The sequence below is a fragment of the Grampus griseus genome (assembly GCF_964374135.1).
Source record: "Grampus griseus genome assembly, chromosome: 14".
NCBI classification, from domain to species: domain Eukaryota; kingdom Metazoa; phylum Chordata; class Mammalia; order Artiodactyla; family Delphinidae; genus Grampus; species Grampus griseus.
Genome location: NC_139008.1, coordinates 40,239,218 through 40,302,988, shown reverse-complemented (window position 1 = coordinate 40,302,988; position 63,771 = coordinate 40,239,218). Strand labels below are relative to the sequence as shown.

At 47.7% G+C, this 63,771-nt stretch overlaps 1 protein-coding gene across 2 annotated transcripts; it reads left to right on the top strand.

Annotated features, from left to right (window-relative positions):
- The first annotated feature begins 30,185 nt into the window (after positions 1 to 30,185).
- OVOL2 (ovo like zinc finger 2) lies at positions 30,186 to 58,114 on the top strand. 2 transcript variants are annotated; one of them, XM_082670634.1, is made up of 4 exons: positions 31,632 to 31,809; positions 32,476 to 32,696; positions 43,409 to 43,601; positions 57,521 to 58,114. In XM_082670634.1, exons 1-4 carry the CDS (start codon positions 31,710 to 31,712, stop codon positions 57,832 to 57,834), a joined length of 828 nt encoding a protein of 275 aa, XP_082526760.1. In that variant the 5' UTR covers positions 31,632 to 31,709; the 3' UTR covers positions 57,835 to 58,114. The 2 variants fall into 2 exon arrangements, with proteins under 2 accessions (XP_082526761.1, XP_082526760.1); XM_082670635.1 differs by lacking the exons at positions 31,632 to 31,809; positions 32,476 to 32,696 and adding an exon at positions 30,186 to 30,251.
- The last annotated feature ends 5,657 nt before the right edge of the window (positions 58,115 to 63,771 follow it).

The window sequence follows — 63,771 nt, the reverse complement described above, 5'->3', positions numbered from 1 at the left end:
TCCTTTGTTTAAATGTTTATCAGGATGGGACAAAGATTAGGAAGCATGGCTAATTTAACACAATTTGCTTTGTAGACAGAACTTCAGAACCTTGTGTATCTGCCCTTATTCTAGTATCCCGGTTATCCAGTGATCATGTCAGCTCCCACCTTTTTCAGCTTTGGACTGACCCAGATGTGCCCAGAGTGACCACTGCTCTCCTGGAGGGGACAGCGGTGCTCCATTCACAGCTCCTGTCCCTTTAAAGTCAGCTCTGATTAGAGATGGAGAAGAGGCTGGTGGTGACATGCAAACCTCAGGAGCTCAGGTGCTCTGGAAGCCCGGGAGCTGCAGGCTCCCGCACCCTTGCTGAGTTGTTTTCGAACCTTGAAGTCCCTTTGAAATTGATTGCTTGCGTGATACTTCTTGCTAAGTAAAACCACTGGGAGACCTAACCAATGCCATCAGATTGAACTTATTTTCTAAGACAAAAATATGACTCTGACCTTCTTAAAAACCTCTCAGTGGCTCCCCAGTCCTATAGGATAAAGCCCCAAACTCTTTAGAATAGCATACTACCCTCTGCACTCCCCTGCAGTCTCTGCAAAGTAAGAGGAAACATCAAAAAGAAGGACAGTTGGAGACCAGCGGCTTGGAGAAGAACCACGCAATGGAGACTAAGTGGCAGGGGGTACAGTCATCTCCCTGTGTTTGAACAATGTGGTCACCCAGTGCTTGTTCCACCTGCACTCACACAAGGGCGGGATTTGAAAAAATGCTTTCACCACTGAGTGTGTAATTCGGCTTCTGTTGTGTGGGCTTGAATCGGGGCCAGGTCCCCGCAGCTATTGGGGGAGAGCTGGGTTTCCAAGTCACTTCTGTCTTAGGGAATATTACTCACCTACTCTAGTGGGAGGTATTAATAGGGAGGCTTGGGTTTAAAGTGGAATAGATGGTGGACACAAATGTGCAGGTGAGGGTGGAGGCATGAGGCAATGAATGAGAAGGTTTTGTGGGCAGGGCTGAGGAAGAAATGAGGCAGAGAGGCGACGGTTTGTTTAGGAAGAAGGTGGAGGTCATCAGCCGAATTGGCACCTGTGACCACATTTTTTTAAAATAAATTTATTTATTTATTTATTTTTGGCTGCGTTGGGTCTTCGTTGCTGTGCGCAGGTTTTCTCTAGTTGTGGCGAGCGGGGGCTACTCTTTGTTGCGATGCGCAGGCTTCTCATTGCGGTAGCTCCTCTTGTTGCAGAGCACGGACTCTAGGCATGCAGGCTTCAGTAGTTGCGGCACATGGGCTCAGGAGTTGTAGCTCACAGGCTCTAGAATGCAGGCTCAGTAGTTGTGGTGCATGGGCTTATTTGCTCTGTGGCATGTGGGATCTTCCCGGACCAGGGCTCGAACCCGTGTCTCCTGCATTGGCAGGCAGATTCTTAACCACTGCACCACCAGGGAAGTCCAATTTTTATATATTTTATTTGACCCAATATATCCAAAATATCCTTTCAACATGTAATCAATATAAAAATTTATTAATGAGATAGTTTACATTTTGTTTTTGTACTAAGTCTTCAAAATCTTGCATGTCATTTACCCTTACAGTACATCTCAATTCAGACCAGCCACAGTTCAAGTCTTCAGTAGCCACATGTGGCTAGCAGCTACAATACTGGACAGTCAGGTATGGAGAATCATTGTTATTGACCTTGAGGGAACTCAGCTCCAGAAATTTTTTTGCCTGTGTCTCTATGTTTCAAGTATCAGGTTTTCAGAAGAGAGAATCTCATTGGTTCATCTTGGGCCTACTTTGGACCAATCAGCCATGGCCAGGGACCATGATATAAAATTGAAGAACTGACCACTGGGGCCATCTTGGATGAAGGTGGAGCTGCAAGTCAGGCAGATATCCTAAGAGGGAGAAAATGCACCTTTATGTTAATATTTAATCTTTTTACATGCAGCATTATAGTGATCATGTCTTTTATTTTCCATATTTCCTGCTGCTTTGACATCTTGAGGCCTTGCTGAACCTAGAGATACTGTACTTCCCCTCCCAGGGTTGGCCAGTTCCTGGAGATAGTAAAGGACTTGCCTGCAAGGAAGTGTGCCTTTCATGTGCAAACCACCAATCCATGCCCCAACCACCCCTTTATCAGGCTCTCACACTCAGGCCAGGGATGAGGAAACTAGGAGCAGCCCCTATGCCCCAGAGCCCACTGAGGTTACCAAACTAGCCGATCTTTTTTTTCCATTATTTTCCTTCTAGTTCAATTGAGATATAATCAACATATAGCACTAGAAAAGTTTAAGGTGTAAGCATGATGATCTGACTTACATACATCATGAAGTGATTATCACGATGAGTTTAGTGAACATCCATCATCTCATGTAGACACAAAATTAAAGAAATAGAAAAAAAATTTTTGCACATGATGAGAGCTCAGGGTTTACTCTCTTAACAACTTTCTTGGGCCTTCCCTGGTGGTCCAGTGGTTAGGACTCTGCACTTCCACTGCAGGGGGCATGGGTTCAATCCCTGGTCAGAGAACTAAGATCCCTCATGCCACATGGCGTAGCCAAAAAAAATTTAAAAACCCAAAACTTTCATATATAACATACATCAGTGTTAGTTATGCTTATCATGTTGTACCTTACATCACTAGTACTCATTTATCTTGTAACAGGAAGTCAAAGTAGCCAGTCTTAAGCCTGCTTCCCCTTGGAAACCACAGTGAAGCCTCCTTCCTACATTTTCCCTCCCCTCCCTCTACCTCCTGACCAGCCCTGGTGCTTCCCCATGTGGCCCTGTGTGTTGTGCTTCCTGTTTCTAGGTGTCTGTAAGTATAAGTTTCTTCCTTCATCATGGTCATTTTTGTGTCTGTGTGTCTTAATGTACCTGATTAAAACAAATCCTGGATTTGTTTTAATCCAGGACCTTAAACTTGAAGGTTTCCACGTACAAGATGCTCTTCTTCCCATTTGTCCAGGTTTCCCACCGCCTTAGGACAACCTCTGTCTTCATTTTTCATGAATCTTTCCAGAGTTTAAGAATACAAGCAAATACAAATATTTTCCCTCCTTTTTATCAAAAAGGCAGCATAATATATGCACTGAAATAGCTTTTAATCATCTCATGTCTAATGATGTCATTTTTCCTGTTCTTGATGTGTTTGTAGGAATTTTAATAAGTTCTTACATAGTCATATGTAGTTCATTTAGTTCTTGTGTTATTATTTAATCTGCCACACCAGTAGATCTCTTTATTCCTGTCTGTTTGTTTTTTTTTTTGGCTGCATTTGATCTTCGTTGCTGTGCGCAGGCTTTCTCTAGTTGTGGCGAGAGGGGGCTACTCTTTGTTGCTGTGCGCAGGCTTCTCATTGCAGTCGCTTCCCTTGTTGCAGAGCACAGACTCTAGGTGCACGGGCTCAGTAGTTGTGGCATGCGGGCTCAATAGTTGTGGCGCATGGGCTCTAGAGTGCAGGCTCAGTAGCTGTGGTGCACAGGCTTAGTTGCTCCGTGGCACATGGGATCTTCCTGCACCAGGGCTCGAACCCATGTCCCCTGCATTGGCAGGCAGATTCTTAACCACTGCGCCACCAGGGAAGTCCCTCCTGTTGTATTTTAAACTACTGGAGGTGAAAGCTCTGTATTATTTGTCTCTGACAGCGCTTTATCTATTACAGTGCTTCCCGCATGGTCAGTAAAAGTGAGCTAAAGTGAAAAAGATGATGAACAGATCTTCGTGGAATAAATGAGTTAATATTAGGAAAACGTGTGCAACGCCTATCCTTTTCCAATAGTAACCAATTTCATATTCATTGTACTTTTAAAATCGTTAAAGACATGTACAGTTATCTCAGTTTCTTCCTGTTTGGAATGGGTTTTTGTTGTTTTATTTTGTTGTTGTTTTGCATTTTAAGGATACGCTGATAGTATTTGGGAGCTTGGAAAAAGATAAGTATAAAAGTCATATCAGGGCTTCCCTGGTGGCGCAGTGGTTAAGAATCTGCCTGCCAATGCAGAAGACACGGGTTCAACCCCTGGTCCGGGAAGATCCCATATGCGGTGGAGCAACTAAGCCTGTGCGCCACAACTACTGAGCGTGTGCTCTAGAGCCTGCAAGCCACAACTACTGAGCTCACGTGCCACAGCTACTGAAGCCCACGCCTAGAGCCCTGCTCCACAACAAAGAGAAGCCACCGCAATAAGAAGCCCGCACACCGTAACGAAGAGTAGCCCCCGCTCTCCACAACTAGAGAGAGCCCATGTGCAGCAATGAAGACCCAACACAGCCAAAAATAAAATAAAATAAATAAATAAAATTTTAAAATTATAAATAAATAAAATAAAAATACCATACACTTAAATAAAATAAATTTATTAAAAAACTCGTATCAGAACATCATTCAAACCTAACATATGTAAATAGCCTCCTCAAAAAAATGAGTCAAGGTTTAGTATTTTTCTTACAAGGAACGGGCTTACATTCTTATTTGGGAACTTTTTGTGAGGAACACGAAGGCATAAGGCAAAGAGAGCATGAATCAAACCAACGTGGGGACAAAAGAAAGAATGAGACGTCCCCAGGAGGTCTGTTAGAAGCTAAATGGCACACAGAGCTCCTGCTTCACGATGGCTCCGGTATGAATTTTAATCTGTGCTCTTTACAGTCCATGGCAAGATTTTCCTTTAGGAGTGGTCTGCAGTAAGGAAGGTCTAATCCCCTCCCAATGCCACGAGGGGGTTATAGGTCCTTTTAAAAACCTTTTTCCTCTTGGGGAAAACAGTCACTTGTTCTTCTCACACAGCTGCATTTTCACCAAGCAGGACAAAACGCAATCCTGAATTTGGTGGATTCCAAACATCATCACCCCCTTTGTTATCAACAGCAAATATTTATCTAGGGCAGGGACCTCATCTTTGCTCTCGTGTCCCTGGAGCCTAGCACCGTGCCCTGTCTGTGTTTGTCAAGCCAAGATAAGAAGCCTGCTTCCAAGGAACCAACAGTTGACGGTGAACCTTAGCTCCTTGTACACCATTATACAAATAAGATTAAAATAATTTTAAAATCTTAAGCATTTTAAAACATGGGGGTATTACACAAGTAAAAGTGCAAATCTTAAGTTAGCAGCTTAATGAACTTTTACAAATGAATGCATTTGCAAAGCCACCACCCAGATCAGAGCAGAGCACATTTCTAACATCCCAGAGGCCTTCTTTATGTCTCCCCAAGAGGATATGACTTGTATCCTCTTAGATTAATCTTGCCTGTTTTTTGAACACTATAGAAATGGAATTTTACAATGTATTCTCTTTCGGGTCCTGCCTCTTTCACTTACCACTCTGTGAGTTTCATCTTTGCCATTGCATGTACCAGTACTTAGTTCTTTTTCAGTGCTGAGTAGTTTTCCATAGTACGAACACACTGCAATTTACACACCCATTCTCCTGAGTGGACACTTGGGAAGCTCCCAGTTTAGGTTGTCATAAATAAAGAATGTTATGAACATTCTTATACATATCTTTTTTAAAAATTCTGTTTATTTATTTGATGACTTTTTTGTGTGTTTGTACTATTTTATGAATCTAACATGTGTGTAGATTTATACAACCACAATGCAGTCCCATCACCCCAAAGAACTCTGTGCTACCCCTCACCTCTCAACCCTGACAGCCACTGATTTAGTCTCCACCACTACAGTTGTGTCCATTTGAGAATGTCATATAGATGGAATTACATAGTACGGAACCACTGGAGACAGGCTTCTTTCACTCAGGTAATTACTTTGATATCCATCAACAGTACATCCCTTTTCATTTGCTGACAGGTTATATGCCTTTTGATGGACATCAACACTCACTTCTACTGGGTATATTTGCAGGAGTGGAATGGCTTGATCAGATTTTCTTCCATGTTGAACTTTAGTAGGTACAGCTAAACATTTTTCCAAAGAGGTGGAGCCAGCAACGCAAGCGATTCCAATCGCTCCCTGTCTTCACCAGCTTGTGGGAACCTTCTGCTTAGTCTGATTGTACGCTTTAGCCATTCTTGTAGGTGGGAATGTAAATTAGGTTTTACAGTTTGTCCTAAATCATAGAAAGATTTAGTCATCTTCTGCAGCAGATGCTCTTGGTGCCCTGCCCGGGTCGCCTGGGATCCCTGTTACTGTCGCCCCGCTGCTGCAGGTGCTGTTGCTAAAGGTTCATACCTGCAACTTTATCCAGGGCTTGCCCTTGGACCATGAGAGCTGTCATGCAGTTTTCATCCGTCCCCCCACCCCCGACCACCCCTCCACCCCAAACACACATACACTCTGGGGTGGTCGCAGCCAGGGGTGGAAAAGACCGGTTCCCTTGCCGCAAGGATTCCCAATGTTGCAGTTTATACTTCAGCGCTCCGCACAGGATCAGGCTGAGACTGACTTCACCTGAAACCACGTTCATGTTTGCGTCTCCTGCTCCCCTCACCGCCTCACAAGCTTGTCCTCTGAGCACCCCCAATGAAGCACATCGACAAGAACCCTCCATTTTCAGCTCTGCTTCTGCTTCTAGGGACCCTGACCCAAGACAGATTTGCAGTGGTTATTTCTCCATCCTCCGCCCCCAAAGGGTCTGCTTTCTGTTTTACTGTCTTCTTAGAAAAACTAGACATTTGATTACAACTGATAGAAAAACCTGATAAGCAGTAGCTTAAACAAATAAGTGTTTGTCTGTTTATTTTCTCAAGCATCAATGTGACAAGTGCCAGTTAAGCTGCACGTTTCCACGCAGAACTATGAGAAAAATGAAATTACCCTTGACCATCTCACTTGCTCTCCGGGACCCCCTGCCCGTGTGGGTCCCTCCTTCTACTTGCTTTCCCTCCATGAGTCCCCGTGATCTCTGAACGTTCACTCCATTTTCAAACAGTACCCCCTGAGAATTTTCAGGTTCTTGGGGTGCTTCAAAGACTTTGCACACAAGAATTACTATATTATGCCAAACAATCGAATTTTTTAAAATCCTGAAATCTTTATCAGGAGGTAAATTAATAACTAGCCAGTTAATTTCATTAAACTGTTCACAACATCCATCTAGCTCTTTCTCTTAGTAGGAAGTGATTAAAGAAATTCATCCATGCTCAGGTGTTAATGACGTTCACTAATTCAGTTAGTGTTTTTGGGGGGTCTGATCCATGCTCTAAACTGGGTGGGGCGGTTACAAAATGAACAATATTTTGGCCTCTCTTCTAAAGACCCTGCATGCACATGTTTCATTACATTTTTCACTCTACCGTAATTGTCGGTTTGCTGGTTTATCTTGCCTATTAGATTGTAAGCTTCTTGAGGGCAAAGACTGTGTTTATCTCTGTGTTTCTATAACTAGCGTAGTGCCTGGAACATCCCATACACATGTGCCAAAAGCAGAGTCACAGAGAAGGATGAGGGGGGACAGAGAAAGAGAGGCAAGAAGGGGCGGGGTGGGTTAAAGATGGCCACCCATTCTTTGCAGTTTTCCCACTGAGACCCTCAAACCCCCTTTTCACATGGGGTGATCTTGTGACTTGTTTGTACAAATAAAATGGGGCAGACGTGATGCAATTCCAGGCCTAAGTTCTAAGAAGGTCAGGCAGCTTCTGCTTTTGCTGCCTGTGGGAAATTAGCCCCCTGTTAGATGTCCAACTATCCTGAGGCTACCATGCTGTCAGGAAGCCCAAGATAACCCCATGGAGAGGCCACGCAGAGCAGAATGGAGGGAACCCAGCCAAGAACAAGGACTGAAGCCTAGACTTTACAACCCTGGTTGAATTGTCCTAACCAGACCTCAGCTTTTTGAGCCCATCCAGATGAAGCCCCAGATAGCACAGAACACAGACGAGCTGTTCCCACTATGCTGCCATCGAGTTCCTGACCCACTAAATTGTGTTCAAGCAAAATGGTGTCTTAAGCCCCTAAGGGTGGGGATGGTTTGTTGCACAGCAAAAGATACCTGAAATGGGAAGTATTCACCAGCAAAAGGACAATTTATTGTTTCATCATTCTCAGTAGCTTTTATTCGATTTAAGATATGCCTGTGAAAAGAGAGCAATTCTTAGTACAAAGTAAAAGTTGTAATAGTGGAGATGTTTTCGGGCAGAGAAGAATTTTCTGACACATTCCTCGTATCCTATGAAGGGTAAGGCGTGCCTTAGTTGGTCATATTGGATGCCTTGATCAGGGCTAGGAGGGAAGCTGGGGAGCCCCCTGCACGTGTTGAAACTCAGTTACCTACCCCCGTCGGTCGGGGAGCTCAGGTCAACGAATGACGCGGGTCAGTGACGGCAGGTAGGGAACGGTGGGAACAGTGGACTGGGAACCACCTGCACTCAACTCCAGCCAATCATGGTCTTGAAGGAACATGGTCTTGAAGATCCTGTGTTGCTGGATCTTCCATTTTTCCCAAAGCAAAATAGCCAGATTTTTATATGAAATCTCCAGATTTTATATCTGGGCTATAAAATATGTTGGGCTTTCCACTTGAGCTCCCCAGTCCAGTGAATGAGAGCACTGGATGAGGTGCCAAACTCATCATACATTGCACATGTGTCTCTCCAGGCATCCTATGACTTTTGGGAATGAAAAGTGGTCTATGTGCTTCTCAGCAAAGTCCAACTGGATCAGAATCAGTGCTTGAAGTTCTAAGTGTTGGTGAGACATGGAGCAACCACATCTAATGGGTATGTGAACTGGTACAACCACTTTGGAGAACGGTTTGGCAATAAATACTAAGACTGAGCTTGTACCTGCCCCATCCCTGTGGCCCAGCAATGCCACTCCAGGGTAAACACCCAAGAGAAATGCAATATATGTTCACCAAGAGACGTGTATAGAAATGTGTACAGGAGCACTATTGGTAGTAGTCAAATACTGGAAACAAATAGTGTCCATCAGTGCTAGGATGGATAAACAAAGCATTGATCAAGAGAGTATTACAGGGCTTCCCTGGTGGCGCAGTGGTTGAGAGTCCGCCTGCCGATGCAGAGGACACGGGTTCGTGCCCCGGTCCAGGAAGATCCCACATGCCGCGGAGCAGCTGGGCCCGTGAGCCATGGCCGCTGAGCCTGCGCATCCGGAGCCTGTGCTCTGCAACGGGAGAGGCCGCAGCAGTGAGAGGCCCGCAAACCACAAAAAAAAAAAAAGAGAGAGAGTATTACACAACAATGCAAAAAAAAAAACCACACACACACAAAAATACCCACACACAATAGAAATGTACTGCATGTTTACTGCATGAAAAAAACATAGATAAATCTCACAAACAAAATGTTGAGTGAAAGAATTAGACATGGAAGAAACCATACAGTATGGTATACAGTATATGAGGGTTCTGGTTTCCCCACATTTCCACCAACACTTGGCATATAAAGTTCAAAAATAGGCAAAATGAATCTATGATTTAGGCTGATAGAGGTTACTCTTGACAGGACCGAGTGTAAGGAGGCTTCTGGTGCCCTGGTCATGTTTTGTTACTTGTCTATGAGCTGGATACATGGATGTATTCAATTTGTAAAAAATTCACTGAGCTATACATTTTTGATTTGTACACTTTTCTGTATGTATGTTGTATTTCAATCAAATTTTTAAAAAACAAGATTTGAAAAATGTAGCACTTCTCTTGATCTGGGGCAAGCCTCTAGCTACCTGGCCTGGACATGTAGCGTGAGAGAACCTTTGTTTTCTTAAGTATCCAGAAAATACTGCCGTGCTCTGGGACGGCTGCTAACTGTCCTCTCTGATTTCTTCTCCGTCGTCCTGGATACAGGGCAGCCTAACTGGCCTCTCATTTCCCAGTCTCTCATCCTGGGCCAGTCGGAAGTCGGCAGATGTGAAGGATGTGAGCAGCTTTCTAGTTACCTACAGCTTACAACGAGCCACATGCTGTGGCTTTCTCAGGTGCCTCAATGTGGACATGGCAAGGATCCACCTTTGACCATACAGACAAAAAAGGAAAAAAACAAAACAAAACAACCCAGGGGATGGTGGAGCCACAGAACGGAAAGCAAGCAGGTCTCTGATGTCCACGTGACTCAGAATCACCCTGTCATCCTGCATGAGCTGGAATGTTGACTTGGGAGAAACGAGCCTCTTTTTCACTTAAGTTGCTGTATTTGGGGGTCACTTTGTTACAGCAGCTAATCCTCTGCCCTTTCCCAGACATTTCACAGGGCAGCTGTCCTCACATCCCCACAGGCAGCAGGGTCTTAGGGCTCAGGGGCTGCAGCTGTGGAACTGCTGAATACGCCGAAGTCAGTCAGAATTACCGTGTACTCTGGGTCCTTTGAAGCCATAACCGTGGGAAGGCATTGAAAGAAACGTTGAGTGTGGATATGAGAGGTTAGAGCACTGATTCTCAAAGCAAGGCCTCCGGAACAGCAGCCACCACGTCACTGAGAGCTCGTTAGAAATGCAAATTCTTGGGTCCCACCCAGATGGAATGAATCAGAGGCTCGGGGATGGGGCTCAGCAATGTACGCGTTGGTAAGCCTGCCAGGGGTTCTAATGCCCACTCCAGTTCGCGAACTATTGGTTTAGAGGGGTCAGGAAACTTTTTCCGGAAAGGGCCAGATAGTAAATATCTTAGGCTCTACAGGCCACACAGTCTCCGTGGCAGTGACTTGGCTCTGCCAGGACAGGGTGGAAGAAGCCACAGACCACATGGAAATGGGCCTTAGAGAATCAGCTAAATGCAGGACAATGTGATCTTATTTTTGAGAAAGAGAATGTCCCCCGAGCCTCCATCTCCCCTGTGGTCAGTCTTAAAGTCTATACCAGGCACCCTCAGGGCTCCCAGTTCTGAGTCCCTTATCCTCTGTGGCTGAGCCTCCACTCCAGGTTCCCTGCCTCACCCCCACCCACACCTCTAAAATCTGCTCTCTGTGAAATTCTATTACGATTATTAAAGTCTGAGCGCTAAGAGTGCCACCTCTCCCAGAGGCCTTTGCATATGACTTGGGACACCTGCTGGTGGTGGCAGGGGGAAGTCTTGTGTCCAGCGTTGGCCTGAGCTCATCCATGGGCAGGTGTTTACAGAGTACGGGAAGGCTTCCTGTCCTCGTGAAGGTGACTTCAGGGGACAGACTCCGCTTTCATGTAAATCCTGCTCTGTCTGTTTTGGGCTCAGATATTCCTGGAAGAAAAGTAGAAATCTACTGCCTTTTAAGGGTTTAGATTGCGGTGTTCAGCGGAGCTGCTGGCATCTTGTTCTGTCCTGGGTTCAGAGAACCTGCAGGGAGGAGCCCCAGTGGGACATCCTGGCCATCTCTCCTGGGCTGGGGGTGCCTGGCCTCACAGGGATCAGGCAGGTTTTCCCTCCTGTGGAGGCAGAGAACTGTCCCCCTGACCCCCATGTCTCTCTACACAAACCTGCTAACAGCCTAGGGCCATGGGAGGCAAACATCCCCTCTCTCTCAGGAAGCTGACCTGAGGAGACCCCTTTTCTCCCCCATCTGATATCCCTGAGGAATCTTAGTCACAAGTCAAATTGGGTTTAAACTAAATAGGGGATTCCTAGCTTATTTAAGTGAAAACATGAGGAGTAATTCTGCCTTGAAGCACAGTTTGGTTCAGGGGCTCAGATGTCACCACAGGGCCTGGCTCTTCATTCAGCCTCTGGAAGCCTCTCTGTGGGCTCTCTTTTCAGATGGCCTGGCAAGATGACTCCAGCAAATCCAGGCTTCATCCTTGTATTGGTCAAGGTTCTCGGAAAGTCAGAACCAGAACCAAGAGGATATCTACCAAATATCTGTACACACATATGCACATCTATCTATCTATCTATCTATCTATCTATCTATCTATCTATCTATCTATCTATCTATCCTTTTGAAACTTTAAAAGGAGAACTTATACTTCTTTTGCTTGACTCAGTGGGGTTTTTGTTTGCTTGTTTTTTTAAAATTAATTTATTTAATTAATTAATTTTTGGCTGCATTGGGTCTTCTTTGCTGCGCTCGGGCTTTCTCTAGTTGCGGCAAGCGGGGGTTACTCTTTGTTGCGGTGCATGGGCTTCTCATTGTAGTGTCTTCTCTTGTTGCAGAGCACGGGCTCTAGGCACGTGGGCTTCAGTAGTTGTGGCACACAGGCTCAGTTGCTCTGCGGCATGTGGGATCTTCCCAGACCACGGGTTGAACCTGTGTCCTCTGTATTGGCAGGCGGATTATTAACCACTGCGCCACCAGGGAAGCCCCTGTTTACTTGGTTTTTAAAACTATTTTACTATGATCTGCTTACTTTGTGGTGTCTGGATCTTCTGATTTTTTTGGTGCAGGGGCTTCAGAAAAGAATGTTTTTCCTTCTTTGCTTTTCTTTCTATTTTCATAGAGTAATTTGTATAACATGGGAATTAGCTGATCTTTATGACTTAGACACTTGAAGGATTTCACTGGTAAATTATTTGGTCCTAAGTGATTTTTTCAAAGTATTTAAACTTTTAAAAAAGTTTTCAAAGTAGTTTTAAAGTATTTAAACTTTTAAAAAATTTTATTATAAATGTGTCTTTTTGTAAGGAGTTTGTAATTGAGTTAGAAATAGAGTACTTGTCTTTAAAGGGGAGGGGCTTACATTTTCTTATTTTAAAACATAATCTTTATTCTTCAGAGCAGTTTTGGATTTACAGGAAAATTACAGAGATAGTACTAAGACCTCCTGTATACCCCAAGCCCAGTTTTCCTTATTATTAGTGTCGTATATGTGTGATATATTTGTTACAATTAATTAACCAATATTGATACATTATGGTTAATTAAAGTTAATATTTTATTCAGATTTCCTTGGTTTTTATGTAATGTCTTCTTTTTTTCCTTTTCCATTATGGGTATTACAGGATATTGAATATAGTTCCCTGTGCTATACAGTAGGACCTTGTTGTTTATCTATTTTATATATAGTAGTTTGTATCTGTTAATCCCAAACTCCTAATTTATCCTTCCTTCACTCCCTTTCCCCTTTGGTAACTGTAAGTTTGTTTTCTGTTTGTGAGTCTGTTTCTGTTTTGTAAATAAGTTCATTTGTATCATATTTTAGATTCCACATATAAGTGATATCATATAGTATTTGTCTCTGTCTGACTTACTTCACTTAGTATGAGAATCTCTAGGTCCATCCACATTGCTGCAAATGGCATTATTTCATTCTTTTTTATGGCTGAGTAATATTCCATCGTATGTATGTACTACATCTTCTTATCCATTCCTCTGTCGATGGATATTTATGTTGCTTCCATGTCTTCGCTATTGGAAATAGTGCTGCTATGAACATTGGGGTGCATTAGAGTTTTCTCTGGGTATATGCCCAGTAGTAGGATTGCTGGATCATATGGTAAGTCTCTTTTTAGTTTTTTAAGGAACCTCCATACTGTTCTCCATAGTGGCTGTATCAATTTACATTCCCACCAACAGTGTAGGAGGGTTCCCTTTTCTCCACACCCTCTCCAGCATTTATTATTTGTAGACTTTTTAATGATGGCCACATAATGTCCTATTTCTGTCCCAGGATCCTACCTAGGACACCACGTTGCATTCAGTCATTAGGTCTCCTTAAGCTCCTCTTGACTGTGACAGTTTCTCAGATTTTCCTTGTTTTGTGGTGCTATTGTCAGTTTTGAGGAGTACAAGCAAGTATTTTGTAGAATGTTTCTTAATGGAGTTTATCTGAGGTTTTTCTCATGGCGAGGCCGGGGTTATAAGTTCTGGGGGAGGTAAAGTGCCATTTTCGTCACGTCTTATCAAGAGGGTGCATGACGCACCTGACTTACCACATTTGATGTCGATCTTGATCACCTGGATGAGATAGTGTTTATCAGGTTTCTCCACTAAAGTTACTCTTGTTTTCCTTTCTGTACTGTCCTCTTTGGGAAAAAAAAGTCGCTGTGCAACCCACACTTGAGGATGGAGAGTCAGGCTTCACTTCCCTGAGGACGGTGCAGTAGCACAGTACTGCCCTCCCCCCAGCTGCCCACGCCCTAGTCCCTGGAACCTGTCAATATGTCTCAGACAGCAAAGAGGAATTAAGGATGCAGAGGGGTGGAGAGAGAAAGGAGGGATCAAGGATTCTTCCTCTGGGGCTGCTGAATGAACACCATTTATTGACGTAGGGAAGGCTGGGGCAGGGACGGGGGTGGGGGGGAGGAGAAATTTCGAGGAAACCGTCAAGACTTTTTCAGACTTACTGGGATGGTCAGGAGACACACAGATGGAGATACCAAATAAACAGCTGATCTGGGGGAATCTGGAACTCTAAGGAAGGTGTGGGTTGTACCTATGACTTTGAAGGTCAAGAGATTTAACAATAAGGAATGGGTGAGATCTCCTTGGGAAAGAATGCAGGTAGGGAAGTGAAAGGAGTCAGCACCAAGCTCTGAGGAAGAGTTGAGAACAAAAGCCAAGCTGGAGGGGGTTCACGGGAGGAAGAGAGAGTGAAAAAGCGTAGGTACATATCGTAGAGAACATAGTGTGGTTCTCAAACCCAGATGATTAGCAGCATCACCTGGAGGTCTTGTAAAGCCCAGACTCCTGGGCCCAGAGGTCTTGGGTGTCGCCTGGTGATTTGCATTTCTAACCAATTCATGGGTCATGCTGATGCTGCTAGCCTGAGGACCACAGCTTGAGACCCACTGGCAAAATAAACACTTTTGATATGAATGGGCATCAGAAAACTGGAGGGCAGAGGGGATAAAGGAAGAATTTTTAAAGATTGAAGTTGAAGGGTATTTGCTTGCTGATGGGAGTGATTGATAGGGTGAGAGAGACGGACGATACAGAAAAAAAGGGATAAATGAAGGGGCAAAGTCCTTGATTCTGCAAATGGGGCTGGATTTGGAGCATCATAGGGGCTTTGGCCTCTGGTAGGAGCTGGACTTTTACCCCATGGTAGCAAGTGTGCATAGGTTTGGCGGATTAGACGTGGAACATTGAGCAAGCTTGTACCAGGGAGCTTCCATACCACCATAAAGAATGAAGAGTGTGTCTGGAAGCTTTCGTATTCTGTATTCTCAGGGAAGAATGAAAGCAGAGTGGAGAAGATAATGGAGGAGGTTTGAGGCAAGGGGACAAGGTATGAACCTGTTGTCTTAGGGAACAAAAAGTCAATTTCCTGGACCAGCCTAATAGAACTTTCTGAAATCAGAAAAATGTTCTATAATCTGTGCTGTCCAGTACGGTAGCCACTAGCCACATAAGACAATTTATATTTAACTTAATTTACATTAAATAAAAGTAGAGATTTAGTTCCTTAGCTCACTAGGCACATCTCATGCCTCAGTGGCGCATTCTTAGAGAAACAGATTTGGGCTGTGGAACTGAGTTGAAGGTGGGCCTGGGGTTTGTGAAACCAGCTGGCCCTGGTTGGTCATTTTTCTTCAGCAACGCTCACCAGTTCAGGGCCAGGGCCAGAGAAGGGGGATGATACAGGACTTTCAGGGTGGAGCTTTTTCAGATTTGTAGGACAAAGGGAGAGAAGACCAAAGCATCAAGGGTACTGGGGATGGAGTGGCTACAATGCAGGACTGTAGAGTGTCTGGTGCAGGACGTGAACAAGAAGAACATTGAAGACAAGAGGACTCTCAAATGTGTCCTCACTGTGGACAGAATAAAGCATTTATCTTACTTTATCTGTAAACTGTATCTCAAGGATACATTTTTTTTTTTTTTTTTTTGGTGGTACGTAGGCCTCTCACTATTGTGGCCTCTCCCATTGCGGAGCACAGGCTCCAGACGCGCAGGCTCAGCAGCCATGGCTCACGGGCCCAGCCGCTCCGCGGCATGTGGGATCTTCCCGGACTGGGGCATGAACCCGTGTCCCCTGCATCGGCAGGCGGACTCCCAACCACTGCGCCACCAGGGAAGCCTAAGGATACATTTTTGACAAGGGGAAGCTTCTCATTATGCAACATTCCAGCTAATAAAGAAGGAATGATAGAATTAGAGGATAACAGTCTATAAATCCCTAATGAAATAACAGATATAGGCGATGCTCATCAATGGCTGCTAAAACCACAAAGACGAGGGACAAGATATTTTATGCTGCTTGATGGAAGAATTCAAATGCAGTCTTGCCAAAAAACCAGCTCTGAGTCTGACCTGGCTTCTAGATCCAACAACCCCTTCACAGAACATGTTAGCGCCAGGGGGATAGAATCAGCACATCTAAATTGTGGGAAATTCTACCAGATACACGACTTGGCTTCTTGAACAAATTAATTACAATGCGGGAAAAAAGAGATGGAGAAGAAATCTAAAAGAGATTTATGAGACACGTCAATAATAACTGATTGTGGTTATGTTGTTTACGATCCTTATATTTTAAGAATATGAACTAAAATACTCACAGGTGAAATTACATATCTGGGATATATTTCAAAATGAGCCCAATGGTGGGGGCATAAATAAAGGAAGAGGGGCTACTGGAGGATTAGTGATAGCTGATGAGGGGTACTGGGGGCTTCATTATACTATTCTTTCTTTTTAATTTTTAATTTATTTATATTTTGGCTGTGTTGGGTCTTCATTGCTGCATGTGGGCTTTCTCTAGTTACGGAGAACGGAGGCTACTTTTCATTGCGGTGCATGGGTTTCTCATTGCGGTGACTTCTTTTGTTGCAGAGCAAGAGCTCCAGGCGCTCAGGCTTCAGTTGTTGTGGCACGCGGGCTCAGTAGTAGTGGCTCACAGGCTCTAGAGTGCAGGATCAGTAGTTGTGGCACATGGGCTTAGTTGCTCCCCGGCATGTGGGATCTTCCCGGATCAGGGCTCGAACCCGTGTCCCCTTCATTGGCAGGCAGATTCCTAACCACTGCACCACCAGGGAAGTCCCTATACTATTCTTTCTACTTTCTGTATATTTGAAATTTTCTATCATGAAAAGGTTAAATAAAATAATCCCTCCTACACTGGATGCTCTTCCCAGATATGAACTTGTCTCTCTCCTTCCTTTCACAGCCAAGCATCTTGAAGGAATTATCTCTGCTGTTTCTTCACATCCTTAGTCTCTGCCCATGCCTTGCACCATGCAGTCTTGATCTGCCCGTGTTCCTTTCTCAGACCTGCTCAGCCTAAGGTCCTCCAAAACAGGGAACATTCTTCTGCCTTCACTTCCCTGACACTATTGGTCACATCTTTCTTTTCAAGCTCTCCAAACCAGGACAACTAGAGTCAGACAACAAGAGCTCGTATCAGATTGGCCACATCTTGGCTTGATCTTACTGGAGAAGCGCTCTCATTCTCCATCTCCCCAGCTCAAAAATGATGATAATAATAGTGTCTGCCTGTCCTGGGTACTTACTGCCGTGTAACAATCCACCCCCAAACTGAGGAGCTTGAAACACTATTTATGATCTCCTACGGTTCTGGGGGTTAGTGGTCTCAGTCGGGCAGCTGTAGTCAGATGGTGCCCAGGGCTTAGGTTGCCTTCACTCACATGCCTGGCCCCAGATTGGAGTGGCTGGAGCAGCTGGAACTGGCCGGGCATCTCGCTTTCCCCGTGTGGCCTCTCTCCATAGGTAGCTCGGGCTTCCTCTCAGGATACTTGGACTTTTTACATGCCAGCTAGCTTCCCCCAGAGTGGGCATTCAATGAGACAGGAAATAAAACTTCTCAGTCTGCAATCTGGCACAACCTCACTTCCACCATATCTATTGGTCAAAGCTATTGCAGAGCCTGCTAGGATTCCAAAGCGGGGGACTTGGTGAAGTACCAAGGAGAAAGTCTCAAAGTCATTCAGCTGTGAAACAAACCTACTCTTTATTATAAATAGACTCTCTTCCCCACACCCTTTCTCTTTCTCTCTCTCTTAGCAGTGGCTTAAACAATACAGGGTATTTTTCTCTCATTATAAAGAATATGAAAATGAACAGTTGCTGGCATTCCTTCAGCTGCTCAAGGATTCCTTCAAAGGCCCATGCTCTTTCTTTCTGCTCTGCCAACATTGGCACATGGGCTCTCATCATTGTGCTGCCATCCTCATGGTCACAAGATGGCTGCCACACCTCCAGACATCATATCCAAGCCGAGTTCTGCCTGGGACTCCTTGGATGCAACTATGTCACATGGTCATAACTAGCTGAAAGGGAGGCTGGGAAAGAGAGTGGAGCTTGGTACATTACTATGCCACATGAAATTGGAGGTCTGTCACCAAGGAAAAAATGGAGAATGGATATCTAGTAGGCCACATTGTGTCAGCCATGTTTCCCTAAGTAGCTCATTGCTTGGCACTTGGTAGGTCGTAAATATGCAACAATGATGGACTGTGGCCACTGTGGATTAGAAATCAGGACCCCAGGTCACCTCCTCTAAGAGAGAGTCCCTACCCTTCACCCTGAGATAGAATTAACTACATCCTCTGCCCAGCAATACCCAGGACAGGCTTTTATCAAAGCACGTGAAAGACTTAGGACTCATTTTAAATTTACATTTCTGTCTCCTTCTTCTCGATGCGACCCTTTGAGGTCAGGAGCCCAGATTTGTTCCCCTTTGGGTCCCCATCACCTAGCAGGATGGGGAAATTAATGTGATATTGACCTCCAGGTTTGGGGAGTTTTGATAATAGAAGGTCTACTTAGGAAAAGTGAAGGAAATCAGAAGACGAGAAAACAAAACAGAAGAAACATTCAGAGCCAGTCACAAAATTCTCTTGAAAATAGGCTTATAAGGTGCATTAATTAGCAAGTAAAATTACTCATGCTGATTCAGTAAAAAGGAGAGTAAAACCAAAAAAAAAAAAAAAGAAAAACCAACAACAAAAAACCTAAAAACAACAACAACAAAAAACAAACCTAGAAGGTGGTTAAAGAGAATAGAAATTAGGAGGAAAAAGCACAAGAGGAAGGGAGAAAAGAAAGGAGAGGAGGAAAGAAGGAAGGGAAGGTGGATGTTGGTTTCCTGGGGCTGCTATAACAAATTACTACAAACTTGGTGGCTTAAACAACAGAAATGTATTCTTTCTTTCTTTTTTTTTTTTTTTAAATATCTATTTATTTGGCTGTGCTGGGTCTTAGTTGCTATTCGGGGGATCTTCGTTGCTGCATCCAAACACTTAGTTGCGGCATGTGGGATCTAGTTCCCTGACCAGGGATCGAACCCAGGCCACCTGCACTGCAAGCATGGAGTCTTAGCCACTGGACCACCAGGGAAGTCCCCAAAATACATGCTTTCACAGTTGTAGAAGCCAGAAATCTGAAATCAGTATCCCTGGGCTGAAATCAAGGTGTCAGCAGGGCCATCCTCCCTCTGGAGTCTCCAGAGGAGACTGCTCCTGCCTCTTGCAGGTCTGGGGGCAGCTGGTGTTCCTTAGCTTGTGGCCGCATCACTCCAGTCTCTGCATCCGTGCTCACATGGTCTCCCCTTCTGTCCGTGTGATGCCCCCCTCTGTCTCCTCTTACAGGGACACTTGTCACGGCATTTACCCTCCCCCCAGCAGATAATCCCGGATAACCTCCTCATCTGAAGATCTTTAACCTAATCACCTCTGCAGAGACTCCTTTTCCAGATAATATCACATTCCTGGTTTCCGGGGCATTTTTCAGCCGAGGAGAGGACATGGATGCGTCAGCTCCCCCACTTGAAAAGCCGCCTCCCTTTAGAACTACATTGGCCCCAAATCATCCTTTCCAACACCAGCCTGCGGTATCTTAGCTCTGTGTACGCACCACTGTTCCATCACACGGTGGCCGTGAGAACATGCCGCTCCTGTCCCCACCTGCGGGAGTGTGATGGGCCCTGGACCTCAGCTGCTGCTCTGAAGCAGGGGCTGCTCCAGCCGGTGACTGAGCACAGCAGGGATACTGAGGCTGCCGCCGACCCCCGGGAGGGCCCTCTGAGAGGTGACTTTGGCTGAGGACTCCCTGAAGGCCTTGCTGGCTAGGCCTTAGAATTTCGCGGCTGTCTAAGACCATCCACCCAGCCTCCCTCCCTCCCACTCTCTGTCACTGGGGTCCGGACTGGAGCCTGGTCGGACAGTTCTCCAAATTTTCCCAGTCCCCTCTCTTGTTTTGTTTTGTTTTGTTTTTGTTTTTTTGGCCGTACTACATGGCTGGCAGCATCTTAGTTGCCCCACCAGGGATTGAACCCAGGACCACAGGGGAATTCCCTCCTTTCCGTTTTCTCCCAGGCATATCCCCTAATAAACTTTTTGCACATTTAATTCCTTCTTGGTATCTGCTTCTTAGATAATCTGGATTAACACATATTACCTACCTAATACTTATCTTTAAGTAATTCATCATTAAATAAATGTATTTAAAAAGGATATTTGAGGGCTTCCCTGGTGGCACAGTGGTTAAGAATCTGCCTGCCAATGCAGAGGACACAGGTTCGAGCCCTGGTCTGGGAAGATCCCACATGCCGCGGAGCAACTAAGTCCATGCGCCACAACTACTGAGCCTGCGCTCTAGAGCCCGCGAGCCACAATTACTGAGCCCACGTGCCACAACTACTGAAGCCTGCGTGCCTAGAGCCCGTGCTCCGCAACAAGAGAAGCCACGGCAATGAGAAGCCCGCACACCGCAACTAGAGAAAGCCCGCGCGCAGCAACAAAGACCAAACGTGGCCAAAAATAAATAAATAAAATAAAATGTAAAAATAAATAAATAAATAAAAAGGAAATTTTAACTCAGCCATAAAAAAGAATGAAATTCTGCCATTTGCAACAACGTGGATGAACCTAGAGGGCATCATGCTTAGTGAAATAGGTCAGACAGAGAAAGACAAACACTGCACAATCTCACTTACATGTGGAATCTAAAAAATGAAATAAATGAATGAATATAACAAAGCAGAAACACACTCACAGATATAGAGAAGAAACTTGTGGTTACCAAGAGGGGAGGGGGGAGCAGGAAGGGGCAAGAGAGGGATGGGGGTTAAGGACTACAAACTAATATGTATATAATAGATAAGTAACAAGGGTATATTGTACAGCACAGGGAATTATAGACATCATCTTTTTTAAAAATTTAATTTAATTAATTTTTTTACACAGTAGGTTCTTATTATCTATTTTATACATATTAGTGTATACATGTCAATCCCAATCTCCCAATTCATCCCACCACCACCCCCTTCCCTGCTTTCCCCTGGCCATCGTCTTGTAATAACTTTTAATGGAGTAGAATTTGTAAAAATACTGAATCAGTATGCTGCATGCCTGAAACGAATATAATACTGTAAATCAACTATACTTCAATTTCAAAAATTAAATAAAATAATAGAATATAAACATAAATAAATAAATAGGACATTTCACACCACTACAAGAAATAGAAAGCCAATGTCACTTGCCATAAACAGGGGGAAAGCTGAAAATATAGATAGCAATATAGACCAGCAGAATGATGTTGTTAAAGTTTAACCAGGTACCCATTGCTTGCCTGACAGAGGATCAAAGCCTGAGGTTGGCTTGCTCCTTACAGGGGAGTCTTGCCAGTACTAGAAAGGAGTTAAAGACCTATTAGCACCAAGCTGAGACTTTCTCCTGGACCTAATCAGAAAGGTCAAAGAGAATTAAAAAGAAAACAACTTTCTCACCTGGGGCTTCCATGTTCGTGTTTACCTGAGACCAGTAAATACGCCTCAAACAGCCACAGAGCCTTGCCTTGTTGAGTTCATTGCTGGGAAGCCTTGCGGTGGGAATATTATTGAGATATTAACTTTTATTATGTTCAAGTAGTAATTTTTCCTTCATCAGTACCAATCAGGTAGATGTTCCTTGATGCTTTCTAGTCCTTGGGGAGGTCTGGGTTGAAAAAGCAAAGGCTTTTGAGGCATCTCTCTTGCAGTCTTTAAAGAAAACCTAAACTCACAAGTTGGGGGGAGAGGTGTGGATCGAGGGAGAGCAGGGAGGTTGGATCCCAGGATCCAGAAGCAGTGAGGACCCTCATGCCCCTCACTGCGGACAGGATCTAGAAGAAAAGGTAGAGAAGGTGGCTTCATGGCAAACCCACCACATTGGGATGGGAGCTTGGAGTCAGGTAAAAGAAAATAAAATTGTGACGTTGTCCCTATACCTGAGTTGTGAATCTGGATTCATACACACCTGTAAGCATCTTAGAAGATTAGATCAGTAACTCACAATGATAATCAACTCACTCCCAAGCCATTTATCTATTTATATTTACATGGTGCCCAAATGATGGAGATTTGCTGTTTCTCATGTACGTCCTTAATTTACAGAAGCATGCCCTCTGTCTCATAGGAATAAGCTAAGAAGTCATTGTGGTCTGGTGGCCTTTGGAGACCCAGCTTGTGGTTCATGGGGAAGGGACACACTGTCTTTTCCATGAATCACAGGACAGCAGAGAAGCGAACAAGTGTCATTTTTATTAGGTATTTAGTTGAAACTCTTGGTAGAAAGTGAGAAAGCACAACTCCCACTGGCTTGAGCAAAAATACGAAAGAGAGAATTTATTCAACGTTTCCAGGAGTAGGTTTGCTTCAGGCTGTCATGAGGACTCAGTCTGGCTCTCTCCATCTTTTGGCTTTGCTTTCCTCTGTGTTGGCAGCATTCTCAGGCAGCTGCTGGTGGCAAAGGTGGTTGCCTGCCCCGGGCTTATGTCGCATGCTCTCTCAATCTCAAGGGAATCGGAGTCTCGGCAACAGCTCCTGTCCAGCACTGGTTCAGTTTGGATCTCTGCCCTGTGGCCAAGTTGAAGGTTCTAATTAGCCGAGTTAAGCACCCACCTCCCGCAGGAGGCGTAAAGTCAGAACCGTACTGGACAGTCAGAACTGTCCAGAACAGTATGTTCAGTTACTGGAAGACAGGGGAATGGATGCCTGAGGGGCAGGTGGAAACACCAGGTGGCCTCCACAGGTAGACATCGCCCTTCCCCAGACACAGGTGCGCCCAGGAGCAGGGAGAGCTCATTAGTGTGGAAGAGACACCGAGATCTTGTTCTTGGAAGATTCTGAGTGTGTTTACAGACAGAGTAACCCTCAGGCGAGGGGGGTACCCCACATGGCATATCCCAGGCTGGCTGGGGACCCTGATGGACACACTGCTGGTTTCTGCTGAGCGTAGGTTGGATGTTCTCGGCATCTGGTGCTTTTCTAACGAGGGGCTTGAGAGAAGGGGTCCTTGACCTTTCTAAACCTTTGCTTTCTCACTTGTGAAGTGGGTATAAAAAGAGTTTTTCTCTCCCACAGATGGTTGCTTAGTGAAACAACGTGGCTAGTGCATATTACCCAGCGTCTGGATTAGAGAAGGCATTCGATTAACATTGGTCATTGGCATCTAAACAATAGGAAAATGCTTCCTACAGGCACGTTCACAAATATGATCCCATTTTATACTCACAGTAACTGTGTGAAGTAGGTAAGAGACACGTTATCGTTCCATTTTAGGGATGAACACACTGAGGTTCAGAGAATTGAAATGACTTTGCCATGTCCCTGGAGTGTGTCAGTGGCAGAGCCATGGTCCAATGCCAAGTCCTGGTCTCTCAATGCGACCTCCCTGTCACCCCCCAAATCACAGTGCTGACCAGGAACACATGGGGATGCTGAAGGACAGCCGTCCAGAACAGCATAGGCGCCTCATGCTGGTCACTAACAGTCTAGACCAGCACTGTCAGATGGAATTACATCTCGAACCACAGATGTCACGTTAAATTTTCTAGTAGCCACATTAAAAAGTAAAAAACAAAACAAAAAACCCTGAACTCTATTTTAATAATACATTTTATTTAATGCAATATATCCAAAATATTATCATTTCAACATATAAATTAATATACAAAACTATTAATGAAATATTTTGCAGTCTTTTTTTTTTTCCAGTAGTGTCTTCAACGTCCAATGTGTATTTCACACTTACAGCACATCTCAGTTCAGACCAACCACCTTTCAGGTGCTCAGCAGCCGCATAGGACAAGCTGGTGGTTCTCGTTTTGGACAGTGCAGGACTAGAGGCAGATTAGGTGTCAGTTTAGAGCACCAGAAAAGCAAGAGCATGAGAGGGGCTGAGAGAAGAGAGAGAGAAGTTTCACGTCCAGGAGTTTAACCAGCACCTTGCAAATTATTCTAGAAAGCAAAGATTTAAAATAAGGATACATATTTTGTGGTTTGTGTTGTTTTTATTTTGAGTTATAGTAGCGTGGGAATGAGACTTCATAATCTTGTCATTGATTGGAAGACAACATAATGAGGTCCTGGAGACAACGCCAGTTGCAGAATAGATGACCCAAGATGTGGCAACAGACTCCACTCTAGCTTGTTCAATGCGAAAAGGAATTTATGGAAGGTTGTTAAGTAGCTCGTGGAATCTCTAGGAGACCATAGAATCAGTCTCCGAAGCGAGCCGCCAGAAACGATGCTCAGACTGCAGTTCCGGGCGTCTCCAGTAGGGGCTCTGTCGCCGTGGTCCGCGTGCCCGGGGTCCCATCCTCGCTGAGCACAGGACGGGCCTCCAGGACTCTGACGCCCGCTCCTTGTGCTAAACCCAGTGTGTGTGTGAACCCCCGGTCATGGATCCCGGGTCACAGGCTTGCACCCAGCAGCGAGAGAGTCTGAGAAAGCAATCTTCTGGCTCCCTTGTGAGGAGGTGAGACTCCTAAGGGAAAATTACCCAAAAGGGAAGGTGTGCCAAGTTACTAGCTTTCCTCAAGCAGGGCTCATGTGCGCTACATCAGCTGGTTTGGTTTTTTAGTTTTAAAAATATTGTCAAACATATTACATAGACAAGAATGTGTAAATATGTATACATGGTTAAATAACAACAACAATTATTCTCACTTCCCAGGTTGAGAAATACGGTATTACCAGTACTTTGGAATGCCCGCCCCACTCCATGTTTATCCCTCCCTAATTTCAGACCCGTTCCTCTCTCCAAGTGAGCAGCATTCACCTGACTTTTGTATCAATCATTTTCTTGCTTTGCCTACTGTTTTTTAAAATTGAGATATAACTGACATATAACATTCTATCAGTTTTAGGTGTACAATGCAGATTTGATATACGTATGTATTGCAAAATGATTGCCACAATAAATTTAGTTAACATCCATCATTACACATACTTACAGTTTTTTTCCTTGTGATCAAAACTTTTAAGATCAACTCTCTTAGCAACTTTCAATTTTTTTAAATTAAACTTTTCATTTTGAGATAATGCAGATTCACATGCAGTGGTGTGCCCTTCATGCAGTTTCCCCAATGGTAAATTTTATGGAACGAGAGAGGGTATTATCAGCAGGATATTGACACTGAGACAACCCACAGGTCTTATCCAGATCTACCCAGTTTTACCTGTACTCACTGGTGTGTGAGTGGGTGTGTGTGTGTGTGTCTGATTCTAAACAATTGTATCACAGGTGCAGGTTCGTGTATCAGCTACTACAGACACTGAGCAGTCCCATCACACAAGGATCCCTTGCTTGACCTTTTACAAACCCTTAACTCTTGACAACCAATCTTTTCTCCATTTTTATGATGCTGTCATTTCAAGAATGTTATGGGGGGCTTCCCTGGTGGTGCAGTGGTTAAGAATCCACCTGCCAATGCAGGGGACACGGATTCAAACCCTGGCCCGGGAAGATCCCACATGCTGCGGAGCAACTAAGCCCGTGCACCACAACTACTGAGCCTGCACTCTAGAGCCCACGAGCCACAACTACTGAGCCCACGTGCCACACTACTGAAGCCCTTGTGCCTAGAGCCCATGCTCCTCAACAAGAGAAGCCACTGCAATGAGAAGACCACACACCACAACGAAGAGTAGCCCCCGCTCACCGCAACCAGAGAAAGCTCGTGAACAGCAATGAAGACCCAACACAGCCAAAAATAAAAATTAATAAAGTAAATAAATTTATATTAAAAAAAGTATAGGGCAAAAAATAAAAGATTTACAAAAAAAAAGAATGTTATGGAGCCCTAGCAAAATAATATAAAATATATAAGTAATATAAAGATGGAAAATTAATTTTTTTTAAAGAGAAAATAACTAATTTCAGAGGGATCAGAGACTGAAGGGAGATTGCCCTAAATCCTTATTTTCCCATGTAGGATATTAAAAGATAATACACTAAACTCAAATGTACATAGGTATCACTGTGAGCATATTTAGTTTCTAAACTAAACAAACAAGCATAACCAGAAAAGATTTTGTTGCCTCTAAGAAACTGTCAAGTGTTACAATGGCCTTTTGGTAAGCCTGTTAGAACAACTGAAATTTTATCTTCCTGCATTTCTTTACTACAAATAAAAATGGAATAAAAATTTTTTAAATAAAAAGTAAACAATAAGAAGAATGTTATATAAATGGAATCATACAATGGGTAACCTTTGGGATTACTTTTTTTTTCTTTTCTTTTCCCCAGCCGGGCCACATGGCATGCGGGAATCTTAGTTCCCGAACCGGGGGCCGAACCCGTGTCCCCTACAGTGGAAGCACAGAGTCTTAACAACTGGACCGTCAGCGAAGTGCCTGGGATTCCTTTTTAACTCAGCATAGTCTCTAGAGATTCTTCCAAGTCGTTGCTTGTTGCCTAATGGTTTTAACAAGTGTCTGTATTCTTAAACAATATATTGTTTACATTGATGTTTTTTAAAATCATTTGAATCTTATAGTACAATTCTTCTGTAACTTGCTTTTTTCTTTCAACAATATGCTTTTGAGATTTACTTTTGTTAATGTGTGTGTCTGTGAGCCACTCCTTTCCACTGTACAGATTTATCACCATGTATTAACCCAATCAGTTATTGTCATTTGGGTTGTGTTGAGGTTTTTATTTTTTTTGAGTATGACGAATGATGCTATGATGAATATTCTTGTCTGTGACTCTTGGTGCAAAAGTGCAAGACTTTTTCTAGATTACAAAACCTGAAGTGGAATTTCTGGGTCATTTAATATGTGTATGTCCAATTTGACTAGGTAAAGTCAAAACTCTTTTCCAAAATGTTTGAATCAATGTACATACACATTAGCAATGTTTGAACAATTTCATTGGTCCATATCCTCACCAACACTTAGTATTGTCAAACTTTAAAATTTTGCCAGCCTGGTAAACATAAAATCGCATTTCACTGTCATTTTAATTTGTATTTTCTTGTTTACTAATGAGATTGAGTATTTTTTATATGTTGATGAGCCATTCATGTTTTCTCTTCTGGGAGATGCCTATCCAAGTCTTTTGACATTTTTCTGTTGAGTTTGTCTTTGCATATTCATTTGTAAGAGTTCTTTATATATTCTGGATCCTAAGCATTTGTAAGATAAATGTGTTGCAAAAAGTTCTCTCAGTATGTTGTTTAGCTTATTCTCTTTAAAGGTGCCTGTCGGTACCTTTAAAATTTTTCGGCAGTCAGACTTATCAAATTTTTTATGGTCTGTTTTTTGTTTCTTAAGAAACTCTTCTCTACCCTATATCATAAATATGTTCTTTTACATTATCTAGCTCTCTATTGGGTTGGCCAAAAAGTTCGTTCGGATTTTTCCCAAACGAACTTTTTGGTCAAACCAATATATATGTATAATTATACATATATAGTTCAATGTTTAATCCACTGGAAATTGTTCTGTGTGTGTGTTAGTCAATTTCCTTTATTTTTCCCCAAATGGATAACCAACGTTCCAGTTCCACCTATTGAATGACTCATCTTTTCCCACTGCTCTGCCATGCCTTTTCTCATAAATCAAATTTCCACATATGTGTGGGCCTGTTTCTGGGCTCTCTGTTCTGTAATGGTGGTCAGCCTGTGCACCAATGTCTATCTGTGCACGAATGCACACTATTTTAATTACTACTGATGTCTGATAGAGCAAATCTATACACCTTGGCTTTTTTTCGGGAGTGTGTTGCTTATTCTTTCATATAAACTTCAGAATAATTTTGTCAGACCCCACAAAAAGATCTTTTTCCCCCCAAGTATTTTTAAGAATTGTATTAAATCTGCAGATGAATTTGGGGATTTTTGACCTCTTTTTGACTCGGAGTCTTCCAATCCATTAGTATGGTAAATCTTTCCATTGATTAGTATCTTCTTTAACGTCTTCCAATAAAGAGTTTTCTAATTTTATCCACAAGGAACTTGCACAATATTTTTAAAAAATTTACTTCAAGGCACTTTTATTTTGGTTGCTGTTGTAAGTCAATTTTTTTATTAGACTTTTAATTTTTCTGTTACTGCCATATGGAAATGCAATTGACACAACACATATCCACTCTCACAGGCACACACACACAGATTTTATACACAACAACCTTGCTAAACTCTCTTTTTTTTCTCGGTACGCGGGCTCTCACTCTTGTAGCCTCTCCCATTGCGGAGCACAGGCTCCGGACGCGCAGGCTCAGCAGCCATGGCTCACGGGCCCAGCCGCTCTGTGGCATGTGGGATCTTCCCGGACCGGGACACGAACCCGTGTCCCCTGCATCGGCAGGCGGACTCTCCAACTACTGCGCCACCAGGGAAGCCCTAAACTCTCTTATTAATTTTAATAATTTATCTGAGGATTCTTTTGAGTTTTCCACATAGACAATCATACTGACTACAAATCATGTTGGTTTGTTATTTCCTTTATAATCCTTATACATTTATTTCTTCTTTTTTGCCTTATTGAACCTATAAGGAAGCTGGTCTAATGTTGAATGGAATGTTGAGAGCCGGCAGCTTTATCTTGGTCTGGGGTGCTGGTTCAAAGGTGAATTTGGTTTGTGAAAATTTATCTGGCTGTGGCCTTATGATCTGTGCATTTTTTCTAACACTGTGTTATACATCAATAAAATGTTTTAAAAAAATTTAAGGAATATTTTCCTGACATCCTAACCTCTCCTCGTAACTGTCTGCTCCAAGGATGCCACTGAGCAGGTTTGTACCTGTCTATTTCAATCTCACCATACATTACTGGAGAAAAGAAGTCTTAAGTGAGAACACCTATGGTGCTTGCATGCTTTAGAAGAACTATCAGGGGGAGGGGGCTCAGCAGCCCCTGAGGGCAGAATGGAGAGGGTAGATGGAAATGCAGGGAAACAGATTTCCATACAGCAGAAGGAAAAGCTTTCAAGATCAGTGTTGTCTAACCAGAGAATAGGCTGCTTTTTGGGAAAATGAGCTCTCCAGCACTGGAGGTATTCAAGCAGGGCTGGCGACACACCTATCAAGGGCACTCTGCCGGGACCACCTCCTCCCCGCAATACTGGGTGAGCTCTGGACCATAGCGCGTCTTCCGTCTCTTCCAACTCCAAACTTTTGAGATTTTTAAAAGAATTGGGTTCATTTCTTTTTCTTTTCTTTTCTTTTGTTTTTTTTTTTTTTTACCATTTCTTATCCTACTTTTAGGCAATACTCTATCAATACCTCTCATAATACTTAGAAATCTGACCTTACACTAGAGAAAAGTCAACAAAGGCAAAACTGTTTCTTTGAAAATGTTAATACTGTTGATAAACCTATCTCGTCTGATCACACACACACAAAAGAAAGATAACACATTAGATTTCCCTTCTTCCAAAGAAATACCCAGCAAATATCAGAATAGGCAGGCATACAACAATTGGTTGAATAAAAGTGTAATTATACCTGTTATTTTCACCTCCAATCCTCTGAAGGTTGTGTTGCATTTTGAGGTTTCTATTCTTAGATCCTATCATTCTATAATATTTCCAAATAATGGACAAAGTGTCTCAGGCATTCGGTGATCTGAAATCCAGTGAAAGGTGAAGAAGAAGAAAAAAAAGCTCTGTTAATGGGGTCTTTTTTGTAAAATAAGGAATTTTGAATGAAGTGAAGTTTTTAAGCTTTTTATGAGATGGGACATACTTCCGTGATTTCACAGCGTTACTCTATTTTTACTTTCATTCAGCCAAGCTCTCTCTTTCTAGCAAGGCTCCAGTTTGTTGGCGGATAAAAATACATTCGCAGTCTCTCCCAGAAGCTGCGCCATCAGCCTCGTGGACGAGAAAGAAGCCTGGTCTCCTTGTGCCGCTATGGAAATGTCTTCCTCCTCCTCCCCTGGCTCACCCGGCGCAAAGTCTTTTTCCTTCTTTGTTTGTCGTTCTCAGAGAAAATCTGGAGTCCAGACAGGGAAGAGCCCAGAGAGGGTGACCCCTTGAGGGCAGCTCCGGAGGCGGGGCGCGTCTTCACCCTGAGCAGTCTGGGCCGAGCTGCGCCCCGTCTCCGAGAGCGGGGAGAGTATTCCAGCCGAGCCAAGAAATCCGTTACCAGGCTGCTGTGTCCCCAAAGGCCATTCCAGGGCGGAAGAGGACGGGGAAAACCGCTGTGTTGATTCTCCCGCCCTGTGGGCTGGGCGCGCAACGGGTCAGGTTACAGACAGGTGAGTCGGGCGGATGGGCGAGCTGCTGGCGCCAGAGCACCCCTGGCCGGCCGCGTCCCCGCAGACCCCGGAGCTGGCACACGTCTGATCACCCCGGGAAGGGGGTGGCCGCCACGGCCGTGGAGGCGGTGCTATGCGTCCCTGGGCACACCGAGCAGAGGTCGTAGGACCCGCAGCGCGCCCCCCAAATCCCGCAACGCGGGTACAGCTGCTCTTAGAAACTTGGCATCTTTCTTTTACCAGTTCCCCTTCCTTCTCTACCCTCTCCCCCATCCTCGGCCCTCCAGGTATAAAGGTAGATGAAAACAAACAAACAAACAAGCAAAAAACCCCAAACCCCAAATAAATACCAAGCTCTCCAGCCACCTCCCCAGTAGGGGCAGTGAGGGGATATGTAGCCCATCTTCACTGGTTTCTTGGAAAGTATTTCTCAGCCTCAGAATTTGGGGAGCAAACGGTTAGGGGAGGCAATAATGGGAGTGGGCGAGGATAAGAAATTTGTTTCAAAGCTGTGTTTGCATAGCCAGCCCTTGGCTTTTTTTCCATCGTGTTTATTTGGGGTAAGGGGACTCTTGGGGTGGAACAAGCGGACTTGTTTTTCTTAGATTGTATGGCACAAAATAACGTTCTAAAGATGCATGAATTTTAACATTTAATTTTACTGTGTTTATTTGGGGGACTGTTGTCTATGAGGGGGAGCTGAAGCTCCCAAGTTCCCTCTTTACCAGATCAGAATCCTGGGGAGTCTCCCGCGGCCTCCCCCTTCCGCACACCGAGATTTCAACAAACCCCGGGAATGATCCACAAAGTCCAGAGGAACTGAGCCATTTTCTGGCTTGCTTGTCGGAGGCGAATCCACTGGGGCGGGGTGGGGGGGGGGCGGGGGAGGGGGCGACTCGCGGGGGCTCCAGCTCTAGGGGGGACGCCCGGGGAGCGGACTTGGTGCTTTCCTCAAAGAGTTCGCCCTGCGGTGCCTGTGATGGGGAATGGGGCAGGGGGCTGAGAGAAAAACGTTCTTCCCTTTTTAAGAAGGGGAGGGGGGAAAGACTGAGACGTTAAATTCTTTTGCAAACATTCGTGCCGAAGGAAGGGCTGGAACAGGCAGCCCCGGCCGCCGGAACCGGTCGGACAGGTAGCGAGCTTGTTGACACCGTTATGTTGCAGGGCGCATGCTCACTCCCAAGTTTCCTGGTGCCTTTTCTATTCCACCTTATGAAACTTTTTCCTCGGCGTGGTCTCACCCGCGATTTAAGGCATAGGTGTCGCCGAGCCGGGAGGCTGGGAGTCGCTGGGCGTGCGGGGGAGAGGCCGGGCCGCGCCGCGGCGGGGGGCGGAGGGAGAGGGCCGGCCGGGCGGGAAGGTGGGCTCTGGCCGCGGGGAACCGGGGACCGAGCCGCCGCCGCCCCTAGAGGGGAGCAGCCGGGACGAGGGGCCGCAGTCCGGGGAGGGGGCCCCACGATGCCCAAAGTCTTCCTGGTGAAGAGGAGGAGCCCGGGGGTCTCGGTCCGCAGCTGGGATGAGCTCCCGGACGAGGAGAGGGCAGACACCTACATCCCAGGTGAGCGCCGCGCCGGGGCCGGGCCTGGGCGCCGGGTTCCTGGGGTGCGGGCAAGGGTGGCCGGGTCCCCTCTGCTCTACGGCCGAGGCTGGACTGTCCCCCTCCCCCATGTCCCTCTTTCAAGGGGAGGAGGAAGTCACGGAGGCGCGGGAGGACCGAGAGTGAGAGGCTGGGAACCTGGGACGCCCTGCGCCCCCTTCCCCCTAGTGGGCGCCTCTAATTGCCCGGCGGCGGGACCGTTGGCTGCAGCGCGGGCCGGGGTGGCCCGGGAAGGGGGCTAGGGGCCAGTAGGGGCAACCCTCAGTCCCACGTCCTCGTGGGGTTGCACAGGGATGGGTCAACCTCTCCGGGGCTGGATGGGTCGAGGTCAGGCCCCCCGCCCCCATCCCAGGGAGAGGAAATTTGGCGCGCGGGTCCCCAGCCGCGCTGGGCCCTCTTTTCCTCGTGGGCGCTGTAACTGGGACTGAGGAGCGGCTCCCAGAACCCCGAGATCGCTCAGGAGGCCGAGTCCGGGGCTCTCTCGCCCACCCCCGCGGCGTTGCCCACTTGGCGAGGTGCCCAGGTCCGGGGCGGGGCGGCGGCGGCACCGCCCGCAGGTCAAACTGCCGCGGGCGCCCGGGCCTGACGCCGCGTGCCTGTGTGTCGGGGCGCGGCCCTCCCATGCAGTGGGCCTGGGCCGTCTGCTCCACGACCCTCCCGAGGACTGCCGCAGCGACGGCGGCAGCAGCAGCGGCGGCGGCAGCAACAGCGCGGGGGAGCCCGGAGGCGCGGAGAGCAGCTCGTCCCCGCGCGCCCCCGAGCGCGAAACCCCCGAGCCTGGCGATGGCGAGGTCCCCGGTGGACACCTGGCGACGAAGCAGCGCCCGGTCGCCAGATCGAAAATCAAGGTACGATGTCGACTCTGCCCCCGCCGCCACCTGCACCACGCCCTGGCGTCGGGCTCCCAGGGCCGGCGCCTCTCCCTGTCGCGCCCGCCCGCGCGCCCCGGCACCCGAGCACCCAGCGCGCCCGCAGCGCAGCTCCTGCACCTGCCCCTGGGTCGCGGCCAGGGCGCCTCCCCGCGTCCTCCCGCCTGCCAGGTAGCCGGCCGCCCGCGCTGCTGCACCCCGGAGACTGGCTTCCCGCGCGGGCACAGGCCCTCCGCGTGGCCTCCGGAGCTGCCTAAAGGCTCAGGCACAGCTTCCTCCCCCCAGCAGTCCATTCTGTGCGCAGGGCCTGAGGAACACCCTGGCCGTCGGAGTTCCTGGAGTGGGAAAGAAGGGACCCCAGGCCCCGGGCTCCCCTCCTCTGAGGTGCAGTTCCTACAGCTTTGTGAATTCTGAGTTTCGCCCCCTTCCTCGAGTTCTGGAGGCAGTGGTGGTAGCTTGGCACACAGTGGGTCTTTCGCAATCACAACTATTCCCAGTGCCAATTATGAAGTGCCCGTTAGACACGAGGTCTGTGCCGGGCACTTGAAACTTGTGTTTGTCAAATCTTATTGAATTATGTTCACGGATGAACGGATTCAACTGCAAATTGGCCTACTGCCCCGCCCCCAGTGGGTTGGAGTGTTTGCTTCCCTCTATCTTCGCGCTTCAGCCCCCACCCCCACCCAGCCTCCTGGAATTGTAGGCCACAGCTTATCCGGACGCCCATCTGCGCTCTCCTGTGTGGAACTGCCATGATTGCTTGCTCAAAGGTATCCGCTACCTCTAAGACTAAGCTGTCCCATTCCACTGACTCACGGGCGGCGGGAGCCTGGGAGTGGCTTTTAGGAATCACAGAACCCCAGTTCCTAGCCAAGTGGGCCTTAGTGTGAGCCTTTTCGGGCTCCAGGCCCTTGGTGTAGGTGTTAATTCTTGGGCACTCCAGGGTGGTCCCGAAGCCCCCTGCCCAGGCACCGAGATGGGGCGGAAGCCCTAGGGTTAGCTGTGGATTGCCAAAGCCTCCTCCGTTACTTTTCCTGGGAGAGGTCTTCCCTCCCCTGTGCATATTCCTGGCTCCAGGGGCTTGGCTCCGTGGTGGGCTGGCGTGCATTTGGTTATCAATTGAGGCTAGAGGCTTGAGCCTGGAATCCTTAAGAAAGACACCTTTAAAGGATGCTGCGACTGGGTGTAGGCATCCTGCTTAGTGTTAAGTGCGCTGAGGAGGTTCAAAGTCAGCTGATGGGAGGCTTTTCTGGGCCAGATGGGGTTAACTGGGAGGGACAATTTGCCTGAGGCCTGTAGCTCTGCCCTCCGGGAAATTCTACCAAGTATCCACTTGCATATTTATCATCCGCCGGAAGGACAATTTGCAACATTGTTTTCGGGTGGTCTATAGATACTTCACCCCTCTGTCCCCCAACTGCCCAGATTGCCCTGGAGACAAGGTGGCACAGGAAAATATCCAGTCCGTTAACCACCATTTTAGGAGATCTCTGCCACCCCAGGCAAACAGCTCCACTGGGGCCCTGGATTAAGGGAATGAATAAACCAATCTTATTCCCAGGATCCTTGTTTTGGTGCTGACGCCAGGGGTGGGGGGGAGGGCGTAGAGTTTGCTCCTCAACCCTTAACAAGGTTTCCAGAGGAGTTTTTGTTTGTTTACTGAGGCCGAAGTTCAGGTTCCCTCTCCTTCTCAGCTTCCATAAGACCTCCTGGGGTTAAGATGCTTCAAGCCTACAGAATTATCAGCTGTGGTATTGGCCATTTTCAAATGACTGGTCCAATTGCCCATGAATTAGCACGTTGTGTAACTGTAGAGTTCTATGCCAAGTATGCTGAACTGTCTAAGAATTAGTTTCCTAACCATAAGAGGGGGAAGCCACTCAGGCATGATGCATGTTTTTCAGTGACTTGAAGACACTTACTGGACCGTTGGTTCTTAGGACCAGAGAAGGGCAGAGAGAAGCTACATCCCATCCAACAGTATGTAGTGCCTGCTGTGCACAAGGCAGCCAGGAGATAAAGATGCTGCCACCCTGGTGTTCCAGAATCTTCTGACAGTAACGGTTAGGGCTCTAGGCTCTGGTTTAGTCCCTCTGGGCCTCAGTTTCCTCGCCTGTAAAAATGGGGATAGTAATGAAACAAGTAATGAAACCTCATAGAGGTGTGAGGATAAATGAGTCAAGCGTGAAACACGGTAGGTGTCCAATAACTCTAGCTAGAATTATTTGGGTTGGTGGAGAGACACAAATACTAAATTAATTATTAACCCTATTACAGGAAAGTGAATGCTCAGCTAGAAGCACAAGCAAAGATGCAGTACATTCTGAGCAGAGGAAGGTTTCTTGGTGTGGATTTGAGGGCTGTGAGAGAAGGGGGAGAGGCACGCTTTAGGGTCGTATGGGCTGAGCCCAAAGCTTGAGTAAGGACAGGACTCAGAGCTGGAGGGAGGATGGGAAATGGGCCTGGGGTCAGGGAGAGTCAAGGTGAGGAACTGGACATGTAGCCAGGACAGGCTGTGATGGTCATGGGGCCAAGCCGAGAAGTGTGGGTGCTCCCGTGGGGGCAGAGGAGGGGCTCTGGAAGGTTTTTGAGAAGGAAAACCTCATTTGGGTCCATCTCACCAGCTGTAGTTGGGGATACATTATCTGTTCTGAGCCTCAGTTCTCTGATCTGCAAAATAGAGATAAGCGAATCGGCCTCTCCAAAGCATTGGGCAGATTACATGAGACAATGGAGGCAACACGCTGAGCAATTTCGTGTGTGTGTAAACTGCTCAGTGGGGAGGTAGCCGACAGTGACTCATAGCAAGTTTTGTTAATGTCCAATACTTTGTTGCCTACAGCAGGGACAAGGGATTTACCAACTGGATTGGCTGGATTTAAGTATTTTTTAAAAACCCACCCATTTGATATTTGGAAGGTAACATAAGCCCCATCCCTAATTCCCTGCCTGTTGACTTCAGTCTCTCAAGACAGAACTGGATGTCCCAATTCCCCCCACCAGTCTTGTAACTCACTGACCATCTCCTTGGCTGACCAGACTTTTCTTCTTGACTCTAGACCCACCAAAGGCAGGGAGCATTCCTGCTGAGCTTGTATTTTCAGCACCCGGTGCAGTAATGCCTGACTCATAGGAGGACATAAGTCAACATAGAAGAGGAATACAGGCAGGGAAGGAGTCAGTAGCATCTGGGGGGAAATAGGAAGCAAGACAAAAGGGAAAAAAGCTTGGAATGGATGCTTGAAAAAGCTTAAATTAATTTAAAGGGGGAAAAAGGAATAGGAGAACAATGCAAGTGTTAACTGCAGCCAGCTTTTAAGTGGAATATAGGTAAGTCGGTTTTTGTGGTTGGAAGGGTCTGAATGGATTTGTTGCAGAAACAGAATCCACTGTAGCTCACTTAAGCAGACAGTGGTTAATTATGGGGTACTAAATGGGCTAAAGAGAGACCAGGCTGAGCTCCCAGGAGTGACCCCCAGAGCCACACTACAGAACTGGGCTACCTAGGGAACTGCAGCCGCGGCCTCTTTGGCTGCTGTCGTGCATCACGATGCTTCTGCTAATGCAGGGTGTGAAACAATTGCCACATACCTGCCTCGGCTCAATTAACTCAGGCCCGAAGTCAAATCTCCTGCTGGTGCATGTAACTGGTGGTACCCCAGTCACATCTAAAGACCACAGATGCCAGGGATTCTGGGAAATGTAGTGTCTAGCTTTTGTAGCCTCTGCTGTACAGGAAGGCCCACCAGAGGAGCAGGAATAGAGGCTGAGCGTGTCCACCCACAGGATCTACTTCAGGGACCCTTATGTGGTCCAATCTCCTTATTTTTGTGGGGAGAAAGGTAAAGCCAGAGAGGTTTTGTTGAGTTCGTCACAGGTACTAGTGGCAAAGCCCAACCCAAGGCTCCTTATTCTTTAGCGTTGTTGTACTGCATCGTGGAAGCCACCTTTGACGCCTTAGCCATTAGCACTGACAGCCTGACATGAAGGAATTGAAGCAGTTTCTCACCGTGACATGAGACAAAACCACAGGGCTCATCCCTGCCTCTCCCACACGTCATGCCCAGACCCATGGGCCTGTCCCGGGGAAGTGCAGGCACACGTTTTGCAGACAACAAGTCCCATCAGAATCTCGGTGTGGGCACCTACAAGCCCTGTGGCCACAGGCGGGTTTCAGGTATTTGAATCTGTTTCTTCTGGATGATTAGGATACGTTCCCGTCAGCATCTCTGCATTTGGGAAGGTTCTGCATTCTGCCATGTAGTGGAGTTGTGAAGCTTAAGGAAGTAGTACATAGGAGCAGGAGGGGAATTTTTATCCTAAAGGAGCTGGGGAAATACGCTTAGCATGTTTTGAGCGCTCAGGCATAAGCACATGTGTCACTGGAAATCTCGTCTGCGCGGCCACCGGAAGGTAGCCTGCACTCACGGTAGCCTCCCACAGGAAATAGGACCATTAATTTAAGGAACTTGTCGGTGGAAGCATCCACAGAAAATAAAGGATTTTTTTTCTTTTTTTCCTTTAGAAGTTGACAGGTAAGTGACCTTAGCCAGCTTTTGAAGTTGGCCAGAGGGCCAGCCCAGGTCCCTACCTCCCTAGATGCTCCTGAAGTCTTCAGCAGCTCTGATACAATGATGGGTTTGTTTCTGCTGCACAGGCCTGTTTTTAGAAGAACTAGAGGGGAACTTTGTGTGTTTTTTAAAATGAAAGCCGAGATCCTGCAGAAAACAGGACAGCAAATAAGAAAGCGCCAAGCTTCAGGGTTGGGGAACTGCTATCTCTCTTCATCTTTCTTGCCCTGAATTAATCTCCAGTTAGTTAATTAATCTCCAGACTGATGTCACCTCCCATCCTCGTGGTAGCTTCCTCACTTCAGTAATAAGCCTTTTGGAGAGTTAATTTTGGATTAAGGATGAGACTATTGAGCTTTTTCTGAGTATAACAGTGTCTGGAGCGGTATACTGTAATTGAACACATTAATACTTTCCATATCAAAACACGAATATTGACACCAAATGGGTAGCTTCCACTTTTGTTGCCAAGGGAGATAGGAGCGAATGTTGGTTTTCAGAGCTATTTGGATTTCAGAGTCGCAGATGAAAGACTAGGGGCTAGTGACTCACACTGAAGGTTGGTTCCCTTTTTCTTCCATCAGTGGGAGAAAAACTCAAAAGACAAATGGAGAAACAATGGGTTTTCACCAATTACCTTTTATTTAGGATCACAGGACTCTGGAGCTTGTCGAACTCTAAGAGTTAGCATTTACTGCAGCAACCAGTCTTTTTGTTTTTTCTTTTTTGGCTGTACCTCACGGTTTGCAAGAATCTTAGTTCCCTGACCAGGGATCGGACCCATGCCCCCTGCAGTGGCAGCGTGGAGTCCTAACCACTGGATTGCCAGGGAAGTCCCTAGCACCAGTCTTTTCAAAGTAGCTTTTCTTATTTAATTCCTTAACAGTCTCAAGAGGCAAGTATCATTATTATCCACATTTTATGGGTGATGAAATTACGGCTTAGAGAGGTTGAGTAACTTGCCTACTTCCCAGACTGTAGGTGGTAGAGCAGGATTTGAACTTAGGAAAAGAGCTCATGTAGTCCCATTTTATTATTTTTACATGTGGGAAAGTATGGCCCAGGGATATTAAATGACATCACACAGCCATCCAGGTCTAGGTTTTTATTTGATCCTCAGCATTTCTTGTCTCTCCACCCCACTCATTTTGTGACCAGGTGACAAAGATGTAACTAGTTTTGGTCTACGCCTTGCAGAGTAGAGTAACAAGGTAGTTGGTTAACCCTATTTTGGACTTCTAGGAACTAGAATGGTAGGTGTAAGCCTGTGTAAGCATCATAAAGATGGCCCAGTGAGCAGACAGGTGACCCGAGGAGAGATTGCCGGTCCTCCGGCACATGGGGCATCATTTCAGGAATCAGGGGTGTCTTCTGTATCATGCTGCCCATCCTGGGAGAGAACACGCAGAAGTGTGGCAGCTCTGGTGTTCTAGAGAGAATGTGATACATCGCTCACCGTTCCAGTGTTCTGTTGCTGCTTCACAAACAACCCCAAATTTAGCAGCTTATAACACTTTATTACGACGTCTTCTGGTTCTGCGGATTGGCTGGACTCAGCTGGGTGGGTCTTGCCTGGGGTTTCTCTTGTGGATGCAGTCAGATGACAGTGGGGTTGGAGTCTCCTGGGGGCTTGAACATCCAGGAGGGCTCACTCATGTGACTGGCAGTTGGTACTCTTGTCCTTTTCTAGCTACTTTATTATATGGTTATACCATCTTTTTTTTAACAAGTCCCTATTGATGGGCATATAGGTAGTTTCCAGCTTTTTGCTATCACAGACCAAATTTCAAGGCACATGTGAAGTACACTCTGTGGATAAATTTCATGTTTAGGAATTTATCCTCCAAATATTTTTCTGAGGAATGTCTCCTTTTTTAAAAAAAAAATTGATGTGTAGTTGATTTACAATATTGTGTTAGCTTCAGGTGTACAGCAGAGTGATTCAGTTATACATATGTCTGTATACATATATGTATATGTGTGTATATATATTTCAGATTCTTTTCCATTATAGGTTACTACAAGATATTGAATATAATTCCCTGTGCTATACAGTAAATCTTTGTTGTTTATTTTATATATAGTGGTATCTGTTAATCCCATACTCCTAATTTATCCCTCCCCCTATTCTTTCCCCTTTGGTAGCCATGTTTGTTCTCTTTGTCTTTGAGTCTGTTTCTGTTTTGTAAATAAGTTCATTTGTATTATTTTTTAGATTCCACATATAAGTGATATATAGTATTTGTCTTTCCCTGTCTGACTTACTTCAGTTAGTATGATCATTTCTGAGTCCATCCATGTTGCTGCAAATGGCATGATTTCATTCTTTTTTATGACTGAATAATAAGGACTCTCACCTTTCTAACAAAGGAAGTTTTCCTTCCTCTGAAAAGTGAACAAGTCTGGCAGAAGCTGGCTTCGTCAGCCATGATCTTTTTGCTGTTGAATTAACCCTCCATCTTCTTTTGAAAAGGCCCTCTTCAGACGTTCTGGATATAATTCATAAACGTCTGGAGTCTGGATTGGTCAGAAATACATTTATAGTTGGCGAACAACCCTTCATGGGCTGGAGGGTGCACCTTATGGCAATTCTCTACATGAGCATTTTGTGTTGACTCAGTTTTCCATGTTGTGAAAAGTGGAGAAATGGCAACACTGCGTTTGCTGAGGCAATTGGAGATCTTTTATTTTTGCTCTGAGAAAACCAGAGGGAAGTTCCCCAGAGAATGGAGTGCCCTCCCTCTCCAGTCCCCTCGCCTCATTCCCTCTTTCTCCCCTGTGTTAAAAAGCTTTCCGTATCTTTCTCAGTCAGATGATCCACTGACCCTGAACTCCCTTAAATGGTCACTGATCTCCATCCCCTCTGCCCTCAAAATTTTTATTCTTTTCAAACCAAATAATGCCAGTGATTTGAGATTTCCATCCTGGACTGTAATAGGAGGTATTCATGTTACATGCTGAGCATTTTAAAAATAGGAGTTTACCAAAAGGATTAAAGTAAACAAGGGTTCAGGTTGGAACCATAGGTGGCGAGTCCTCGGGCACATGGTGCAGGACTTTCAGAAGACAGTTCTAGGTTTCTTCACGTTTTTCATCAGAATTACCAGGTTCATGTGCCTCTGTCCTATTTCATTAGCCGCACTACCTCTCAAATGACCTTTATCCTGTGTAGACTTGGCCTTCAGAAGCTCACGGCATTTTGTTTGCCAAGACCTGGGCCATATTTAGTCTCTTCACATCCCTTCAAGGGAGGCGGTGACTAGAATGGGGACTGCGGATTTGCAGGAGACCATGACCTGTCCTGTGATAGGAGAGCCTTGGGCACAGCTGGGTCTCCCTCAGGCCCTGCCAGGCCCCACCCCTTTGGGGGGCAGAGGTGGGGTATGAGGCAGGAGGGTCATCAGACTCAAGCCCTGCGGTTGTCCTCCTGTATCTTCCAATGTGCCCACCCTCCCCCCGCCCTTTGACAGTCGTTGGGGGCCCTGCCCTTCTCTCCTCCCTCAGCTCTGTGCGTCAGCTACTCTCCAGGGCTCAGGCTGGCCAGGCTGGACTACACACAGCCCCCCTTTTCCCAGCGCCCTCTCTGGGATATTCCTTGCCCTTCCCCCATCTTCTTCATCGTGGCCTGGCTGAGGTGTTCACCTCTCTGGGTACACTTTCCCGTGCGCCCACTGTCTGGGCTAGGCTCCCCTCCCAGCCACCCCTTGCAGCTGGGGCTTCCCAGATGGCAGTGGCCTGTTGCCCGGTCTGCTCTCCGACTAGACTGGCAGCTTCCTGGGGACAAGCCATCCTGGTGCTCTGAGCACAGGCCCCGTCTCGGATCAGGCACACGTCAGTGTCGGCCGAGACTAAGGTGGAGCAGTGAGAATGAACTGGTGGAGGGGGCTGACTGGAAAGCCCTGTGCTGGGGTCTTCGCCTCCTGCCGCCTGTGAGCCATTGCCCACCAACACTTTCTGACTGTGCAGGGCCCTCATGTGCGCTTGGGGCATGGGTGGGGGGTGGGCAGGAGCCTGCGCGAATGCTTGCTGGCTTCCGCAAGGCGTTTAGTTGAGGAAATGTTCGTGCCTGATGGAAGCCTCTGGAATGAGTTGGAATAAAGTCCTGAACCGTGTGAGGGCCAGCCCCTCACATCTCAGGTGTGGTCCATGGACTGCACGGTGGCATCTCCTGGGAGCTGTCTAGCAATGCAGCATCCAGACTCCACAAGACCTCCTGAATCAGAATCTGCACTTTTTTAAAAAAATTTTATTTATTTTTGAATTTTATTTTATTTATTTTTATACAGCAGGTCCTTATTAGTCATCCATTTTATACACATCAGTGTATACATGTCAATCCCCATCGCCCAATTCATCACACCACCACCCCCACCCCTTTCCCCCCTTGGTGTCCATACGTTTGTTCTCTACATCTGTGTCTCTATTTCTGCCTTGCAAACCGGTTCATCTGTACCATTTTTCTAGGTTCCACATATATGCGTTAATATATGATATTTGTTTTTCTCTTTCTGACTGACTTCACTCTGTATGACAGTCTCTAGATCCATCCACGTCTCTACAAATGACCCAATTTCTTTCCTTTTTATGGCTGAGTAATATTCCATTGTATATATGTACCACATCTTCTTTATCCATTCGTCTGTCGACGGGCATTTAGGTTGCTTCCATGACCTGGCTATTGTAAACAGTGCTGCAATGAACATTGGGGTGCATGTGTCTTTTTGAATTATGGTTTTCTCTGGGTATATATGCCCAGTAGTGGTATTGCTGGGTGGTATGGTAGTTCTATTTTTAAGGAACCTCCATACTTTTCTCCATAGTGGTTGTATCAATTTACATTCCCACCAACAGTGCAAGAGAGAACCTGCATTTTAACAAGACCCCCAGAGGATTCGTGTGTGCACTGAGGTTTGAGAGGCACTGGTCTTAGGGGTACGCAGACCAGTTTGGGCAGGGGCTGCAGTGGCTGTAGAAGCTCATCGGGGAGGGAACAGGTGAGCTGAGGCTTGGCAGGAGGCAGTACCCCAGTGGATGAAAGGAGGGTGTTTGAGACAAGGAAGGTGTTAAGCCAGGAAAAGACCAGCTCTTCTCGCTAATAATGTTTGTCTGAAAATTAAGTTTTTTAGGTCCTTTTATGAATAGAATTTTGGCAGAACGGTTGGATCCATCTTCTAAAGGATCTGATAACTAGGAAACCTTTAATGAATGTATCAGATCTCGTGTTTTTCTTCACACAGTTAGAGATTCTGTTTTCTTCCTTTGAGGCAGCAAACACGGTTGAGAGAATGAACCAGGCAGTCCAGAACCTGGGATTTGGTTATAGTTTTTCTGATAACAAAACTGTGGGATCCTGACCAAGTCACTTCCCAAGATGACCGTCTTATTTGTTCATGATTCTGGGTCAGGAACTGGGGCACGGCTGGGCTAGGCAGTTTTCCTCTGGGCCGGGTTTGTTCACTCAGCTGGTGGCAGCCCTGGCTGGGCTGGAAGGTCCAGTGAGTCTTTATTCATACCTGGCACCTCATTGCTCCTCTGCATGGCTGCTTGGGCTTCCCCACAGTATGGTGGGCTCAGGCTTCCTCATGGCTGCTGGCTTCCAAGAGGGAGGATGCAGAAAAGCTGCACTGTTTCTTAAGATCTGGAACTGACACAGGCCCTGCCCAGATCCAGGGGGAGAGGAGACAGTCTCTTGGTGGATGCTGGCCGGGAGGAAGGAATTGACTGTGGCTGTCTTTGCGGGCTCTGTGATGTTATCAGACCTAGACTCCTCTTTCCTTTCTGCTCTTCCATCCTCAGCACTGGCTTCCGCCTTGGGTCCGAGGTAGCTGTTGCTCTCCCGAGCAGGAAGGAGTAAATCAGGGGAGAGGGCACCATCCTTCGCCTTAGAGAGTGTATCTCACCAGCCAGGTGGTCCCGCCCGCAGGACTTGCTGTGAGGCTGGGAAACATAGGCGCGTAGCTGGGGGCGGGGCGCCCAGCTGGTAATCAGAGGTCTGTCCCGAGGACCAAGGGGAGCATGGGTGTGGGGGGGGGTGCAGGAGCCCGAGTCAGGTCCAGCCTAGACGCACCAGGCGGTGGGCGGGCCGCCCCACACGGGTCTTCACCCCTCTCTCTGTCCCAGTTCACCACAGGCACCTGCGGCGGCGACGCGGCGATTCACACCTGCGACCTGTGCGGCAAGGCCTTTCGCCTGCAGCGCATGCTCAACCGGCACCTCAAGTGCCACAGCCAGGTGAAGAGGCACCTGTGCAGTTTCTGCGGCAAGGGCTTCAACGACACCTTCGACCTCAAGAGGCACGTGCGCACGCACACAGGTGAGGGAGGGACGCGGCCAAGAGCCCCTGGACTTTCCCCGCAAGGAACCCAGTCGGGAGCCTGGGGCAGAGTTATGTTTCCGGAAGAATCGTGGGGCGGGGTGTTTGGGGTGGGCCGCCCGGCTCTGCCACCTGCCATTGGTGTCCCCTGGGGCCCGTGCGCCGCTCTCAGCCTGTTCTCGCCTCGGTGAGATGGGCGGCGCATCACTGGCCGGAAGTGTCCTGGGAGCTGTGATGCCCACTCGGTGCAGCCCTCGGGCCGGGCTGAGGGATGGAATGTGGTCCCCCTGGTCCCTCTGCTGGTATTTTGTGCTCCCTTCTCGGGAAGTGAGTCTGTCTCAAAATAGCATCACGTGGCTTCCTCCTGAGAGCTCAGAAAGAGAACACGCAGCTGACTTAGCGCTGCCCGAGCCTCCTGTGGGGGCGGGTGGGCAAGTGTCACCCCCACCCTGAGCTTTACTCAGCGCGGGTCTGGGTCCTCACCAGCTCCCTTCCACAGACAGCCCTGGGGTGCCGGTTGGCCGCCCTCCCGCCCCCTCTGGCTGTTCGTAGCCTCGGTAGTTTTGTCTAGGAAACACCTGGCCTCCAGGCTGCTCCTTGAGGGCCACACCTGTGCCAGAGCGATCCCTGGAGGAGAATTCGAAGATGCCATCTCCTTGCTAAAAAAACCTTCTCCAGGGCTTCCCTGGTGGCGCAGTGGTTAAGAGTCTGCCTGCAGATGCAGGGGACATAGGTTCGTGCCCCAGTCCGGGAAGATCCCACATGCCACGGAGCGGCTGGGCCCGTGAGCCATGGCCGCTGAGCCTGCGCGTTCCCGCAACGGGAGAGGCCACAACAGTGAGAGGCCCGCATACCGCAAAAACAAAACAAAACAAAACAAAAAAACCTTCTCCAGCTCTGGGCAGGACAGAATCCAAACTCCCCATCTTGATGGGCTCCATGTCAAGCCCCTCACAGTCTGGGTCCCATCTTCAAATCCCCATCCTGTCCCAGCCCCTCCCACCCCATCCCACTCCATCTTTTCTTTTCTTTCTTTTTTTTTTTTTTTCATCTTTTCATCCCACCCATTTCATCTCATCTAAATCCATCCCATCCTAACCATTCAGTCTTGCCCTGGTGCCACGTACTCTCCCTACAACCTCATAGAATTTACTAATTATAGTCCCGCTGATCCCATCAAGCTCTTTCAGGGTTTAGGGTTTCCCTCAGCATTTTGGGGGTGGGGTGGGAAAATGACCACTCCTCTCTCCCAGGGGGCCTCTCAGGTCCCCAGCCGCCACACAGGGCCCTTCTCAGATCCTCTGTATTCAGATTTCCTTTAAGCCCTTATCACACTTTTTTGTTCTTAGAGTACTGGCCATGAGCTTCCTCCCTGGCCTCAGAAGGGTGTCCTCCACCCTACAGAGTGGGCTGGCCTACTAAAAGGTTTTTCTTTTTCCTTTAAAAAAAACTTTTCTAAAGTGAAATTTTCATTTAAATGTAACATACATCCAGCAAAGCACACAAACCATAAGTGCATAGTTTGAGAATGCAGGACTTTTTACAAAGCGAACACAAGCATATAACTGGCTGGAGTATTTCCAGCCCCCATAAGACACTGCCCCCTCCCTCCTGCCCCCTCTGGTCACTGTCACCTTCCCTCCAAGAGGCACCAGTAGCCTGACTTCAGTAAAAGTTTGACCTCTGTGTGGCCAGGCTGACACCTGGGTTGGGGCAGGGAGAATGCTTAGGGAGATTGATGGTCCTGTGTGATTAGGGAGGGTCCTATAGAGGGTGAAGGGTCCTGTAGGTGGTGGAGGGTCCTGTGGGTAGTAGAGGGTCCTGTGAAGGGTGGGGGTCCTGTGGGTGACGGGGGGACCCCTGGTTATCAATGGACCCATTACGTGACTGCAAAGCTGGGCTTATAGGCAACTGACCCAAGGAGCTGGAGGAAATTGGGGACCACTCATGCCGTCATTTGTCGTTGGTTGTCCTGGAGAGTTTCTCAGCTTTTCCTCTCTATCTGAGGGTGTCCTTGAGGGCATGGCCTATTTCTTCTGCAACTCCTCACCTGGTGGGCTCTGTGGTCACGCCCCCACAGAGTGAAGGGGGCTTGGGGAGCATTGTGGGCTGTTGGTACCTTCAGTTGGAGTAAACATGGAGCTGCCTCATCTGTGACTGAGTTAATTCTCCATTAGTAGAAATATTAGGGACTGACTGCTCTCAGGGAAGAGTTTGTAAGAGTTTGCACTGAGTTGGTCACACAGTGGTTAAGCACTCTGGATCTGAGCTAGCTGATTCTGCAACCTTGTGGAAATTACTTATCTTTTTGCCTTAGTATGTCCATCTCTAAAATGGGCATGGATTTATTACCTATCACCTAAGTGATGGCTGCGAGGTTTCAGGGCAATAATGGCATATAAAGTGCTTCACAAATTGTAAGCACTTAGTAATTATGAGCTATTAGTGGTGGTAAATGTTGAAATAGTTGGCAGAATTTTCCTGGGGCCCTGCGGGGTGGCAGGCTCGAAGACTCACCTCTGTGCTTGTGGAGAGCTCAGCCAACATAGGGAGAAAGAACCCAAACCCCTGACTGTGACCCAAGGAAACCAGCAGGTGTGCCAGACAGAAGAAAAAGTGGCGAATGCTGGTGGGGAGGCCCGGAAGGTGCATTGTTGCTGGCAGGGGCACCAGGGAGGCTTCTCAGAGGAGGTGTCCTTTTGGCTGAACCTTGAAGAGTGAGCAGGATTTTCACAGTTGGACGGGGGAGGGAGGGGCATTGCAGATGGGGAATGTCTTAGTTTGGGTTCCCCCAGAAACAGACCCTGACACGAGGATTTGGGTGAAGCCGTTTATTTGGGAGATGGTCCCGGGGGCACAGTGAGGGGATGAGGAGAGGAGACAGAGGGAAGGAGACTCAGTGAGAGCTAGTTACTTACTGAGTGGGTTACCACTGGGAGCAACTGGGGCTCAAGCCCCCTGGGGGTCCTCTGAATGCACACAATGCACCCCAGAATTGCTCCAGGGGCAGGAAGTGGGGTATTTATCCATCAACTCCCATCCTTCCTTGTTTGGGGGTCCATCCTGGGACCCTCTACTCCTAGGCACTTCCTCCCCGAAGCCCCTTGCAGACCTCACGTTTCCGGGGAGCATCATCGGGCAGGAGCGGCAGGAAGCCACTGGCCTCCTGAGACTGTCCGAGCCGGCCTGGTGGGAGGCTGAGGGGTTCGGTGGGGGCGGGGAGCAGTGTCTGCCAGGGAGAACGAGGCTTAGCGGCCGGGGGGCGCGGGGGGGCGTTGGCAGAGGCGGGAGAGCCTGTGGAGGCTTGCACAGCTTCCTCAGGTGGTAGCGAGCTCAGAATGGTGGCTTTTCTGCAGGCCAGGCCCTCGGCTTTATCCTGTTGTGTCCAACAGCCCCGAGGAGCCCCGAGCCCTTGTTACCCGCAGTTCACAGGTGAGGAGCTGGGGACGGCTGGTCTTCCTGAGTCCAGGTCCCCCGCTTTCCACAGGCCCCTTCTCTGTCTCCGCCCCTCAGTACTGTGCTCACTCAGCGTCCTTCCCGAGGCTGGGCCTTATCAGCCGCCCCGGTTCAGTTTCTAGAAGCCAGCTTGCTCTGCAAGAGGCGAGATAGAGAGGAACTCGGGCCGGGCACAAACCGCACCCTCCAGCCTGGGCTTTACAGTGGGTTGCTGAGGAGTCTGAGCATGTGTTCAGTGGTGCCAGCATGTCCTCTGGCCACCGAGTGAGCAGAAAGGGGGTGGCCTGCACCCCGCCCCACCCCCACCCCCAGGGCCCTGGGCTCCTTCATCTCCTACTCCTCAAAGATGAGACTTCTAGTGACTCCTAAAGGAGGGGCTGAAAATCACCGGGTTGCTGAATGAAAGCGCCTTCCACCTGATGCTTCCCCAAAGGACATCATGTACTTTATCCCACGAGGGGCGAGGCTGGCACTCAGGAGGCATTTAGGACTGGAACCCTGCAGCCTCTCTGCGCACGGGGAGCTCTGGGTCCGCGGAAGGTGGCTGGTCCGATTGAGATGTGTGGTTACGTGTAAAACAGACACTAGATTTCAAAGGCTTAATGCAAAATAAGAACGTAATGTATATCAATTTTTAATGTTGATTTCATGTTGAAGTGGTAATATTTTGAATATATTGGGTTAAACAAAAGGTATCCTTAAAATAATTTCACCTGTTTCTACTTATTTTAATGAGGCTACTGGACATTTTAAAATTACAAAATGGCTTGCATTTTAATCTCTGTTGGATAGCTCTAAGGTCATTGAATCTACAGTTAATGATTTAAAAAATTTTTTATTATAATTTTGACTCTTAAAGTGACCAACAAATAGCATTATGGAAATGTCTTGAACCTATTTTCCCTCTGGTTCATTTTATTTATTTAATTGGCCGTGCCTCCAGGCACATGGGATCTTAGTTCCCCGACCAAGGATCGAACCCGTGCCCCCTGCAGTGGAAGCGCGGAGCCCTAACAATTGGACAGTCAGGGAATTCCCTGTTTCTTTTTTGTTTTGGTTTGGTTTTTTTGGAGTATAATTGCTTTACAATGTTGTGTTAGTTTCTGCTGTACAATGAGGTGAATCAGCTCTATGTATACCTATATCCTCTCCCTCTTGGACCTCCCTCCCACCACCCCCCATCCCACCCATCTAGGTCGTCACAGAGCACCGAGCTGAGCTCTCTGTGCTTTATAGCAGGTTCCCACTGGCTATCTATTCTACACGTTGGTAGTGTATATAAGTCAATTATAATCTCCCAACTGTAGAGATGTGGATGGGCCTAGAGTCTGTCATACAGAGTGAAGTGAGCCGGAAAGAGAAACAAATATGTATATTAATGCAGATATGTGGAATCTGGAAAAATGGTACAGATGAACCTATTTGCAGGGCAGGAATAGAGATGCAGATGTAGAGAACGGAGATGTGGACAAGGGAGGAAGGGGAGGGTGGGACGAATTCCCTGGTTTATTTTCTGATGGAGATGTGCCTCCAGGTAATAATGACCAGGAAGAGGAGTCAAAACATTGCTGACAAACTGGCTGGTGGCAAACGGAATAAAGGGGTCCCAGCTCTGGGGATGCCCCTCTGCGGGGGCTGGAGGGACAGGCCTGGCCTCCTGGCGCCAGAGGCCTGCCCTGCAAGCTCTGAGCTCTGTGCAAAAGGGATAATCAGTAAAAAGAGCAAAAATCTGGGCTCCTCAGACCTTTCTGTAGTTCATGTGTACCACCGCACTGGCTCCAAAAGGTCTCACCAGAATTCTGGGAATTCGGTTTTGCCTTTGATGGAGACGTGAATGTTGGATTTTGGCTCTTGACAATTACAAGTAAATGTTGTGTTTGGACCAGAAGCAAAGATGTGGACAGTGTTCTCACAACTACAGTAGGCAGACGAGTGAAGGTTATGGTTGCTCCCAGTCCGGTTGGGCCAGACCATGACTAATTTGAAGACTTACCTGGGATCCCAGGACCCTTCTTTTGAGAACTGCAGCCACAGTGTTGATGAGGTGGGCAAAGACGGTGGGACCGGGGATCGGGATTAATCCCCTCCCCCATGTCTCCTCCTGAGAGAGCGGGGCCTCTAAGACTCAGAACACGAGGAAACTTCTTGGAAAAGGTCCAGGGAAACCGGAGCCTGGAAATGTCTTACCTTAATATCCAAGCAGATGAAAGAAAAGATTAAGACTTCTTTTCTGGATATGACTTCACCAAGGAAAGAGTAGATCAGAGGTGTGTGTGTGTGTGTGTGTGTGTGTGTGTGTGTGTGTGTGTGTGTGTGTGTGTGTGTGTGTGTGTGAGGGGGAGCAGCAAATGACATCTGAGTCCAGATTGGAAGAGAGAAACTGGAACAGAAGAAACTCGGTTAACATTTTGTGAAAATACGTCTGCAAACGAGTGGCTCTTTTCAATCCAAATTGACTTAGGTTGGGTTCCCTAGAAGCAGATTCTTATAAACTGATTTATTGAGGGAGAGCTCTTGGGAGAAACCTGTGAGGGAGGGGAGAGCAGGACAGGGTAGCAGGGATGTGGCCCCAGCTTGATCCCACCAGGGCCCTGGGGTGTGACTGGCGCTACAGGCCTGTCCTGTCCCCAGGCAAGTGGGGGACATTTCTGTGCCCATGTGAGTCAGAGGCTGCCTTTCCCCTGGGTGGGCAGGTCACTTGCCCAGTGCCCGTTCCTTGGAGAAGGGGACATCCAGGAACTGTCAGCTGCCAACATAGGTGACAGCTGGGGAGTGAAGTACTGGCCCAGAAAAGGGGGTCCTGATGGGGGACCAAGAGGGTCCACTGCACGCATAATAGAGGGAATTGCTCTATTTAAGTGGAGTTGACAGGGTCACTGAGGCCAACGTGTGAAATTACGGCTGTTGACCCACCTCAGGACAAAGTAGAGACGGCGGGTGGGAGGGATGAGCTTTCAAGACAGGATTGTGTATTCAGTTCATAGCCCGTGAAAAACGTCAGGGGCCTGGTTTTACAGAATATTCTTCTGGATTTGTTCACGTGTTTTAGGTTGAGCCAGCTGGCCATCCAGGGAAGGAAAGAGTTTGCTGGGGGCAGGGTGTGGGTGGGGGAAATCTGTCATTTAGATTCCAACAACCAGCAGGTGCCAAACTGAGCACTGAGCGTCTCCCCCCTCGCTGCCCAGGGACCCCGGCGCCAGTGGCGCCTGGGGGCGTGGTGAACGTTTACTGAGGTGTCAGTTGTGGTCTGGGCGTTGTTCGCCACCGTGACCAGGTGTGCCAGGCTCATCAGACAAGTACAGCTTGCATTGAATGCATTTTATTTTTCTCGTATGTAAAGTGACTACTTACTTTGTAAAAGACTTCAGTCAGTATACAGACTACAGAGGAGAAAACCTGCGCTGCTGTAACCAGTCGAAAAGGGCAAACACATGTGCGGGGTCCCCCGCTCAGTTTGTGAGGGCTCCAGGGGGGCATAACTCGGGTTGGTGATAACTTTACGACCCTGACTAGAGTAAAGGAGTTGGTTCGAGGTGCGCCTGCCATTCCTACTGAGTTCCACGGAGGGAGGCTGAGGAATTCAGATCTGAGGTCCGGGCAGTGGGGAGGGGGCTCTGGCCGGAGCGCAGGGTCTGCCCTGCCCCCCTTGGTGGGGCCTTATCTCAGGCCTTATCTTCCATCTGGGCCACATTGAGAAGGAGGAGAAGGCAAACAAATCCCATCTTGATTGAAGAAGAGGAAACAATGGTGTCTGTTTGGAGCCTACGGGGAAGGGTTGATTGGACTGGGAAAAATGCAGGCTGGGAGAAGTTTGGAGCGGGGCGGGTGGGAGTAAAGAATAGAGTTACCTCCACCCCGAGGGAGCTGAATGCTGCCTTGTAGGGTGGCCTCCTTCACTCACCAAACTCTCCCCTCTTTTATTTTGACTGACTTTTTAGCTACAAAAAATAATATTGAAAGGGAAGAATGAAAGAAAGAAAAAAAGAAGCCTCCTCTCCACGCCAAGCCCTAGTTCCACTCCTGAAAGCAAGCCACCACTTAATTTTTTTTTCCCCAGAAGTTTTTAACACACATTGCTTTTTTCGTGCACTATCTATCCTGGAGATTGTTTCCCATCTGCAGAGGTAGACATACATCACTCTTTTGAATAGTTGTCAGAGCGTTTCTTAATATGAGATTATGACGTAATTTCAAATGTGGAGGCGCTGTCATTTTTTTCTCTTGTCCCAAATGATGACACTTATTTACATTCTCAGGGTCGGTTTTTTCTTTCCTCCTTCCCTCCTTCCCTCCCTCCCTCCCTCCCTCCCTTCCTTCCTTCCTTCCTCTCTTTCTCTGTCTCTCTCTTTTAATTTTAGACAGGACTACCACAGATATTCTTGTAAATCCTTTGCCTACTTGTGTGAGTCTTTCTGTAGATAATTTCCCTGAAGTGGGCCAAAGGGCAGACCCATTATGATGTTTGTGGGGTGGTCACATTGCCTCCCGAAGAGTTTGTCCTAAATGCCCAGTCCCACAAGGAGGCCTGCAGAGAGCTCCTTGCTGAAGTCCATGTTTGGATAAAGTCCAGTAAAGGAGACTTAGCTACAGCAAGCAGAGAGCGCCAGCGACAAAGACTTTTCTTTGGGGATGAGTGACATGAAGCTTGATTTGGTAGTAGAAATAGAACATCTGAAAAGAAGACACCCTTTGTGATAACCCAACACACAGTATTTTCTGCTCGAGGTGATACAGACCCGCAGCACAGTAGTCTGGAGGGTGGACGGGGAAGGACGTCTGTCCCCTCCTCTCTCCACCAGCTGCCTAGGAACGACATTTAAAAAAATTAGCCTTTAAAAAAATTATTTTTTTAAATTGAAGGATAGTTGATTTACAGTGTTGTGTTAGTTTCTGGCGTACAGCAAAGTGATTCAGTTATACATATGTGTATATATATTCTTTTCCATACTCTTTTCCATTATGATTTATTATAGGAAAAAATTATCCTTTTTTATTGTAAAATAGATAATGAACAAAAAGGTGTACATATAGATACAGTTTAAAGACAGATACTAGATATTCACATACCCACCAGCCAGCCAGCGTCTGAATAGAGCGTGTTTGCGTCCTGTTGACCTGGACTGTAAGCTGTTGAAGCTGCATCCCGTTGAATATTCAGTGTGTGCTGCACCCTTTGCTTGTGAGATCTTGGTTAATCCTCAGAGCAGCCTTACAAGGGGTATCAATTATTATCCCCATTTTACAGGTGATGAAACTGAGGTGTGGACTCAGTTAATGCGTGGCTGATGGGTGGTGCCTGGGTTTCCAGTGGCCTTGGACTCCGTTACTGTGTAGGTGTCAGTAGGTTAATGATGCCTGGTGCGGGGATGGTTCCGGGATCCCACTCCAGGCTCGGACAAGATTGGCCTTTGCTCGAGAGAGCCCACGTCCAGGACAGGTGAGGCCCAATGTCAGGGAGGCCTTGGTATCTGTCCCCCTCATCTGGGGCTCCTCCCTGGCCCCCGAGTTTGGGGGAGAGGAGGACTCCAGGAGGGAGGGACTTGTTCCCCAGCCCAGAAAGAGTCACCAAGAGGCGGCTGCTGGGTGACCATGTCTGCCTGCACCAGTGAGCGAGGGATGAATGTGGTGTTTGCAGAGCGGGGTGGGGAGGGTAGGTTTGCAAAAGTCAGAATTAACTGCCATAACTAGAGGTGTGGGGACCTCCTGTCTACCCCGCTCCACCCCCCGCAGTCATCCTCATCCTAGCCGTCATCTGCACGGCACAGGGCTTTGAAATCCTCTAGCCCTGGCTATCCAGGCTCTGCTGGGTGCTGTGCCCGTAGGATTTGGCTGAGCTGGGAATGAAGAGAGGAAGGAGACGTGACCGTGCGAGTGGACTTGGCCCTGGCCCGATGCCCTCGGCAAGGGGCAGGGCTCAGGCAAAGCCATGCAGCCCCGTCCGCATCACCTTCTCAGGTCACCGTTGGGAGTGGGGACCCCCAGGAGTAGGATTGGAAGCGTCCACTTCCAGAATCCAGGTTAAAGCCTGGTGTCAGTGTGCTGGTTTCCCCACCGGTTGAGTTTGGATGTTTTAAAATAGTCGAGGGCTGTTTCCAGTCACCCTTGAAAGGAGCAGCTGGCCTCTGGGTGAATTTCTGTGTTGATGAGCTTTGGGTCTGAAGTCAGGTTGCTGCTTGATCAGCCAGAGGTGGTGGGAACCAGCTGCCACGTGGGCGCAGAGGCCTGGTTAACACAAAGCCCCTTGTGGCCCAGACATGCAACCTACGTGGTGTATTCCTTTGGAGAGGCCTCACGGCCCCTGCGTTTGTAGAAAACTAGCCCCAAGATGTGACCTCTCTTTTACCTGGGCCAGTAGGATTCATTCATTCATTCGTTCAAAAATTATTTCCTGAGCACCTATTAGGAATTCTCTGCTGGTCCAGTGGTTAAGGCTCCACGCTTCCACTGCCGAGCGCCCAGGTTCGATCCCTGGTCAGAGAACTAAGATCCCACGAGCCACGTGGTGCGGCCAAAAACAAAATAATAAAATAAAAAATAAAAATGATTTACTGAGCACCTATTATGTGCCAAGTGCTGAGGATTATAAAGGAGTTTCTTTTAGCAGTTTTTCTGAAACATGTGGAATATAATACAGGCCTGCTTTCTGCGTGGGTGGGCTGGAGGAACACCCCACCACGGCATTGAGCTAACACAATTCTTTTCACATGAACGTTAGAGGAAAGGATGGGAGCTTCTGGATGTGGACAGGAAGAAAAGTGGAAGCGACTCGATTTTTTCAGGTGGTTGAACGAGGGTGGGGGGAGTATTTTTTTCCATTTTGACTTCCTTTGTCATCTGTGTACTTAAAAAACTTCATGAACAGACATAGCTCTCCCGGCCCCCCACCACGCGCCACCAGTGAGGAACTGGGGACATTTAACTTTGAAGAGAGGACTTGGGGGAGCCGGCTGCCTCAGACACCCCAAGTGCCGTCCTAAGGCTTCACCACGCGTTGCTTCAGACCTGTAACTCCAGCATAAGCAGCCTCAGCAGCACCTGGGAACCTGTGAGAAATGCAGATTCTCATCCCCACCCCAGAACCAGATCCACCAGCAGGGGGGCCCGGAATCTGTGTTTTGACAAGCCCTCTAGGTGGTTCTGTTTCGGGCTCACATTTGAGAAACACTGCTTTCGCTTGGATCAGGACGTCTGGAGTGGGGCCCGAGGCTCTGCACTTCCAACGAGCTCCTAGGTGATGTGATGTGAGGTGGACTACACCATAGTACCAGGTTGTACAAGGCAGCATCATGTGATGGGAGGGTGTGGGCTGGAGCAGGGCTTCCTCAGTCTCTACAGTTTTTAAAAGATGGGATTTGGGTGCAGCTGTACAACAAAACACCACGGTGCTCTTAAAAAGGAATGAGACCAAGCTGTAAGCACCAATATGGGAAAATCTCCAGGAATGTTTATTTATTTCTTGAAGTATAGTTGATTTACAATGTTGTGTTAATTTCTGTTGTACAGCAAAGTGATTCAGTTATATATATATATATATATACATTCTTTTTTTTGATATTCTTTTCCATTATGGTTTATCATAGGGTATTGAATATAGTTCTCTGTGCTATACAGTAGGACCTTGTTTTTTACCCATCTTATATATAATAGCTTACATCTGCTGACCCCAACCTCCCACTCCATCGCTCCCCCAAGCCCCTCCCCCTTGGCAACCACTAGTCTGTTCTCTATGTCTGTGATTCTGTTTCTGTTTCATGGATAGGTTCATTTGTGTCATATTTTAGATTCCACATATAAGTGATATCATATGGTATTTGTCTTTCTCTGTCTGGCTTACTTCACTTCGTATGATAATCTCTAGGTCCATCCATGTTGCTGCAAATGGCATCATTTCATTCTTTTTTATGCCTGCGTGATATCCCATTGTATATATGTACCACATCTTCTTTACCCATTCATCTGTTGATGGACATTTAGGCTGCTTCCATGTCTTGGCTATTGTGAATAATTCTACTATGAACATAGGGGTACATGTATCTTTTTAAATTATAGTTTTGTCTGGATGTATGCCCAAGAGTGGGATTGCTGGGTAATTCTATTTTTCGTTTCCTGAGGAACCTCCATACTGTTCTCCACAGTGGCTGCACCAACTTACATTCCCACCAACAGTGCAGGAGGTTCCGTTTTCTCCACACCCTTTCTGGCATTTATTGTTTGTAGACTTTTAAATGATGGCCATTCTGGTCAGTGTGTTGCGGTGCACCAGGAATATTGTTAAGCGAGAAAAGTAGATTTTGAAAATATCTTTTGATAATAGCTTGCTTCCGTTAAAGCCAGGATAGTAAAATCATGATAAAACCCATTATTGCATAAATAAACTATTTAAGCATTTTAGAATGTGAATTTTAATACACCTGTTTTTCAATTTTTCACTATTCTTTCAGCAACTCGAACATTCTTGGGGAAAAAAAATTAACCATTAAAAAAACAAATACAAACGTCTACATGGGGATGCACATTTTCCCTTTCGCCTCAAGCTCCAACATGACTCCATGCAGCCCTGGTGGATCCTGTCCTTACTTAAATTTTTGATAACTTGTTCATCATGGATTTTTTTGTATGTATTTTAATTTTGAAAATATTTATCTTGATTGATGTTTTCACATACTCTTCAATTTTGAGCCTAAAGCTTTGGGGATTACTGCGGGCAGTGGTCCTCCTGGCCTCTGGGCTCTGAGATGCTCTGAGAGCTGGCAGCCCACTCTGTTCCACAGACCCCGAGCACAGCATTCACCCTCTCTGGGCTTCCGTGCTCATGGGTCACTATATGCTTCCTTGAATCCCCCCCGACTTTAGAGCCTGAGATACACCTACTGAGGTCTCCTTACCTAAGTTCCCATCTCACCCTGTCGGGTGCCCACGGTGGGCATGGGCATGACTGTGGTTTGATTGGCTGAGCTCCCTGCTCATATGGTACCTGTGGCCTCCATCTGGAAGGCAGGCTCCACTCATAGTAGCTCACTTTTAAAGCCAGCAGGAGATCTAGGTTGGAAATGGTTTCCTAACTGTAGCCGACGCCATCAGTGTCCTGTGACCCCTGCCATTTCTGGGCACACCCGTCCATGTCGTGGCTGCCCACACCTGCAGCCCAGCCTGAGGATGTCCTTGCTGGAGGCCACTCTACCCCAAGGCAGGCTGTACATGCTGGGGAGAGAGAACCTGTTCCACCCAGGGTGCTCTCCGCGGTGCTACTGGAGCAGGCGAACAAAGACTCCAGCTCCCGAGGGCCAGGGTAACTCTGAGGTGTGTGTTCTGCTCTGTCCCGCACCTTGTCTGGCCATGTGGACTCTGGTTGCCCACAGTGGTGACTGGCTGGATGACCCCTCTCCCCCTTGTCATCATCATCTTCCCTCCCCTGCAGGTGGGGAGTCACCTCCCAGTTTTCATGGGGTCACCGCTCCTGAGGGCAACCTCCCAAATAACTCCTTTTCCAGTGAAACCCAAACTAAAATGAAAACAAGGTTTACTCTGCCCACTTTGAAACCCAGACATTAAGGCAGGCAAGTGGTGGTGTTTTGCTGTGTGCATCCTTTTTTATTATGTTTGCTCTGTGGACAGTTTTGTCTCCTGCCTTAATCATTTTCCTCATGTTTCTCATCCTTGGTCATGATGATTTTTTTTTTTTCCCTCAGCCCCTGGCAACGATTTTTCTATTGTTTCTGAGAGTTTGACTTTTCTGTATCTAAGTGACACCACGCACTATTCGTCTTTCTCTGTCTGGCTTATCTCACGGAACATAATGTCCTCAAGGTCCATCCATGTTGTTGCAAATGGTAGGATTTCCTCTTTCTCCTGGCTGGATAATAATCCATTGTAGATATACACCACACCTCTTTTATCCATCCATTTATTGGTGGACACTTAAGTTGTTTCCATGTCCTGGCTATTGTGAATAGTGCTACAGTGGACATGGCTGTGGAGATATCTCTCTGAGATCCTGTTTTTATTTCCTTTGGATAAGTACTCACAGTGGGATTGCTCGATCATATAGAAAGGTCTGTCTTTAAGTTTTCGAGGAACCTCCATACTGTTTGCCACAGTGGCTGCACCAATTTACATTCCCACCAACAGTGCACAAGGGTCCCCTTTTCTCCACACCCTCACCAGCATTTGTTACCTTTTGTCTATTTAATAATGGCCATTCTGACAGGTGTGAGGTGATCTCTCCTCTCTATGTGGTTGTGATTTGCATTTTTCTGATGATTGGTGATGGTGAACATCTCATGTGTCTGTCGGCCCTTTGTACGTCTTTGGAAAAATGCCTGTTCGGTTCCTCTGCCCGTTTTCGAATTGTGTTGTTGGTTTTTTGCCGTTGGGTGGTGCAGCATGACTTTTAATGGCTTCATAGTGGGAGGCTCTGGCTGGGCTGTGACCGACCGGTGCTGTGTCTGCCCCTCACCCTGCAGGCATTCGCCCCTACAAATGTGACGTCTGCCACAAAGCCTTCACCCAGCGTTGCTCCTTGGAATCCCACCTGAAGAAGATCCACGGGGTGCAGCAGCAGTATGCCTACAAGCAGCGCCGGGACAAGCTGTATGTCTGTGAAGACTGTGGCTACACGGGCCCCACCCAGGAGGACCTGTACCTGCATGTGAATGGTGCCCACCCGGGCAGCGCATTCCTCAAAAAGACATCCAAGAAACTGGCAGCCCTCTTGCAAAACAAGCTGACATCCACGCTCCAGGGCAATGCCAACCTGAGCGAGGAGGAGGAGAAGTAGGAGAGGGCGTGGATGCCAACGCTGCCACGTGTCCACAGATTCCCGGTCTTGAGGGCCCCCTGACCCACGGGCTCTTTCTAAGTCCAAGTGTTCCGTCCATCTCTCTGTCCTCTGGGAGCCTCGATGGGGGGCTCCGTTCCAAGGCTGTCAGTGGTAACAGTGGCTTCAGGCCCCCGTAACCCGTATCCTCAGGAACACTGTCACATGAATGAAAGCTTCTGGATGGCTATGATCACCGTCTGGGGTTTGGGTTTTTTTTTTTTTTAGGATTTTCACACATGGAGGCAGGGGTGTTCTTAAGAGACACCCCTTGGAGAGATTGATATGGTGCCTTGAAATAAAAGTACTTCCACTTGAAATGCTCCTCCAGCAGGGAAAATGAATCCTATTATTCTGAAAGAGTTAGCAGGAATTATTTTAATAAAGGAAACGTCCTGGTGACATTTTCCTGATCAGAATGAAACAGGAGAGCGTTGACCTGTAGCTCCCTGTCCAGGGCATATCGTGGGACCTTCGACTTCCGGTTATTTGTTTTGTACTAGTGGGTGGGTTTGAAGAAGGGCATCGTGAGCGTTGGGTAAAGGTAGACAGCTGGTGACAAGACAGCCCCACACGTGGCTGCCAGGCAGAGGCGCTGGGCTCAGCTTGGCAGGTGGCTCACAGATGTTCTTTGGGCCAGGGTGTTGCTGCAGAGATGCTCTGGCCTCCAGGACCGGGCCTGCTGGCTGAAGGCCATCCCCCCTCCGTGAGTCCAGCACCAGGGACATCGTGGACATCGCGGGGCCGAGGCTGGAGCATGAGGAGACCCTGGGGGCCCTCAGTGCCCCTGCAGGGGGCGGGGTGGGGGGGAGGTGATGGCGGCGTCAGCATCTCCTTCCGGGCATGTGACTGCTGCGCGAGGTGACCTTTGGCCACCTGCACCTCCTCACGTGGGAGGTTAACAATAAAGCTGATGGTGGGGGGGGCGCGAGTGTGTGAGGTGGTCTCCAGGGTCCTTCTGTGCCTGCAGGGGCTGGAGAAAGGACCTAGAACTCTCAGGAGCCCCTGTGGCCGGGAGGGATTGACTTATAGGAGGTGCGGATCAGCTGTGCCTGGGCGCTGCCGGGGCGGAGCGCGCAGGCTCATTTCCACTCTGAAAGTCAAGGAAGTCTTTCTTTGGGAACGTTTGGATGGTGAGGCCATTTTCTTTCTTATTTCCTCCCTCCCATTCGTTATCCTCCCTTGCTCCTCTCCTTCCCTACCCCCTTCCCTCCCACCTTCTCTCCCTACTTCTCCCCCCTGCCCCCTCCCCTGCCACCACTGTGGGCAGGGCCTCATGTCAGGATCCGGGCAGTTTAAATGGTACATCCCGTATAACTCAACGTTTCTTTGGTGAGTCAGCACTTTTCTTTCGGAAGGAAGGAAGGGAGAGAGGGAGGAAATAAACCCTCTTTCCGAGCACCTACGATGCACCGGGCACTGAACCAGGCACCCCTCGCTGCATGACGTCCTCTAGAGCACTCCTGGGGGGGTCAGCATCCCTGTGCCAGGTGGTGGGGGGCAGGGGAGGCAACCACAGAGGCCATCGGCCGGGCTGGCCGCTGGAGGAAGGGTCCTGGGCCCCTAAATCTGGTCAGAACTCCTTTTTCCCTCCCTCTCCCCACCCTCCCTTCAAAAAGGAAAGACAAGGCCTCAGGTCCAACGTTGGCTACACAAGAGGCAAACGTGAGACTAGGGCAGGCTTTGGGGGATCGTCACCCCCCGGCTTCTCTGAAGGTAAGACTCAGTGCTGCGGGCCAGCCTGAGGGGCCACCATGGGTCCTGCTCTGCTGCATCTGAAGGTCTGGGTGTTTGGGCCGAGGCTGCAGTGCCACATGGCCTAAATGGCCACGTTCGAGCATCAGCGGTGGCAGGGTTGCCCTTGGGACCCACAGTGGCATGTGGGGTGTGGTGGTTGCCCAGTGCAGCCTCAAGGGACACAGCCAGTGCTGAGGGCTCAGCCCTGGTCCAGTGGGCAAACTGGGTTGTGTCTCAGCAGTTGTTACAGGGGAGAGAGGCTAGAAGGTGGCTGATTTGCCTTCCTCAGTTACCTGGCATTCCTGTAAAGGAATATCTCAATGACTGGCTGGGCCAGCTGGCCTGTGGCCGGTTTTGCGTAGGGAATTGTGAACTAGCTGACGTGGTGTTCTCTTTAGGGTCAGATTTTTATTAAACAGAACTCTTCTGGTGGCACATGACAGAAACTCGGTTTAAAATGACTTTAACAGAAGAAAAGAATGTATTAGTTGTAATGTCTAGGGTTTTTCCAGCTTCAGGGGTGGCTGGATCTAGGTGCTTAAATCATATCCTTTATCTTTCTGTCTTTTATCCAGTTTTCCTCCAGGTGGCTTCTTTCTCAGGCAGATTCAAGTGGGGGCTGGATGTCCGTCCACTGCTCTGGACATCTGTGCAGCAGCCCAGCAGAAGGGGGGTTTATCTTTTAGCCAAAGATCCTGGGCTGATGCTTCCTGTGTCTGACTGGCCCCGTCTGTCTCTTGTCATCACCTCTCCCCTCCAACCCTAGCCAATCACTGTGCTCTGCTGGCCCAGGCCTGAGCCGTGGGCTCCTGCCTCCTCCGAAGCAGGGCTGGAGAGAGCAGGCTGGCTACACCTCTGGCTTGGGAGGGGTGGGAAAGTGCTTCCCTGGCAGAAAGCAGGGTGCAGTACCCAGGGAGGAAATGGAGGTTGGGTAGGTGTACCAGCTAAGACAAGGCACAGCTGCTGGAACAAAGATTCCCAGCATGTGGTATGGCTTAAAGGAGAGAGACGGGTGTTTCTTCCTCACCTAGCGGCTCTGGGTTGGCAGGTGGTTCTCCTCCATACAATCACTCAGGGACTGGGACGTCTTTTTTTTTTTTTTTAATAAATGTATTTATTTATTTATTTTTGGCTGCTTTGGGTCTTCGTTGCTGCACGCGGGCTCTCTCTAGTTGCGGTGAGCGGGGGCTACTCTTTGTTGCGGTGCACGGGCTTCTCATGGCGGTGGCTTCTCTTGTTGGGGAGCACAGGCTCTAGGCATGCGGGCTTCAGTAGTTGTGGCTCGTGGGCTCTAGAGTGCAGGCTCAGTAGTTGTGGCGCACGGGCTTAGTTGCTTCGCGGTATGTGGGATCTTCCTGAACCAGGGCTCGAACCCATGTGCCCTACGTTGGCAGGCAGATGCTTAACCACTGCGCCACCAGGGAAGTCCTGGAACCTCTTTCATCTGTTGCCCTGGGACCTTGTGAACACGTGCATGGTTGGAGCTGGGGTTCTGGTTTTCAGCCAGTAAGAGAATTGTTCTGGTTTGGTTTCCTTCAGAAGCTGCTTCTGAGTCAAGAGTTCAAGTTCAAGTTGCTGGCTTAGCAGGTGATCCCAGAAAGCAACAGATGGAGGGAGGTGGGGAAGTGGGACAGGAAAAGAAAGACAACGAATACAAGGGCTGTAACCGGAGAAGTTACTGATGTGGGCAGTTGGAGCTTAATCCAAGAGGGGATTGCTGGGAGACTGTTCCCCCACAGGAGGGGCACAGCAAGCCATGGTCCACTAGCTCCCCATGCCTGGGGGTTTGGTTGAGGGTGCTGGCACTGGAGGCATTCATTTCTGGGCGCTTCCAGCCTGCCCTGTGCACTGGCCAGGCATGCTTCCTGTGCCAGGAAAAGCCCTCAGGCAGAGTTCAAGGGCTTGGCCATGAGCAATCTTATATACCAACCACATACAGCAGATGCTGAGGGGACGTGGGTGGGGCAGCCCTGGGTCTGGTACAGGTGTGGACGCGTCACACCCACCCTCTGAAACTGCTGCCCGGACATGGCACACAGGCCTTCCACTCACATTCCAGGGTGAGGATTTTGCCATGTTACCTGGCGGACAGAAAAATGCAGCTTCTCAGCCACAGGCTCTTGTATGCCAGAGCGGGGGATGGATTATGGGAGCAACTCGCGGTCTCTGGCGTGGCAGGCAAAGCCAGCTGACGACCACCCGAGCCTCTGACCCCCTCCTCCTCCCAACCCTGTCTGTTTGTCCTGCTCTCAGCCAGTTGTCAGAAAATCCAGCTACAGTGTCCAGGGTCATGATTTAGGGCACTGGTTCTCAGGTTGGCAGCCCTGGGACCTTTAGTCTGTAAGTGGTGAGGGTGGAGATGGATGAGCTGTTGTCAATATCTTCTGTCCCTCATTGGAAACCATCTACTAGCCTGTATGAAGTCCACCCGGCAACGTCTTTGCTTTTGGTTGGTGTTAGGTCAGCACCTAGTACGGAAACGGATTCTTGGGCTCATCAGAAGTGCCCCTGGTGCTTTGTTTCAGAGAGAGGGATCTGTTATCAACCTATGTGCTCTATTTGGTTGATGTCTTAGGCTGGGTTCCTTGAAGCAGCCTGAGACAGGGAATCTAGGGTACGTGATTTAGTGGGGGAGGCTCTCAGGAGAAACCAATAAGGAAGTGAGGGATGCAAGTTACAACAGAGAGAAACCAGACAAGGCTGTGGGTTCCGCTGGAGTCTAGCCTCAGCCCGATCCCAGGGGGAGCTCTGGAGTGTGAGGTGCCATAGACTGTCCCACCGCGAGGCCAGGGGCCGGCCATTGACTTATCCCTGGGCAGGGGAGGGGGAAGGCAGGCCCACCGGCTGTTCAGCAGCCAGCCCTTTTGGAACCTGGGGGTGGTTCACGCGGAGGTTTCCAGGGTGAGGGAGGGAGAAATCACAGGAGTGGATTCTTAGGGGTGAAGGAGATTCGAGGTCCAATAGCTATACTTTGATAAGGGCCCTTTTTGGGAGCTAAAGGAGTGAATCACTTATTGCAAATTATGTGGTGTTTGGGGGGGGGAATAAAAAATGTTTTTAAACGTATGCAGAGAAGTGTCTTCCCCCCAGATTCGTTTCTCATCTGCCAAACCTCCTCTACTGTCATCATCAGCCGCTCTTAGCTTCTTGTGTACCTTTCCTGAGTTTCTTTACTCACATAGAAGCAAATAGGAATGTATGTATCCTTGTTCCCCACTGCTGTTTTTAAAATTAACGTATAGCGTTATGCATACTCTTTGGAACCTTGCATTTTTCTTTTTTGAATTTTATTTATTTTTTATTGAAGTATAGTTCATTTACAGTGTTGTGTTGGTTTCTGGTGTACAGCAAAGTGATTCAGTTATACATATATATTCTTTTTCATATTCTTTTCCATTACAGTTCATTAAAAGATATTGAATATAGTGCCCTGTGCTATACAATAGGACCTTGTTGTTTATCTATTTTATATATAGTAGTTTGTATCTGCTAATCCCAAGCTCCTAATTTATCCTTCTCCCCTCCATTTTTCTTTTAATAATACATCTAGTAGCTCTTTCCATAGTAGTACAAAAAAGTGATCTCATTCTTCTTTATAGCTATCTGTTATTGTATTGTATGGATGTACCATAACTTAATCTGTCTTCTACTGATGGACATTTATGTTGTTTCCAAAGTTTTGCTACTACGAAGAATGCTACAGTGAGTAACTCTCTACATTTGTGATTTCACATATGTGCAGACATATCTGTGGGATAAATTCCCAGAAATGCAATTGTTAGGGCTAAGGGTGGACCTGCCATAACATTGATCAATATGGCCCAATTGCCTAGCATGGAGACGTACCAATTTGATTAGCAGTCCCACCAACAAAGTGTGAGACGGCCCTTCTCCCCACCACCCTGCTGACCTTATATTGCCATGGTTTGGGATTTGGACCAATCTGATAGGGAGAAATAGTTTCTCAGTGAATTTTGTTTTACGTTTTTCTTATTCTGTGTGAAAGAGGTTACATAGCTTTTCACACGATTAAGGGCTGTTTGTAGTTCCTTTTCCTGGGAGCTGCCCGAATGCCCAGTTTTCTGTGGGGTGGTTGGTCTTTTTTTCTGCCCAACCTGTAGGAATTTGTTTGTTTTGAATATATCGGGAAGTTTTGTTCTT

What these genes read in the sequence shown, in the direction of transcription:
- OVOL2 (XM_082670634.1), top strand. Translation starts at nt 31,710, where the DNA reads ATGCCCAAAGTCTTCCTGGTGAAGAGGAGGAGCCCGGGGGTCTCGGTC. An exon ending in GGCAGACACCTACATCCCAG is followed by an intron (nt 31,810 to 32,475) that starts GTGAGCGCCGCG and finishes CCTCCCATGCAG; the next exon opens with TGGGCCTGGGCCGTCTGCTC. An exon ending in GCACGTGCGCACGCACACAG is followed by an intron (nt 43,602 to 57,520) that starts GTGAGGGAGGGA and finishes CTCACCCTGCAG; the next exon opens with GCATTCGCCCCTACAAATGT.